Consider the following 70,193-nt stretch of genomic DNA (forward strand, 5'->3'; position numbering starts at 1 on the left):
CCTTGAGGTCAAGCGTAGGCCTCTTGTGACTTTTGGGCAACGTGGTCATCTGAGGATGCTGCCTGATGACCAAATACTGGTTTTGAAAGGTTGATTAGATTTCATTCTACATGGTTCTTGGCTTGGATGTGCAGTTCCAGAGTGGAACTTCAGTGGCTGTAGAACCCGTAAGATGTTCTCCTACCACTGCTTCTTTGCATTTATACCTGTTTGGCTACAAAGATGAGCTAAGAATCTGTTGACAAGTGACCTAAGGTCAAGCTAATGTCAGCTGTCTGATGTTTACTGCTGTGCAGGTTGAGAGTAAAGGTAACATGGTCAGATACACAGTGGAGCTTGAAAGTTTGTGAACCCTTTAGAATTTTTTATATTGTGGTGGTTGGTTAGTGTAGTGGGTAACACCTCTGCCTTCTACGCTGTAGACTGGGGTTCAATCCCACCTGGGTCAGCACCCTATACTACACCAATAAGAGTCCTTGGGCAAGACTCCTAACACCACCTCCGCCTACCTGTGTAAAAAAATAATCAAACTGTAAGTCGCTCTGGATAAGAGCGTCAGCCAAATTACGTAAATGTAAAAAATATATATATATATTTCTGCAAAATATACAGAATGATACGCTTCCATAAACATGTGTTGTGAACTGCTAATCCTACAGGTTCACATACTTTTGCCACGCACAAATATGTAATATTGGATCATTTTCCTCAATAAACAAATGACCAAGTATAATATTTTTATGTGATTTATTTAACTGCATTCTTTTTATCTACTTTTAGGACTTGTGTGAAAATCTGGCGATGTTTTAGGTCATATTTATGCAGAAATAAAGAAAATTCTAAAGGGTTCCCAAACTTTCAAGCACCACTGTACATCATCGCCTCTTGGTAACATTGCGTGAATTTTCCTCTGTCTAATACTTAAGTTGTTATGACCAGCATTGTAAATGACCAGGCAGGGCTGTTTCTTGCTACAAGTGATATAAGCAGTTGTGAAAGGACACCGAACCACCAGGAGGCCCCCACAAGGATTTTTTTGTAATCTGTGCACAAGAAGACACAGTTTAGTCCAGGCCCAAATGATGCCCTTGGGGTCCTGCAATCCACAATAGACTCCTTTTATACGCCCGTAATTGACACAGCGGAAGTCGTCATAGTTGGGAAAACGTCAGGGCCAGCTGTTATTTATTTATTAACCGAAAACAGATGCCATTTTACAAACATCAGGGATTATACACTATTTCCATAATACTTCACAGGTTCACAATATGGACAAAAGTATTGGGACACACCTCTTAATCATTGGATTCAGGTGCTTCATTCAGTCCCATTGACACAGGTGTATAAAATCAAGCAGTTAGCCATGCAGTCTGCCTTTACACGCATTTGTGAAAGAATGGGTCGCTCATCGAATCGAACATGGTGCTGTAATAGGATGCTACTGTTGCAACAAGGCAGTTCGCAAAATGTCTTCCCTCCTAGATATTCTGTGACCAACTGTGAGTGGCATTAGCGAAAAGTGGAAGTGTTTAGGAACCACAGCAACTCAGAAGTGTCAGACCACGGAAAGTTACAGAGAGGGTCGCTGAGTGCTGAGGAGCGTAAAGCATAAAAGTCGCCAATGCTGTGCTGATCAGTAGCTGCAGCGTTCAAACCTCCTTTGGCCTCAACATCAGCACAAAAACTGTGTGCTGGGAGCTTCGTGACAGGGTTTCCATGACCGAACAGCTGCATGCAGGCCTTACATCACCAAGGACAAGGCCAAGCGTCAGATGGAGTGGTGTAAACATGCCGCCACTGGACTCTGGAGCAGAGGAAATCCAGGTGATCTGTGGAGTGATGAGTCAGCTTCTCTATCTGTCAGTCTGATGGACGAGTCTGGGTTTGGTGAATGCCAGGAGAACGTTACCTGCCTGACTGCATTGTGCCAGCTGTAAAGTTTGGTGGAGGAGGGATGATGCCATGGGGTTGTTTTTCAGGGGTTGGTCTAAAACTCTTAGTTCCAGTGAAGGGAATCTTAATGCTTCAGCAGAACAAGACATTTTAGGCAGTTGTATGCTTCCAATTTTGCGGGTAGAGTTTGAGGAAGAACCTTTTCTGTTCCACCATGGCTGAGCCCCAGTGGTCCATAAAGGCCTGGCTGGGTGATTTTGATGTGGAATTTGACTGACCCTCACATCCAACCCCATCCAACCCCAACTTAGCAAGCACCTCGGATAACAGATCTAGCAAAGAGACACGACATTGTATTTCTACATTAAACGTGACGTGACACGTTTCTCTTCTCAAATCCAAAAAACGGCAAAGTTTATATTCCATGGCAGAAAACTACTTTAAAATGCTTAATATTTTGTAACAATAACAGTCCATTTGTTCACAGTGGTGGTGATAGGAACCAGATGTCCACCTCCAAAATCTCATAGAAAGTATTCCATTCATGGTGGAGGGACGCATAACATGCAGGGCATTCTAAGGCAAAATAGTCCCCAAAGAAAACGTATTATTTCAGATTTTCCACTATTTTCCATCATCAACATTCCATATAAACTCAGAAGACTTGTGTAGCTTCACTGGCGGTTCTGGATGGTAAATAAAATGTCTATATCTGTGTTGTAGTCATGGCGACGCCTGGTTCTTATCACCACCACTGTAACTACTGTCTTACTGGCTAACTTCTGTCTGGTAGAACAAATATTCACAAACTTGACGAATGATCTGCATTTCAGCTCAAACCAGCTGTGTCCTTGTAACAGGATGACAGATCAGGAAATACTTCATTTTATGATATTTAATTATGTGTTAATTACAAACAGCTTACATCAGAATCACCATCCACCAGTTTAAATAACCCAGGCAGATCTACTCCTGTCATAGACAGCCAGACACAGTGCACGGCATGACCAGCAGAGGGCGCAATATCACTGCTTTATATTCTAAATCAGGGGTCCTGGAGGGTCCGTGTCCAGCACAATCAGGTGATTTACCTGCTCAAGCACACCTGAATACACTCATCTGTTAATTGGCAGGTTTAGTGGGTGTGTTTGAGCAGCGGACCACCAAACTCTGCTGGAATCTGGCCCTCCAGGAATGGAGGTGTGCACCCCTGTAGTACATCAACCAAATTATACATACTGTAATGTTATATGAGTCATCTATAGAACTTTCAGGATATTTTTTATGGCAGTCTTATTTAATCTTTGTGATGAGGCGACAACAACCAGCCTGTGGTTTAGATCTTGTGCTACAGGATTGTGGTAATACAAGCTTTTTCATAGTAAATGAGCACCTACTATTATACTGTGATCATCATTGCTATTATTATTAGTAGTAGTAGTTGTAGTTGTAGTAGGATAAGGAGGTGGAGGAGGAGTAATTGTTGTAGTGGGAGTGGTCTTGTAGAACTAAATGATCTATCATTATTATTATTATTAGTAGTAGTAGTAGTATTATTGTTAATGATCATTTTCAGTAGGGGTAGTACACGTAAATGGGCAAGTATTGTTATAACGCAGTTATTATTACTATTATTGTTTAGTTTTATTATTGTTTATTATTATAATTTATTATATTTATTGACGTTTCGCTTCCTCCACACGTACGAGTGTAATAGTTCACTAAGAGTGATAATCGTATTATCACCCGTCTGTTTACAACCTGTATTACAAAATAAAAGCCCGTTGTCATTACGCTTGTTGCAAGTAACAATACATAATACTAACAATAATAATAATAATTATAATAATAATAATCATTTCACTCCATAAAACATTAAAGAAAATCACATTTACAAAATAAAAGTAGTTTTTTTTGTAGTTTTTTTGTGTTTACGCCCACTTCCGGCATTTTGAAGGGGGCGGGGTCTGCGTTCTCGCCCCTCCCTTCCCGTCCTCCGGTGGTTTGTCCCTCTGCGCGCTCCGTCGCGGGTCTGCCCCGTGTGTTGTCGGTGAGTATGGACGGTATGGAGCTCCTGGAGCGGAGGATGAAGCCCCGCCGCCCCGCAGCCGAGCAGCCCGAGCCGCTCACGGAGCGGGGCGCTGCGGAGCGCAGGGACGGGAAGGGGAAGCCCGAGGCCGGCCTGCAACAGCTGAGCGAGGCGGCGGCGCTGCTGCTGCTCGGGCTGTTCGTGAGCGCGCAGTGGGCGCTGGTGCAGCTGTCCGTCCATCAGCTGCTCATCGGCGGAGGCGGCGGCGAGTTCAGCCCGGGCAGAGCGCGGTGAGTCCGGGAGCCCCAACAACAACAACATCATAGCGTGACCGGGTCATCTGGCTCAGTTACAGCGTCTGAGTTTCTGGATCTCTTTAATGAAGCGTTTAATTGAAGCTCCTCTTATATTTCTCTTTTTAGTTTGATCTGCCTGCCGTGTGTGATTTTAGTAGAGCACTCATAACGTCCTCTGTTAAGCGTTACCACCTGTCTGAAAAGCACTTGGAGCTGCTATCACTGTTATTACTATCACTACTACTACTTTTATCATTATTATTGTTGTTGTTACCGTTATTAGTAATCTTTAAAATTGTGAAGAACCTTTTATATAATAACACAATAACACTACACTCTTTGAGAAGATGGTTCTTCAAGGGTTCCTAAGTAAAGACAGTGTTTGGGACAGTCATGAGCTGGAGGTTAGGGATACAGCCTTTACATTTACATTTATGGCATTTTGGCTGATGCTCTCATCCAGACTGACTTACCGTTTGATCATTTTACACAGATAGGCCAAGGCGGCGTTAGGAGTCTTGCCCAAGGACTCTTATTGGTGTAGTGTAGGGTGTTTGCCCTGGTGGGGATTGAACCCCAGTCTACAGTGTAGAAGGCAGAGGTGTTAACCACTACACTATCCCAACCACAGCCTTGCGACTAGAAGGTCGCTAGTCTGATCCCCTGAGCCGACCACGTGTGACTGAGGTGCCCCTGAGCAAGGCACCTAACCCCCAACTGCTCGGATAGGGCTGCCCACCACTCCGGGCAAGTGTGATCACTGCCCCCTAGTGTGTGTGATGGGTTAAATGCGGAGGTGAAATTTCCCCACTGTGGCACTAATAAGGGTCACTTAATCTGTTGTGTCTGAACGATTTGTGTCAAATATCTAATTGGGATTTTTCCGACTCAGTATTCACATATTAATTTGTTTATGAAACATCAACAGCGGAAATAAGAAAGGGCATAAAAGCAGAAGCAACAGAAATGAGGACCATTTAGGATTTTAATAATAATAAAAAGCAGAGGATTTATAAATAAACAAAGATCCGCAGGTCATCTTTTCTTTTTCTTTGTAACTAACACTGCTGCTCGTCTATTACAGGTGACACTGGTAGGGCTGTCCGATACATTCCGAATATCTTCATGTACCTGATGTGTACATGGTGGTAGTATTACCTAGTATATCCTATTTCACCTAGCAGTCTTGGTTTGGTGAGCTTGGGGCCCCTTAGCGTTCGTCTAACCAAATGAGCAGTTAAAAACACTGTGCATGGTCAACATGCTTTCAGTAACCAACTGTGGGGTCCGATCACGGTGACCCCCTGCTGAGATCAGCCAATAAAACATAATAAATTTACATACGTCGAGAAGTTTAGTAACGTCATTTATGGTAATGGGTGTTCCTCGTCAGTTGTGGTAGCTACTCCTAATAGCAGGGCAAAATAATGAGTCAAGAAAGAAATGTAATTAATACCAACCATTAGAGCAAGAATTAGAGATTAAATGTTTGGGACCAGAGGATTTCAACATCATTCAATCTGGAGAGGACAAAATCTGCTCCGTCAATCCAGAGAGGTTCAAGAGAAAAACGTGGTTAACTGTGAGTGGAGCTAAAACACGCTCCTGCTTTCCTTGCCTGCCCTTGCTGTGCTGTTAGTTTGAGGGAAAGACTTTTGACAAGCTTGTACAAATGAAAAATCATTGGGTATCTTTTCTTTTTGAGCAGTGTCATGGTGAGTCTTCTGCGTTATCACAAGGCATGTTATACCTAATGTCCAGAAAGCATGTTTTCCTGCTCTGGTATGTCGTTTTTCATATGTAGTTGTGGACCACAATGATCATTTACTGCTAGATAACTTTGGATTTGTAAAGTGATGCTGTATAACAAGGTTTTATGAGATCTAAAGCTACATTCACATTACAAGCCTCATTGCTCAAATCCGATTTTTTGCTCAAATCCAATCTCTCGGACAGGATGGTTCACACTCGTTAAGGTGATTCAAGTCTGTCATTTATGTGAATGAACTGACGTCCTGAAATGACCTGCATAGCACATCTTACTCAATCATGTCAGTAACGTGCATCATCAGCGCAAACTAATGAGCAGAACAAGCTTCGCTTAGAAGATAATTAACACTGATCAGCGCTCAGCTTCCTTATTAGAGCGAGACGAAGGAGAAAACGGTGAGATGAGCTGCTTTTCCACCGTCTACAGGCTTTAACCTCTGTTTGGCGCTGCCGCCAGAGTAACTGAATGGCAGCGCACACACAATGGGGGGAAAAAGCACATGAATTCCGATCTGAGCGTCACTTTAAAATCACAGGATTAAGGCAGAAAATTGGATTTGTGCCACTTCAGCCTGGTAATGTGCACATAACCTAAGGTTATATCACTCATATCTCCACTAACGTTACGTTACTTTGTGAATTGGTCATTGATGTAATGTGTTTGTGTTTGATCAGGTTTGTGTGTAGTTTGACGAGTCGCTGCTGCCCCACCAGCCTTTTTGTGCCAGAGATGCCACTGGTTTACGATACATGATGTCACGATGTAGCACCACATTTTTTGGGGGGGATTTTTACCCAATTTTCTCCTCATTTTAGTTGTTTCCAATTCCACCCGCTAGTTAGGACTCCCCCAATCACACAATGCTATCAACGCTAGGAGGCTAACACAGGCTTCTTCCGAGACCCCTGAAACCAGCCGCCGCTTCTTTTCGAACTGCCGCTCAAGCGTCACCAGACAGCAAATCGCACTCGGAGGAACGCGCCAGCCACCAGATCTGTTACGTCAGCAAACAGATGCCTGCGCTGACTAGTATCACGTTGAGTGATGGGGGGAGAAGGGGGGCCATCCCACCCACCTAGAGAGAGCGAGGCCAATGGTGCTCTCTTGGACCTCCGACTACGGATGGCTGTAGCATCACTAGGGATCATCTCCTGATAATAGGGCCAACGCTTAGACAGTTGCACCACTCGGGAGCCCTGTAGCACCACAATTTAAAAATACAATAAAAAAGATGAGCCTGTTACTTGTATTAAATGTTTCAATCACTGTACTGCACTACATCAAAATAATAGGTACTGATGAAATTCGCAATATGCTCAGAAAAGCTAATTGTGATGTAATTTATTACAATAATGATAAATGTTGTCACATTTTCCAGCTCTGTCTGTGTACAGAGGTTACATGAGAAGGTATTCATAAAAATCGTCAGATACACTTGCAAACACGAGAAATTTTACTTGGAGTTTGAGGACACAAAAAAAATCCAGAATACAAATAGTAAACAAATAATAGAAATGAAGACACACCTATAGATGGTATTACGAAATACACATTGTCTACATTATGTAAACCAAATTAAATACAGCAAGTGTGGTCAGGTTGCATATTTTGTAGATAACACATTCTCAATTACACATCCTACTTGTTTCTATACTCACTGGCCATTTTATCAACTCCACTGACCATATAGTTTCACTTTGTAGTTCTACGTTCACAGACTGTAGTCCATCTGTTTCTCTGATACTTTGTTACCCTGTTCTTCAGTGGTCAGGATACCCCACAGAGCAGCTATTATTTGGGCGGTAGCACATTCTCAGCAGTGACAGTGACGGTGGTGGTGTGTTGTTGTGTGTTGTGCTGGTGTGAGTGGATCAGATACAGAGTTTTTAAACCCTGTGTCCGCTCACTGTCCAGACTATTAGACATTCCTACCTTGCATGTCCACCTTGTAGATGTAAAGGCAGAGACGATGGCTCATCTGCTGCTGCACAGTTTGTGTTGGTCATCCTCTAGTCCTTCATCAGTGGTCATAGGGCACTACCCACAGGAAGCTGTAGGCTGGATCTTTTTGGTTCTCAGTCCAGCAGCGAAACGGATGTGTTTAAAATTGCAGCAGAACTGCTGTGTCAGTAGACACAAATCCTGCCTTTGATCACTTCTTCTATAAATAGAGATTCTTCAGATTTGAGGGTAGAGCTTAGAGTGCATGCAGGACGGCCAAAGAACATCGTAGAACTAGAAGTGTAGACCTGCCTAAACAGACCTAACGAGTCAGTTAAGGTCTATCAGTTTAAATATGTACAGAGATTTAACAACTGGAGAGGAACCAAGACTCAGAAGGGAAACTCCTTAAGATCATGAGGAAGAACCACTGAGAGGAACCAAAGCTCAACAGGAAACTCCCTAAGAGCATAAGGAAGAATCTCTGAGAGGACCCAAGACACAAAAGGGAAAGCTCCTCAAGACCTTGTGGAAGAACCATGGAGAGGAAACAAGACTCCAGATGAAACTCCCTAAGAGCATGAGGAAGAACCACTGAGAGGACCCAAGACTCAAGAAGAAACTCCCTAAACATATGAGGAAGAACCATGGAGAGGATTCAAGACTCAAAAGCAGAAAATCCCTGAGAGCAAGAAGAAGCACCACTGAGAGGAACAAAGACTCAAAAGAAAAAGCTCCTTAAGAGCTTGAGGAAGAACCACTGAGAGGAACCAAGACTTAAATACATGGAGCTAAGCAAAGGTGAAGTGTCCTGTGCATTTGGCTCAGAGAGGAATGTCTTATCAGTGGTGTAACATTGCAAATGAGTCAGACTGAAAGTTCTAGTTTCCTTATTTGCTGACCTCGTGACTCCTGTGGTGACTGTTGTTAGCGGAGCTCTGTGTAAGTAAGCATTCATTATGTAATAAACATTGACCAGTCACTTCTGTTGTCAACAGATTCAGACTGTTCACAACGTTCCCTTTCACAGAGTTCACACCAGAACCTGAGAGTGAGTGTCCACATATCGGTCACTGAAGTTATCCGTGTACATTTCAGGCTTTGATTTGGTTTCTTCGTGAATATTGCATCAGTCATGGCGTTTGGCCTGTTTTGTGTTTGTGTTTGTTTTAGCACCTTTTCTGGACAAAAATGCTTGTGACCTAGGAAAGTGCCCATTTCTTTTAGGTTTTTGGTTAGTGTTAGTCTAATTTTACAGCCCCATTTCTTAAAACGTTAAGTGATACTTTTTTGATCCCACAACTGGGGAAATTCCACCTCCGCATTTAACCCATCAGTGAAGTGAAACACCACATACACACTAGTGAATCCACACATACTAGGGGGCATTGAGCACACTTGCCCGGAGTGGTGGGCCACGGCACCCGGGGAGCAATTGGGGGTTAGGTGTCTTGCTCAAGGACACCTCAATCATGGACTGTCAGTGCTGGGGATTGAACCGGCAACCTTCCGATCACAGGCCAGTTCCCTAACCTCCAGCCCACGACTGCTCCCCGTTGTGACGATGTGCAGAATGTAAATATAAATAGGATGCAATGATATGCAAATCAAGTAATATTTTAAAGGAAAAAACTACAAAGACTACATATCAAATGTTGAAACTCAACAATGTTATTTTTTATATTTGATGCCAACAACATGTTCCAAAAATGTTGGGATGGGGGCCTGTTTACCACTGTGTTTCATCACCTCTTCTTTTATCACTACTCTGCAAGCTTTTGGGAACTGCCAGTTTCTCTTACTGTTGATTGATTGATTGACCACCTGGAACTGTCTAAGCTGCGCAATCACTCTTCAGAAAATCCAGTTTTGTTGTTAAGTAATAATTTAAAGAACCATTATGTGTTTATTAATACTATTTTAAAGCTCAAAATCTTGCAGTATTACACTGTATCCATTTTCCTCTCATCTCTACAGTCAGACCTGTGTGTTTTCTGTAACAGGAAACACCTGGAGCACATCACTGGAGTGGGTCCACGGCCGGTGGGCAGCGTGGAGAACGAGGTACTGACCGTGAACTACCTTCTGCAGCAGGTGGAGCTGGTGCGAGCCGAGAGTGCCGCTGGACCTCACGCCATCACCGTGGACGTGCAGCGGCCCACTGGCTCCTTTAGCATCGACTTCCTGGGCGGCTTCACTAGTTACTACGACCGCGTCACCAACATCGCCGTCAGGCTTGAACCCAAGACAGGAGCTCAGCACTTCATGCTGGCCAACTGCCACTTTGACAGTGTGGCCAACAGTCCAGGTACAGCGGCCTAAAATGCATTATATGCTTTAAAGAAAATGATATTTTAGTGGAAGACCCCCTTATCCCAAATTCACTGGCCAATTTATTAGAAACTCCTCCTTCTAATAAAGTGGCCAGTGAATGGCACCACAAGGTAGGTGTTTCTAATAAAGTGGCCAGTGAGTGGAAGCACAAGGTGGGTGTTTCTAATAAAGTGGCCAGTGAGTGGAAGCACAAGGTAGGTGTTTCTAATAAAGTGGCCAGTGAGTGTATTTATGTATATGAACGGCGTTTCTGTTAAACCTCAGTGTTTTCTCAGAACTCTCAACCTCTTAGAAACACACTTCTCTGAATCTGCGTCGTTAAAGCTGAGCTGGCCAAGGTTAATCAGGCTGGTTTTGTGTTGGTGCTGTTACAAACTGTATCTGTGGGATTGCTTTTGTAGAGGGTTTGACAGGAAGGCAGACGTGTTCCTGTGGTTTGTTTTCAGTGAGCGCCCCGCTCTTCCTTCAGTGAAACGAAGCTGTTTGAAATGAGGTGATTACTCGCTGTTACACAATACTCAGCATAATTAAAATTAATACTATTTAATGAATGTTTAAAAAAAATATTATACATAAAATAAATGAAAAATAATATGTAAAGACAGAAATGCTTTGTTCTGCTGTTAAAACTCAATGTTTTTCAATGGTAATTAACACCTAATATACAATATCTCACAATATCTCCTGGCAAATCTCACATATCTCCTGGCAAAGAACTCTCTGAGGATGTGAGAAATAGAATTGTTGCTCTCCACAAAGACGGCCTAGGCTGTAAGATTGTTAACACCCTGAAACTGAGCTATAGCACAGTGGCCAATGTCATACAGCAGACAGGACAGTTTCCACTACAAACAGGCCTCGCCAGGGTGGAGCAAAGAAGTTGAGTCCACGTGTTCAGCATCATATCCAGAAGTTGGCTTCAAAAAATAGACGCATGAGTGCTGCCAGTATTGCTGCAGAGGTTGAAGAAGTGGGAGGTCAGCCTGTCAGTGCTCAGACCGTACACCGCACAATGCATCAACTTGGTCTGCATGGCTGTTGTCCCAGAAGGAAGCCACTGCTGAAGCTGACACACAAGAAAGCCAAGAAACAGTGTGCTGAAGACAAGCAGTCCAAGAATATGGATCACTGGAACAATGTCCTGTGGTCTGATGAGACCAAGATAAACTCTTTAGGCTCAGATGGTGTCCGACACGACACCTTGCCTACAGTCAAGCATGGTGGTGGTAGCATCATGTACTGTGACATTCTGAAGCAGAGCATGATCGGAAACTGCGCCACATGGCAGTTTTCCAACTCAATAATGACCCCAAACACACCTCCAAGCTGACAACTGCCTGATAGACTGGCCAAGTATGTCTCTAAACCCTAAACCCAATTGAGCACCTGTGGGGCATCCTCAAGAGGAAGGTGGAGGAGGGCAAGGTGTCTAACAACCACCAGCTCCATGATGTCATCATGGAGGAGTAGAAGAGGCTTGCAGGACCAACCTGTGCAGCTCTGGTGAATTCCATGCCCAAGAGGGTTCAGGCAGTGTTAGATAATAATGGTTGTCACACAAAATATTGACACTGAGTAAATTTGGACATGTTCACTGTGAGGTGGACTCACTTGTGTTGCCAGCTATTTAGACATTAATGGCTGTGTGTTGAGTTCTTATCAGAGAGCAGTACATCTGTGCTGCTATACAAGCTGGACACTGGCTACTTTAAGTTATATCCAAGTTTCATTTCTAAAGATGTCCTATGAAAAGATAGAATAAAATATTTGCAGACATGTGAAGGGTGTACTTACATTTGTGAGATACTGTGTATATATACGGTATTTGAGGTTACTTGCTTAGGCATGCAGTTATCACCTGCTAATTAGTGATTGATGATACTAATTGCATTGCTAGTTTGCTACAGTGCTTCCCCTAGATTTCTTTCAGGCTGAGTGGTCACTAATGGATGCTCCATTATCACTAAACATTAGATTTCTCTATGTAAAAGCATTTTAATCAGTTCAGTTACACTACATGGCCAAAGGTATGTGGACACCTGACCATCATACCTATAGGAGGTTGTTGGATGGCTCATTCCAAAACCATGGGCATTAATATGAAGTTGCCCTCCTTTCCAGCTATAACAGCCTCCACTTTTCTGGGAAGCTTTCCACAAGATTTTGTATTGTGTCTGTGGGAATTTGTGTCCATTCAGTCAAAAGAGCATTTGTGAGGTCAGACACTGATGTTGGACAAGAGGGCCTGGCTCAGAGTCAATGTTCTAGTTCATACCAATGTTGTTCACTGGGGTTGAGGTCAGGGCTCTGTGCAGGTCACTGGAGTTCCTCCACACCAAACTGGTCACTTAATGTCTTTATGGAGCTACTCTGTGCTCAGGGGCTCAGTCATGCTGGAACAGGGAAGGCTCTTCCCCAAACTGCTCACACAAAGCTAGAAGCATATAATTGTGTGGAATTTTAGCTCATTATCCTTCCTTCACCAAACTTTACTGTTGGCATTATGTATTATGGTAGGTATTGTTCTCCTGGAATCCATCAAACCCAGATTCATCATCAGACTGAAAGACAGTGAAGTTGATTCATCTCTCCAGGGAACACATTTCCACAGTCCAGGGAACACAGTCCAGTGGTGATGTTTTTCCTGATATACTGTAGTTTCCTGGTATAGTTGTTGTTGTACAACTAGTTTTTTTGTTTTTGGAGGGTCAGTAAACACACCCATGAGCATATTCAATAAGATCATTTCTGTCTCAGTAGGCCAAAACAAGAAGCTGATAAACTGATAAGACTTTCCTGTTAGGCAGGTTCATCGTTACATAGAGACAAAGGCAAGGCTAGCAGTGAGTTTTGCTGCCATTCACTGCATGTCCACAGTATTTGATCTCTTGATCAAGAGATCTGTGCACATTTATTAGTTTTATAGTAGATGACATGTCAGTAATAGAATCCTATTATTTCGGTTGCTTTGTGGAAAATAACCACACTATTTTTTCCACAGACAATTTCAAACTCAGATGTAGGTCACTTTAAAAATGTAAACGAAAAATGTTTGTATTTCAGTCTCAGAGTGCACCACAATCTGATGATAAAACCACTGAAATGTTCATCCAGCAGGGAAAACATTCTGAATTTTTCACCGTTTTCACTGCTCGTGAATTTCCATGTCTGTGTGTGTGTTTCAGGAGCGAGTGATGATGCTGTGAGCTGTGCTGTGATGTTGGAGGTGTTGCACTCAATGGCTAATCTCTCCACTCCTCTAAGACATGGAGTCATTTTCCTCTTCAACGGAGCCGAGGAGAACATCCTCCAGGTGAGGTAGAGGTGGTTCAGTAGGGTGTACTCTCTTAAAAAAAAAGACGGTTCCTCAAGGGTTGTTGAGTAATGACCATACCTTTATACAGAACCATGAACTCTCGACGGGACATCTAGTTCCTCCTTATGCTCTTAGCCTATGTCTACACATCAGGTAAAAGTGGCCCAAATTAGAAAAGAATCATTGCAACAGCTTAGTGTTCAAATTGATTTTAAATGAAGCGACTGGACGTGGCTGGAGGAGATGAACCAAAGTGGCCGTGGCTGAATACCATGCCCTTTTTATGGCGAACTCGAGCACAGTCTGGGTGATGAGCACAGCTGTCAACCAAAGGAACTTCGTAATCGCTCCTGTGATGCTGGCAGGTGTTTGTTGGCGGTCATGATTGTTTACCTCTGGACGAGCCACGTGAAGCAGTTCTTTTGCACATGTTTAGGAGCTGACCTGTTCAGACTGATGTCGCATACAGATCACGTTTAAAAGATAATGTGAACAGCCAAACGAAAAAAATTGGATTTGGGCCACTTTTACCTGCTGTGTAAATGTAGCCTTAGAGTCTTGGTCTCTCTCAGTGGTTCTTCATGCTCTTTGGTACTTTTTCCTTTTGAGTCTTGGTTCCTCACATTGGTTCTTCCTCAGTTTTTCCTGACCCTGTCTCCCTCAGTGTTCATTAGGGGGCTGGAAAGGCATTTCTGGACAGGCCGTTTTGGAACATTGGGCCTCATTACTTGCATTAACAAAAAATATGCTAACCAGAACACCAACAAACTAAGCTGAGCTTAATTGAGTTATACAGACATCTGGAATATAGCAGCTTTACCTCTGAGTTGGTGCTGGGGTATTTAGCTCAGTCCGTGTGATTCATGTCTTTGTACTTCAGTGCCTGTAGCAGAGCTGAACCAGAAAGGCACTACAGAGGCAGAACTGGCCACGATAAAAAATGATGTCTTACAGCTTGGATGTTCACATTTGAAGCAAATTTGATATATTTTATCATTACAGAGCAGTACATTTCAGCTGTTAAAGTCTTAGGGTGTAGTTACCCTTTAAAGTCTGAGGGAGCTTTAAGACTAATTACAACCCCAATTCCAAAACAGTTGGGATGCTGTGTAAAATGTAAATAAGTGTAAATAAAAACAATGCAATGACTTGCATCTTATAGACCCATATTTTATTCGCAATAGAAAGTGAGACATTTTACCATTTTATGAAAAACATGAACTCATTTAGAACTTGATGGCCGCAATGCATTTCAAAAAATCTTGGGACAGGGCCTTGTCTACCGTTTTGTAGCATCCCCCCTTCTTTTAACAACAGTATGTAAATGTCTGGGAAGTGAGGAGAGTTTTGGGAGAGAAATGTTGCCTCATTCTTGCCTGCTGTAGGATTCTAGCTGCTCAGCAGTCCTGGGTCTTCTTTGCTGGATTTTTGTTTCATGATGCGCCAAATGTTCTCTATTAGTGAAAGGTCTGGACTGCAAGCAGGTCAGTTTAGCACCCAGAGTCTTCTTCTGTGAAGCCATGCTGTTGTGATGGATACTGTATGTGGTTTAGTGTTGTCTTGCTGAAATATGCAAGGCCTTCCCTAAAAAAGACGTCGTCTGGATGGCAGCATATGTTGCCAAAACCTGTATATTTTGTGCACCGTTAATAGTGCCTTCACAGATGCGCAAGTTACCTATGCCATGTTACCTATACCCATGCCATACTTATGCCCCACTATACCATCATAGATGTCTTTTGAGCTGTGTGCTAGTAACAAGCTGGGAGGTCTTTAGCCTGGATGATGCACTGTCCATTATTTCCAGAAATAATTACAAACTTTAATTCACTGGACCACAGGACACTTTTCCACTTTGCCTCAGTCCATTTTAAATGAGCTTGGGCCCAGAGAAGTTGGCAGTGTTTCTGGGCCCTATTTATATACGGTTTCTACTTTGCATTATACATCTTTAACTTGCATTTGTGGATTGCAGGGTGAACTGCGTTCACAGACTGTGATTTCTGGAAGTGTTTCTGAGCCCATGCAGTGATTTCCAGTAAAGAATCATGCCTGTTTTTAATGCTGTGCCACCTGAGGGCCCAAAGACCATGAGCATCCAATATTGACTGACTGCCTTGACCCTTGCATACAAGGATTTCTTCGATTCTCTGAATCGTTTGATAATACTACATACTGTAGATGGTGGGATATCCAAAGTCTTTTTTTACAGTCTTCAATTTTACATTTACACAATTTTTAGACACAGTATTTCACAGATTGGAAAACCTCTGCGTTTTTTAGCTTCTGTGAGTCTCTGCATCTCTAAAATGCTCTTTTTGTACCCAGTCATGTGAGTTCGTTGCAAACTGCTCCTCCAGCTATTTTGTTATTAGTACCACTTACTTTTCCAGCCTTTGTTTGCCCCGTCCCAACTTTTTTAAGATGCATTGCTGCCATAAAGTTCTAAATGAGTTTGTGTTTCATGAAATGGTAAAATGTCCTACTTTCAATATCTGATCTGTGTTCTATTTTGAATAAAATATGGGTCTATAAAATTTGCCTATCATTGCATTCTGTTTTTATTTACATTTATTTACATTTTACACAGCATTCCAACTTTTTTGGAATTAGGGATGGATTTCAAATGTTTGTGTAGTATTAAAATTGGTAAATTAAACATCCAGCAATGTTTGAATATAGAAACAGGATAGAAATATAATAAACCACAGCTTATCAGGCCTATCTGATAACTGTCTGGGCGTGGCCTATAGCCCTTTGTCCAACACTCCCACGTTGCAGCATCACTGAAGCTGAACTAAACATAACAGCGCAAGTGAAGCATAGTGAAGTTCATAACTCACCAAAACATCCACCTTTTGTATGGCCGTATTTAAAGAAGATAAGGTTCTTTTTTATTAACTGCTGGATGTGCTTCCAGGTAGTATGGATCCATTCAACGGACACACCAGCATTGGTGTGTCCGTTGTACGAATGGATAGACAACAGGCAGACAGATGAGCTCAGAAAACAAAGAAACAGAAATGAGTCAAGAAAACAAAGAAACAGGATAGGAAAACAAAGAAACAGGACAAATCCAATGAAGGAAAAAAAGGCCTAAACAGTATCTGGTGTTTGGTCACAAATATGATGAGAAAAAAAGAAGAAAAAAAAACCCACAAATAAATGAATGAATAAAAGGACCAATTTGGATTATAATATTTTCCTTTTTCCTAACTCCTCCACTTTTTTCCCTTTTTCTCTTCCCCCCTTCCACTCCCCCTTCCACTCCCCCTCTACCCTCCCTCCATTAAGTTTTCCCTTTCACCTTACTGTTACCCCTAGTGGCACCCACCTAATAACCCCAGTCCCCAAAGTAAATTTTACTTTACTAAACAGACAGCCCAATTAACCCAATAAATGAATATGAGAATATATGATAAGAGAATTGGGATAGAGAGGAGAAAATAAATAAATAAAAACAAACAAATAAATAAATACATACCAAAAAAATTTACATAATAAAAAACTACACAAAACTACACAAAACTTACATAAAAAAAAAATGCAGCAGTATTGCCTCTCAGAGTAAACCGTATCCTATGAAGTCTAAGAAAGTGCATGCCATCACAAAGCCACTTTGAAATTAAGGGGGGTTTTGGAGATTTCCATAACAAGAAAATGCAGCGCCTTGCTAATAACGATGTAAATGCCAAAATGTCCAATTGTCCACTGGTGAGCAGGGGTAAATCTGCAGAAAAGCCAAATATTGCTAAAGAGCAGTTCATTTCAATGTCCACGCCTAGAATTTTTGACATATTTTTGACATATAAAGGGAGAGACTTCCATCTTTGTAAGTCCAGTTTCAATTTATCAATCAAAGGAGAGAAATTGTTATGGAAAAGAGAGGGAAAAGTTCGAGAAATATGGATCCCTAAATACCTAAACCCAACAGGGGCATATTTAACTGGAATAAGCGGATTAATGAAGTTATAAAGCCAGTGAGTTTACTGGGTAACACTCACTTTTCTGTAAATTTACTTTATAGCCTGAGATTGATCCAAACCTGTGCAAGAGTGACATAATAGGAGGAAGAAAAATGATTGGATCAGGCATATATAACAACAAGTCATCGGCATGCAAAGATAATTTCAGTTTGATACCAGAACGAAAAATTCCACAAAAAGATAAAAGAGATTTCAATGCGATTGACAGGGGTTCGATAGCGAGGGCAAACAAGAGGGATAGTGGGCACCCCTGCCTCGTCCCGCGTGAAAGTGGAAAATATGTAGAACGGATACAATTGTTGTGAACACTAGCCATGGGGGAAGAATACAACAATTTAATCCAAGAAATGAATGTCTCTCCAAAGCTGAATCTACGCAAAACTTCAAATATGTAACCCCATAATAACTACTATGTGTACACAATAGCATTTGCTTAGCGTCAGTTGTTGTGGTGAGATCAAATTCAGTTTGTAACTCAAGGTGCCGTTTCAATAATGCGGCTGTTAGATTTGTTGAATTGAGGTCATCAACCTCAGTTATTTCTGTTATCAAATTTTGCAGTTTAAGTTTGTGACCTGTTCTGATATGCTGTGTATGATGTGATTTGTCCACATAGGTAGGCTTTAAGAGATTCCCATAAAATAGAAGAAGTAACAGAGTCATTCTTGTTAATAGCAATAAACTCGTCAATTGAGAACGAGATATAATTATTAAAAGCATCGTCAGACAGCAACAGCGAGTTAAGCCTCCAGGGAGTTGGGAAACGATGATAATTTAAGAATATTATATTTACTTTCAACAGAGCATGATCTGAAATAACTAGGGTGATAATCTGAAGAAACAACGTTACCAATGAGAGAACCGTCAATAATAAAATAGTCAATACGGGACCACACTTGGTGAGGATGAGAGTAAAAGGAAAATACCTCGGCACCCGGGTTATAAAATCTCCAAGGGTTGACAAACCCATTATTGTACATGAAATCTAATACTGCTTGGGAAGTCAAAGAACGTGACAAAGTGCGAGTACCTGATCTGTCTAAGAGTTGGCCAGTTGTGCAGTTGAGGTCTCTGCCCATAATTAAAAGATGAGTGTTTAAAGAAGGAATAGAGCTAAATAACTTTTGCATAATATTTGGATTGTCAAAGTTAGGAGCATTTATGTTTACCAACGAAACAGGGGTATTACATAAGGTGCCGCGGACAATCAGGTATCTGCCATTCCCATCTGTAATCGTTTTATCAGGGATAACTTGGATCCCTCTCCTAATCAACACTGCTACATCTCTAGTCTTGGAGTTGAATGTTGAATGAAAAACGTCCGCGACCCAGTGGCATTTTACCTTAGCGTGGTCACTGTTTCTAAGATGTGTTTCTTGTAAGAAAATTACATCTGAATTTAACCGTTTTTAGTGGGTTAGTACCCTAGAGCGTTTGACCGGATTGTTTAACCCATTCACATTCCAGCTCAGAAATCTCATACCAGTCCTATCTTGATTAGAGTTAGACACAGTGCTTATTTATAAAGTTGTAATGTGAAAGTAGAGAGATGTACCAGATGGCCGAAGGGAAAGAGGGAGGGGAAAGGGAAAAATAAATAAATAAAAAGATGAATAAATAAAAAATGAAAAAAGGAACCTACCCAAACTTAAACCCACCCAACTATAACCCCAACACTGCCCTCTAAACCCAAAGTGAGGGCTAGTGTAGTAGCTCAAGTCTGAGCTGATTATGGACAGGCCGTACCCCCGATAGCACAGCGTGAGAGCCGAAAAAAGAGCCCCCGCAGAGCAGATGAACAGTAACAGCGACTATAAAAGTGCATGTGAAACCACTTCCACTTCTAAATGATTATGCCTTTGCACACCCATACCTGCAGATGTGCCCCCACGTATGCTACTGTGTATTTATATGTAGAAACACATATAAAGTCAAACAATGTAAAGGAAATACCTTAGAATAAAGGGTGAACTTAAAACATACCCTTGACTATAATAAAAAAGGTCATTGGATATCTAACAAAAGTGAACCACCATGACTGGGATATACCTTTACAAAAAATGCATATAAACTCAGATTGATGCAGCCCGACCAAGGTGTTCATCGACATGCCATGTGGGGGCACAGTAACAAGTCCGAAAAACAGAGGAAAAGAAAGAAAAAGAAAAAAAAAGTCAGACCTGAATACAGGTGGAATTTACGAGTTCGTAACATACCCGGTCTACACTTTACTTGGCTAACAAGGAGATGATCGTCTGGAGAATTGAAAAGGTGTTGCGTGCCGTTATAGGTGATCCAGAGTCGGGCGGGAAATAAGAGGCTGTAGCGGACCCCTTTCACATCCCACAGCAGCTTGCGAGCCTCGTTGAATGCTGCACGGGCCCTCTCAACTTTGGCGGTATAATCAGGGAAAACCGCAAATCTCATACTGGGTATAGTAATCCACTGCCGTTGCCTGCCTCTCTTTAAAATCTCAGCACAGTCTGAGTAATAGTGCAGACTGGCCACGATGGGATTTTGATGTCACCTCTTTTTGGACCTAGAGAGCAATGAGCGAACGTTTCTATGTACGTCTCTATGAGTCTAACACAGAGGGACTATGGAGGAACCCTGGACAAACCATTGTGATTGGTGTGAAGACTGTTTATTTGTGACCCAAGATTGGGACCACCCAGTTTACATCGAGAGAAAAATTTTGGTAATAACATTGGCCGTTTGTTGGCCATTGGAAGCTTATTCTGGACATACTTCACCCATGTATATTGGGAACTCTCAAGAGATGAACCTACCCCAATATATATCCCAAGATTCCATAAGTATTAGGCCTGCTGCCTAACAGGTTAAATGCTGAAATATCCTGAAAAATATGGCATAGAATGTAAATCTCTCTCTCTCTCTCTCTCTCTCTCTCTCTCTCTCTCACTCTCTCACTCAGGCGAGTCATGGCTTCATCACCCAGCACCCGTGGGCGAAGCAGGTGAGGGCATTTTTGAATCTGGAGGCCGCAGGCGTTGGAGGAAAAGAGGTGGTGTTCCAGACAGGTAACATCGCTGAAGAGTGTGACGGTGAAGAGAGTATATGTGTCTGTTGACTGGAATACAGTAAACTTGATGGCTATCAGTTATAAAATAAACAGCTGGTATTTTTCTAGATCTTTTTCTGAAGGAGTCAGTATAAAACAGCTGCATACAAAGTAGTAGCGGGCGATTTACCAATTTTCCCACTAAACTGGTTAAAATTCTTTTTTCTTGTCTTTTATTTAATGAGACAATGTGTATTTGGCAATTAATTTAAGTAAAGCAAGTAAATGATCATGCTCCGCCAATGCATTGAAAATGCTTTGGTGCAAACTCAGAACATGATCTACTGATATATAAGGTATACATACTGATAAAGGCCACGGCACATCACGTTTGTGTGTTTGTTCACTAGTGTGTATGTGGTGTTTCACTGTACGGCTGGGTTAAATGCAGAGGTGAAGTTCCCCCATTGTGGGACTAATAAGGGTCACCTAATCTTAATATTAGTCACGTAGCCGAGCACTACATACTACAATGCTGAGTGGCACACTGTGACGCAAAGGTGCGGTGGACCTAAGTCTGTGTACCTCACCTTCCATATGGCCAGTTGCAGTCTGAGGCAAATTAGTTCAGCTTGTTGTCAGGGGAGCAGATAGAAGATTATAAAGAGGTAATAAAGTAGGAAAAGCGAGTGGAAGGAAAAGCCTGTCTCTTGGGGTTTGTCTTTAGACTTTAGCCTGGAATGGAGTAGCCAACTTTTTGCATGCCCTGTCTACAGCATCCCTCACTCAGCCAGCTTTTCAGTCTCAGGCCTGGTCCTTGCAAGCCCAGAGGCTCCGTAGCTTCTCAGCTAATTCTGATAGCATGAATGCTAATATTTACCAAATTCCAGATGAAAGCTCAAGTGTAAGACGTGCATGTATGCTATTTAGCCCTTTTTTGCGGGACTCAGAGAAGCTACTGAATGCTTACACGTACTCTTCTTTATCTCTTTAGAGATCGAAAGCAGTATTGGCATGTCTTTATATTGTTTCACCAAATCAAAATACTTTGAGTTGTTTTCATGAAAATTCTATTAAATTATATTAAAAAATAAGTTTACTTAAGCTTCCAGAATGGTTTTGTTGAGAAACAAAATGCATAAATGCACCTCAAATATTCATTATATTGTGATGTAACCTTTTGGCAATATCAAGCTCAGATGCCCCTGTTGAAACTAGAAATGTGAACATACACCACCACTAGCTTAGCCCTAATCTTACACTCAGAATCCCATAAGGGCACCAGTGGAAACTGGCATTAGTGCTGCAGTTGCTCTTGCTAATACTATTAGCATGTATACCTGAATATCTGTTTCCACCCAGCCATCTCAGGGTGGGTAGGATGGACCTCCCTCTCAGTGGGATGCTAGCTAAGTTGGTGTCTGTTAGCTGATGTAACAGAATTGGCAGTGTTCTTCTCCGAGCGCGTTGAGCTGTCCAATGACGTTGTGTTAGCAGCATTCTGAAAAGATGTGGTGGTGCTTCATACAGTATGTATAGCACGTGAGGAAGCACATTCTAGCCTTCCCCTTACTTGGTAGCGTTGTATGATAGAGGGAAGGCGAACTAGCAAGTCTAACTGGACACAACTAAACTTGAAAGAAAACCCGGTTAAAAGTGAGTTTGTACCCAGTGTCAATGCTGAGTGTTGTTCTGTATTCAGGTCCAGAGAACCCATGGCTGGTGCAGGCGTATGTTCACGCTGCTAAACACCCATTTGCCTCTGTGGTGGGGCAGGAAGTCTTCCAGAGTGGGATTATTCCTTCAGACACAGATTTCCGCATCTACAGAGACTTTGGCAATATTCCAGGTACTTAAACACACTGAGGCTGTTCGCACGATTACTCTGATTTACTGTACACTTGACTGGTTCCTTGTTTTTATTCCTGTTTAAGCCAGATCTCACAGCCTCTTATGGTTCTGAAGTTGAGATCACTCTTAAAGTTTCCAGTTATTCATTCAGCCTAAGGAGAAACTGTAGAACAGACTCAGTTTATATCACAATACCTACATTTAGAGCCGGTTATTCATTCAGTCTAATGTGAAACTGTAGAACGGACTCGGTTTATATCACAATACCTACATTTAGAGCCGGTTATTCATTCAACCTAATGAGAAACTGTAGAACAGACTCAGTTTATATCACAATACCTACATTTAGAGTCGGTTATTCATTCAGCCTAATGAGAAACTGTAGAACAGACTCGGTTTATATCACAATACCTACATTTAGAGTCGGTTATTCATTCAGCCTAATGAGAAACTGTAGAACAGACTCGGTTTATATCACAATACCTACATTTAGAGTCGGGTATTCATTCAGCCTAAGGAGAAACTGTAGAACAGACTCGGTTTATATCACAATACCTACATTTAGAGTCGGTTATTCATTCAGCCTAAGGAGAAACTGTAGAACAGACTCAGTTTATATCACAATACCTACATTTAGAGTCGGTTATTCATTCAGCCTAATGAGAAACTGTATAACAGACTCGGTTTATATCACAATACCTACATTTAGAGCCGGTTATTCATTCAACCTAATGAGAAACTGTAGAACAGACTCAGTTTATATCACAATACCTACATTTAGAGCCGGTTATTCATTCAGCCTAATAAGAAACTGTAGAACAGACTCGGTTTATATCACAATACCTACATTTAGAGTCGGTTATTCATTCAGCCTAATGAGAAACTGCCTTGTTCCTACACTCACTGTACATTTTATCAGCTCCACTTACTGTATAAGTGAACTTTGTAGTTCTACAATTACAGACTGTAGTCCATCTTTTGGGTGGTGTATCATTCTCAGCACTGCAGCGATACTGAGGAGGTGGTGTGTTAGTGTGTGTTGTGCTGGTATGAGTGGATCAGACACAGCAGTGCTGTGGTTGATTGGATTGGTGTATAGTCAATGTGCTGAATCAATAAACTCAAGGTACTCAGTGACTGAAATGGAGAGAGACAAATGATGGAGCTGAAAATGTTTAGATCCAGATGAAAGAACCGATAAACTACATTACCTTTCTATTTGCTCCACAGGGATTGATCTGGCCTTCATAGAAAACGGCTTCATCTACCACACCAAGTACGACACTCCGGATCGCATCCACACAGACTCCATCCAGAGAGCAGGTACACGCTGTCCCACACACACACAGACACACACGTGTCTTGCTGTGCATATGAGGATGTCCATAGGTTTCTATTGATTTTTGTATTACTGTAGCTAAATAATACCATACACACGATGCTGTCATCCACTACAATGCATCTTCTGTCCTTAATAGGATTTTGCTCTTGACTGATTGATAACGGCCATGCTGATTGATAATGGCCATGCTGTGTTCACTATTTACAGCTGCAATCACTATTTATTATTCACAACTGTGACTTATTAATCACTATTCACTACTGTAATCATATTCACTACAGGAATGACTATAGACTGTCCACTACTGTAATCACTAATCATAACTTACTGTTACAATCACTATTCACTACAGGAATGACTATACACTGTCTACTACTGTAATCACTATTTGTAATTTACAACTGTAATCACTGTTCAGTACAGGAATGAGTATACACTGTTCCCTACTGTAATCCCTATTTGTTATTCACATATGTAAACAATCACTGTCAACTACTGTAATCAGTAATCACTTCAGAAATGACGGTTCACTTTTCACTGCTCTAATCACTATTCATTATTCACTACTGTAATCACTATTCACTACAGAAATGACTGTTCACTTTCACCGCTTTAATCACTATTCGTAATTCACTACTGTAATCACTATTCACTACAAGAATGACTTTTCACTTTCCACTACTGTAATCACTATTCATTATTCACTACTGTAATCACTTTTCACTACAGAAAAGACTATTCACTTTCACTGCTTTTATCGCTCTGCATAATTCACTACTGTAATCACTATTCACTACAGAAATCACTTCACTTTTCACTGCTGTTATCTCTATTCATAATTCACTACTGTAATTACTATTCACTACAGCAATGACTTTACACTGTACTCACTATTCATAATACTGTAATAATACTGTAATCACTATTCATTATTCATTACTGTATTCACAGTTCACTACAAGAATGATGAATTTTCACTATCCATTACTGTAATCGCTATTCATTATTCACTACTGAAATCAATCACTGTTGACTACTGTAATGACTTATTGTAATTACTTATTATATACTGTAATAACGCATTGCCCACCACCAGAGACTCTGTGTGTGTGTGTGTGTGTGTGTGTGTGTGTGTAATACTTACTTGAACACCTACCTGTAATACTCACCTATTGTGTTTCCTAGTAGACTCAGCCAAAGAGAGGCAGATCAGACGGAGCTCACTCATGAGTGTGCCAGAGGGCCCATGGCTAGCTCATGAGAGGGGTGATGTCTCTAACCTAGGTCACTGAAAAGAGTGAGACAGGTTAACAAATGTGTTAAACACCTCTAGCGGTAATAAAATCTATTAAGGCAAAAGATATGGGATTATGATTTTATTTATCCTTGTTTTTAATCCACTCTTACAGGACAGCAACACCCCTGCAGAGTGGAATGGTTCAGCTCAGGTGATGCAGGGGTGGGGCTGAACCTATAAGAGGTAGGGGAGAGTTTCAGTAGGGAGGCCAGCTTGAGGATGCTCACCTCAGATTGCGAGGAAGCTAAGGAGGAGGGTGTAGAGCTAAGCTAACGAGTATAGTCCTATGTCCTTGTGGCCTAAGACTGCTTATGCTTACCTGTACTGCTATCGAGTCGTGTCAACATTTTAACCGCGGTTTATTTTTGTGTTTGCACCGGTTTTCTTTTGTATGTCTTCACTTTGTAAATAAATCACTCACTGTTTGGAAAGAACTATTCAGAGTTCTCATCTTCAGCCTGCAACTACATTCGACTTACCCATTTACTGTTGAGTACTGTACTCACAACTTCTTACTCCTTGTTCCTACTGTGTAAGAGTAAGGAGTAAGAAGTTGTAATTGCTCTTCACTACTATTGTTGCTATTCAAAGTTCACTATTATAATCACTATTCACTATTTGCTACAGTAATCTTTATTCCACTGCTGTAATCACTATTCACTACTGTAAACACTATAATTACCGTAACCTATATTTACTCGTGAAATCACTGTTTACTATTCATTAATTTACCAGTTACCACCATCACTGTTCACAATTGTATTAACTGCTCATTACTCACTGCTGTAATTACTATTAACTTATTTATTTACTGTCTACTAATGTAACCGCTATTAATTACTGTAATCACTATTCACTGTTTACTGTAACTACCATTTACTGTGTACTGCTGCAATCACTATTGATTACAGTCAGTAATCACTGTAGTGTAATCATTATTTAGTAATTACTTTTTACTGCTGGGATCGCTATTTATTCCTCCCCACCTTAACCGCACTGTTACCTTACTGCAGCCCTGCGGTGACCTTGCTGTGACCTTCATGCTTTTCATTATTCACTGCGATCACTGTTCACTACTACCTCCTGTAATGAGTGTTCACTACATATCTCTGTTTGCCTCACACTGTTCACTACTGTAATCACTGTTCACTATTCTTTACTGCAGCCACTATTCATGGTTTGTTTCGGTAATCAATATTCACTGTTATCATAAAGTCGTGTAATCACTGTTTACTATTCGCTGCTGTAAACACTTCATTATTCACTACTGTAATCAAAATCCACTATTCTTTACTGCAGTCACTATTCATGATTTGTTTTGGTAATCACTATTCACTGATATCGCTAGTGTTCACTGAACTTGTGTAATCACTGTTTATTATTTGCTGTTGTAAACACTTCATTATTCACTACTGCAATCATTGTTCACTATTTGCTACTGTGATGACTTCACTATTCCCAAAATATGTATATTAATGTTTCTCTTAAAGAGCATGATTGTTGTAAGCACATGCTCGCACCCTTGTTACGTCTGGGTCACCATCATGTGCACTGAATTTAATGATGAGTCGAAGTTCACAAACAGCCTCAAGCTGAACTCTGACCTCTTTTTCCTCACCATATAAACTTTATATTAGTCAGAGCATTACCTATCAAGAGAGTATCTACCAACTGCAGCTGCTACAAGCACAGATGGCGCACCGTATGAACAGTGCAAACCATGCTGATGTTATACCATATAGCTGAATGACTGAGTTATGGATGTTTCTGTGAAAATGAAAACACAGCAGACCCTCGATCACCTCCTGCTGTCTAGTCTGATGCAGTCTGAGGTGTTTGTGTAGACAGTGGACGTAAAGGAATGGCTCTATCATTAGCCTAGCATGGACTGCTAACCACACTTCTATTTCCTCTCATACCAAGTGTGTGGGTTGCACATTTGAGACAAATGATGTGAGAAAGTCTTCAAAGCTGAACTTGGCTTCTTCAGTTATCCTGTTCCACCTTAAATGCAGCAATTAGAATCAGGTGACTGTACAGGTGCTTGATTATACCTGCTGCTCCGTTGGTGGAATGAAAAATTTGCACAAATTGCGGCCAAAGTAGAAGCAACACTTAGCGTCACAGCATTGCTGCTGGAGATTTTAAACACCTCAGTGTCACTGCTGGACTGAGAATAGTCCTCTTCTTCTTCTTCTTTCGGCTGCTCCCTTTAGGGGTCGCCACAGTGGATCATCTGCCTCCATCTTGCCCTATCCATTGCCTTCTCTACTTTCACACCAAACATCTCCATGTCCACCTTCACTACATCCATAAACCTTCTCTGAGGTCTACCTCTTCTCCTTCTACCCGGCAGCTCCATCTCCAACATTCTTTGCCCAATATATCCACTATTCCTCCTCAACACATGTCCAAACCATCTCAACCTGGCCTCTCTGGCTTTATCTCCAAACTGCTCCACCCTCACTGTCCCTCTGATCTGCTCATTTCTAATCTTGTCCATCCTTGTCACTCCCAACGAAAATCTCAGCATCTTCATCTCCGCCACCTCCAGCTCAGCCTCCTGTCTTTTAGACAGAGCCACAGTCTCCAAACCATACATCATAGCAGGACGCACTACTGAGAATAGTCCACCAACCAAAAATAACCAGCCAACAGCGTCCTGTGGGCAGTGTTCTATGACTAATGATGAAGGTCTAGAGGATGACCAACACAAACTATGCTGACACACATGATGCTGCTGTCTCTGACTTTACATCTACAAGGTGGACCAACAAGGTAATAGAGTGGACAGTGAGTGGACAGTGTTTAAAAACTCCTGCAGCTCTGATGTGTCTTATCCACTCGTGCCAGCCCAACTAACACGCCACCACCACGTCAGTGTTACAGCAGTGCTGAGAATGATCCATCACCCAAATAGTACCTGCTCTGTGAGGGGTCCATGGGGGTCCTGACCACTGAAGAACAGGGTAACAGAGTATCAGAGAAACAGATGGACTGTAACTGTAGAACTACAAAGTGCTTCTATACAGTAAGTGGAGCTGATAAAATTGACAATTAGTGTAGAAACAAGGATCATAATGTTATGCCTGATCAGTGTACACTGTGGAACACGTGGTTCAAGTTATGGCGCACATTACATTGTACTACATAAGTAATAATTGTGCACTAAAATTAGCAGAAAAATGCCATATCATAGTTTTTTGCCTGCACTGTATGTGCCCAAACATTTGCTTACAATCGCATCAGAAAATGTAATTATATCCTGATATACACTTTTGTCCATACTGCCCACTGTGATTTATATGCTCTATATTGCCAAAAGTATTCACTCGTCTGCCTTCACATGCATATGAAATTGAGTGACATCCCTCTCTTAATGCGTAGGGTTTAATATGATGTCAGCTCACCCTTTGCAGCTATAACAGCTTCAACTGTTCTGGGAAGGCTTTCCACAAGGGTTAGGAGCGTGTTCATGGGAATGTTTACCCATTCGTCAAGAAGCGCATTTGTGAGGTCAGACACTGATGTTGGACAAGAAGGCCTGGCTCACGGTCTCCACTCTAATTCATCCCAAAGGTGTTCTGTCAGGTTGGGGTCAGGGGACTATGCAGGCCAGTCAAGTTCTTCCACACCAAACTCACTCATCCGTGTCTTTATGGACCTTGCTTTGTGCACTGGTGCGCAGTCATGTTGGAACAGGAAGGGGCCATTCCCAAACTGTTCCCACAAAGTTGGGAACATGAAACTGTCCAAAATCTCTTGGTGCTGAAGCATTAGAAGTTCCTTTCACTGAACTAAGGGCCGAGCCCAACTCCTAAAAAACAACAACACACCATAATCCCCCCTCCACCAAACTTTACACTTGGCACAATGCAGTCAGACAAGTACAGTTCTTCTGGCAACTGCCAAACCCAGACTGGTCCATCAGATTTCCAGACGGAGAAGTATGATTGGTCACTCCAGAGAACACGTCTCCACTGCTCTAGAGTCCAGTGGTGGCGCTTTACACCACTGCATTTAACGCTTTGCCTTGTGCTTGGTGATGTAAGGCTTGGTTGCAGCTGCTCGGCCATGAAAACCCATTCCATGAAGCTCTCTATTCTGTTCTTGAGCTGATCTGAAAGCCACATGAAGTTTGGAGGTATGTAGTGATTGACTCTGCAGAAAGTTGGCGACCTCTGCACACTCATATGGCCGCCTCAGCATCCGCTGACCCTGCACAGTCACTTTACGCAGTCACTTTGTGGCTGAGTTGCTGTTGTTCCCAATTGCTTCTACTTTGTTATAATACCACTGACAGTTGACTGTGGAATATTTAGTAGTGAGGAAATTTCTGGACTTGTTGCACAGGTGGCGTCCGATCACGGTACCACGCTGGAATTCACTGAGCTCCTGAGAGCGACCCATTCTTTTACTAATGTCTGTAGAAGCAGTCTGCAGGCCTAGGAGCTTGGTTTTATACACATGTGGCCATGGAAGTGATTGGAACACCTGAATTCAATTATTTGGATGAGTGAGGGAATACCTTTGGCAGTATATTGTAGCTGTATGTAGTAGAAATAAAGTTTATAGTGTTGTTGTAGATAAGTTGTATTTATATGTTTCATTGTGGTTTCTGTTGGTGCGGACTGAAAAGTTCTACATGTGTGTGTGTTTGTGTGTTGATCGAGTAATTGTGAGGGCAACAGGTTTATGTATATGTCTGTGGAGAAGGTGACTTGCTGGGGCTTAAGGCCGAGCATACGTACTTTGTGTAGAAGTCTGTTTGTGTGTTATCTCTTGTCTCGGTTGGACGGTATGTAAATATAAGCTGAGGTCCGTTAAGCAGTGGGTGTTTGACCTCAGGCCTTGATGCAGCACTGCAGCTGAAGGTCATACAGACCTGTGGCGTCTCGCCCAGAACATTTTTATCCTAAATTAAATGTGTAAAGGTAAGTTAAAGGTGTAAGAGGAACAAAGCATTTTAAAGGCATTAAACTCTTCAGACTTCTGGGGTCGTATTACAGAAACGACCTAACTCTGAAATCTCATCTGTTTAGTCTATATGATGACTTCAGTATGGCCTGAATTTCAGACAGTACCTATCCCAGAATGACAGTTCCTCACTTCACAATCTGTTCATTAACTCCAGATAAGAAAACAGCATCACACGAACATCCTAACTAAACCTCCTAAATACTGTCCTAACTTCACCATAAACCCTAACAGGGTCCTAACTTGTGTTTAAGCATCCAGTTCTATGGTTTTTAGGCAGCTGCGTCAGGCAGCTTAGTTCACTACCAGCATAATGAGCTACATGTATTTCTACTGTAAAACGCTGCTTTGACTGTGAGACAGTGATGGTGGTGAATAATGAGGAGACAGAGCTGAATGTGTGTCTGTTTATTAGGAGGAGTAATGTTAGCGCGCTCAGCTAAAGCGTTTGGGAAATGGAGACTGAAACTGGGGCGCGGAGATGCTCTGATAAACAGCAGGGGGTGCTCTCACAGCATTCATAACTTACAGTTTATCACACTATAATTTGACCTTTTTACATCAGTAACAGCAGCTTTAACTTACATTTTAACATTATTTCAATTATTGTTTATGCTTCAGCTGTGTGTGTCAGGCCGGTTGCTAGGCAACAGACACTACAACTGATTGTTGTCTTTGATCAAGTAGATTAAGATTTCCTAACTGGTGATAAAATGCTGTAAGAAAAGCTAAAATTCCTGAATTAAGATTAGATTTGCTTCTGTAATATAAATTTGGGAAAAATCCTGTCTTGACCCATCAGATCTTAAGATAAAAAGACAGGACATTTCTGACTTCTAACTTAGGTTAGTAGGTTTTTCTGTATTTCAAAGCAAATAACACTGAATGATTTTAATTACATTTATTTAAACCAATTAATTATGCTGATATTTTGAAAAGTATGTGAAATCGGTCCTGTTTATTGGAACTGGGAAACTGAGCCAGAATACTAACATTGCTAGCCATGAACTGAAGCTAGTAACCACAGAGTTACATTGTTAGTTACTGTCCACCACTGATAAATAAGTTACTGTAATTTGTTACTGTACTTAAGTATTTTTTGTGTATCTGTACTTTATTGAAGTTTTTCCATTTTGGGCGACTTTATACTTTCACTCCGCTACATTTCAAAGTCAAATATCTGACTTTTTCCTCCACTACATTTTGAGAAATTTGTCGTTCCTTTAGGTTTCTCTTTGTATAAAACCGTAACGTCAAAACCGACCCAGTGCAGCACGCGGTTCAATGTCAGCGCAGCAGCGTAAAACTTTGGGAGAGTCTGTTCAACATAAATGATGAACTAACCTAACTTTGTGTAAATAGAGCTCAATATAGAAATATGTCCACATATGCAGTCGAGACTTCTACAAACACCATTTCATTTTATAGTAAATTAGTTTGGGCTGGTTTATGTTTATGAACAGACGCCTACAGATCAACATAGTAAAGGAGCTCATCTGTGATCCTGAGTTTAAAGCCAGTTTTTATTCAACTTAAACTTGGAACTAAGTTGTAAATAAATCTGAAACTGAAACTTTGCTTGTGTGTAAAAAGTGATTTCAGAGCCACTCGGTTCTCCCTGATGGAAACTGTTTACCTTCAGTGTTTTGTGCTTCTGATCATTTTAATAGACGTCAGCGTCACTAATTAATGACGTTCTATTAAAAGACTGGTTTACCAAGAGAGACGCTGGAGGACTTTCACCTGAAATGAGTTCATGAAGCCAGTCTGGTTATAAAAATGATAACAGGACCAGATCAGAGCCAGAATTACTCTTTTAGTACTTTTACTTTATACTTAAGTACATTTGAAGGGAAATACTTTAGTACTTTTACTCAAGTGGAGGTCTAAAGGGAGGAACTTCTTCTTTTACTGGAGTAACATTTTATCTTGGTGTCTCTACTTTAACTCAACTACATGGTTTGTGCTCTTCGTCCACCACTGTCATTTACTAATTGGTACTAATTATTGTTTACTTTAAGATCAGGAGTAGAATACATTCTCCATTCTTAGGAGGTGTTTAAAATGTTCTATTTGAGAGGTTTTATATACCTGAACTGAACCAATCTGGCAGAGAACTGAAAAAATCTTTGATTTCAGAATCAAATTTTTTTTTTTTTTGGTCTTCAGGTGACAACATTCTGGCCGTCCTTAAGCACCTGGTCATGTCTGAGAAGCTGGCCGACTCCTCTGAATATCGTCATGGCAACATGGTGTTTTTCGATCTGCTGGGCGTGGTGGTCGTGGCCTATCCGGCCAGAGTGGGCACCATCCTCAACTACATAGTTACCATGGCGACCTTCCTCTACCTGGCCAAGAAGTGCAGCCTGCCCAGCAACGCAGGTACGTATTCGGGCCGGGGTGGGCGCTAGAGGCCTAGGTATACAATTGAAGCTCGAACGTGTGTGTGCCCCAAACACCGGCCTCTGTTCCACTGTAGAGCTGAAGAAAACTACACAACAGCAACTCAGCAACAGCTCATGCCACAGAACACAGTCGGTTTATCCGTTACTTGAATTTGTGCTCTCAGATATGAGTCTTTATCCTGTGAACTTGTGTTCTTTGAGCCTTTGTTTTTCTGGAGCCGAGGCTGTACCATGCTGGGTTGATAGTTTAGCCTGCTAACAAACAGGCTACAGCTTAAAGCACGACAGGGCATATTCAGTTTTAGCTGTCACTCATCAGTGTTTGTCCTCTAAATATGTTTGTCTTGAGCATCAGTTTCCAGGAACTATATATATATATATATATATATATATATATATATACACAAACACACACACACACATACACACTATATTGCCAAAAGTGTTCACTCACCCAGCCAAATCATTAAATTCAGGTGTTACAATCACTTCTGTGACCACAGAATTTCTTCACTACTAAATATTCCACAGTCAACTGTCAGTGGTATTATAACGAAGTGGAAGCGATTGGGAACGACAGCAACTCAGCCATGAACTGGTGGAGCATGTAAAATGACACAGCGGGATCAGAGGATGCTGAGGGGCATAGTGTGTAGAGGTTGGCAACTTTCTGCAGAGTCAATCACTACAGACCTCCAAACTTCATGTGGCCTTCAGATCAGCTCAAGAACAGCATAGAGAGCTTCTTGGAGTGGATTTCCATGGCCGAGCAGCTGCATCCAAGCCTTACATCACCAAGTGCATTGCAAAGTGTTGGATACAGTGGAGTTAAGTGCCACCACTGGACTCTACAGCAGTGGAGACGTGTTCTCTGGAGTGATGACTCACGCTTCTCCATCTGGCCATCTGATGGCCCCTTCCTGTTCCAACATGACTGCGCACCAGTGCACAAAGCAGGTCCATACAGACATGGATGAGCGAGTTTGGTGTGAAAAAACTAGACTGGCCTGCACAGAGTCCTGACCTCAACCCGATAGAACACCTTTGGGATGAATTAGAGCGGAGACTGCAAGCCAGGCCTTCTCGTCCAACATCAGTGTCTGACCTCACAAATGCGCTTCTGGAAGAACGGTGAAAAAATTCCCATAAACACACTCCTAACCCTTGTGGAAAGCCTTCCTAGAAGAGTTGAAGCTGTTATAGCTGTAAAGGGTGGGCCGACATCATATTAAACCCAATGGATTAATAATGGGATGTTGCTCAAGTTCATAAGTGTGTGAAGGCAGATGATTGAATACTTTTGGCAATAGAGTGTATGTGCACCGATCAGGCATAACATCATGACCAATTCCTTGTTTCTGCTCTCATTGTCCATCTTATCAGCTCCACTTACTGTATAGCTGCACTTTGTAGTTCTACAGTTACAGACTGTAGTCCATCTGTTTCTCTGATACTCTGTTTGCCTGTTCTTCAGTGGTCAGGACACCTATGGATCCTCACAGAGCAGGTACTATTTAGGTGGAGGGTGATTCTCAGCACTGCAGTAACACTGATGTGGTGGTGGTGTGTTGCGCTGGTCTGAGTGGATCAGACACAGCAGTGTCACTGCTGGACTGAGAATAGTCCACCAACCAAAAATATCCAGCCAACAGCGTCTTGTGGGCAGTGTTCTGACAGACAGACAGACAGTTACTTTATTGATCCCAAAAGAAAGTTAGCAAATCTGTGACAACCAATAGAGGATGATTAGCTCATACTGTACAGCAAAAGATGAGCTATCATCTCTGGCCTTACTTCTACAGGGTAGACTGACAATGCAGGTGCATCTATTAGAGTGGACAGTGAGTGGGCCCAGTGTTTAAAAACTCCAGCAGCACTGCTGTGTCTGATCTACTCAGACCAGCGCAACACAGACACACTGTTTAGCTTTGTTAGACCTTGTAAATCAGAGGATCCAGTGATATTCAAGAGAAGAATGTTTACAGGATAAAACGTGTCGGGTTCTGAATCTTCTGAACCTGAACCTGACACAGGGGGCGATAGAGGCGATTTTGCGAAAAGCCATTCATTCTGGCCATAGAGAAATGGAGCTCAGACCCGGAGTTCCTAATATGGGCATAAGAGCATGGCGCCGACTACAAAATGACGACACGACTACAGTGGTCTATACTTTCAGACTGTGGGCGGAGCCTTATTTTAGTCACGCCCCTACATTTTAGAGCAGGAAGTGAGATTGTATACCTGTCCCTGATGGCCACATGGTGAGCAGTTGGGTCCCATTAGTTCCAGAACACAATTTTCAGCAATTAAGTAAACTTTTTAGTGTTTCAATAAAAATGTTGTCACATTTCTTTGTTAGAATGACCCGTGTATGTTTTGCTCTGTGTCAGGTGGTCGGTATGTGCGGGAGCTGGCGTACGCGTCCTGCGTGGCTCTGCTCAGCTGGTTTGTTACTCTCCTCTCCGTTCTGATCGTGGCACTGTTGGTCACTCTGATTGGACGCTCCATGTTCTGGTACAGTCACTTCTACACCTCCGTCTGCTTATACGGCTCTGCAGCTGTGGGGAAGATGCTTCTGGTCCACACACTGGCCAAGAACCTGTACTACGGGGTGAGTGAACCTCTACAGCCCACATGCTTATTTGTGATACTGAATTTTAATAGGCAGTGACTAATTTGTTTATAAGGGTAGGGTTGGATATTGCTGGCCAAATCTGCCAGCATTAACATTCAGCAGATTTGTCTAGAGCCTATGTTAATAATAGTAATAATTAATAATCATTTTATTTATATAGTTCTTTTCATGCCAGTGGCAGCTCAAAGTGCTTTACATGCAGGTGATAAAACATAGTTATACAAGAAACCATTAGTATTTAATTAGAATCAGAAGAAAATGAAAAAGATTATAAGATAAACACCACGAGACACACAGTATTAAGGAAATGCTCATTTAAACAGATACGTTTTTAGATGCTTCTTAAAAGTGAGCACTGAGCTTGACTGATTAATAAAAGGGGGAATTGAGTTCCACAGTTTAGAAGCAGAATAACTGAACGAGTCTATGTTTTCTGTATTTTACAGAGGGTGTCTGTAGAAAGCCACTATCTGCAGATCTTAGATTACGTGCCGAATCATAAACAGACAGACACTCTGTAATGTAAGCTGGTTCCAGGTTGTTCCGAGCTTTACAGACTGAATCATATAGGCAGCCAGTGCAGCTCTTTCAAATCGGGAGTGATGTGATCTCTCTCTTTTGTTTTTGTTAGGGTGCTGCTGCATTTTGTACAAGTCGTAAGGGATGTGTAGGTTTTTTAGGAAGGTCCAGTAAGAAGATCATTACAGTGATCAACTCTGCTGTAACAAACACATGAACTAGTTTCTCTGCGTCGCTCTGAGACAGAAAAGGCCGAACGTCAACGACATTTCTTAAATGGTAAAAAGCCGCTTTAGTGACTGTGTTTACATGCGGGGTGAAACAGAGCTCAGAGTCCAAGATCACACCCAGGTTTCGTACTTCAGGTTTGGTATACGAAGCTAAAGAACCGAGTTTCTCATAATACATTTATCTCAGAGTTTCTGTACCGACGATCAGTATTTCTGTTCTTTCATGATTTAATTGTAGAAAATTTTGTGACATCCACTGAGAGATATCTGACACACAGCTGGTCAGCCTGTCTACAGAGTCGTGATCTTCAGAAGGAATAGAAATTTATAATTGGGTGGCGTCAGCATAGCTATGAAAAATTATACTATGCTTCCTAATGACATCACCTCAAGGTAGCATGTACAAAGAGAAAAGCAAAGGCCCTAAGACTGAACCTTGAGAGACTCCACAAGAAAGGGCAAATCTTTTTGATGAATGGTTTCCAAGTGAAACCATGAACTGCCTATTACTTAAATATGACTTAAACCATTCTAAAGCTGTGCTCGAGAGGCCGACCCAGCAATCAAGTTGTGTATTCAAATGTTGTGTTGAGGATTTTTTTTTAGGAAACTCTGCTGTGTATTTAAGTTCAAAACATTTGACAGTTAAGATCTGACAATTATATTGGAAAATTGAGTTCATAACCTTTTAAACTTTTTTTTTGGACCATATAAAATTGAATTAACCAGTATTTCCCATTTTTAGCTCCTTAAAATCAGTATTTGTGTAAGTGGTGCAGTTTACATATCAGGTGAGCCCTTTGTTGATTCTGTAAGCAAGCTGTTTATGATGCTGCCTGATAAAACTGGATCAAAAAGCTTTTTTGTTTTATCTGTTTGTCTGTGATGTCACTGGGCCATGAACTCATGATTTAACAATAGGTGAAAGCTTAGACAGCTGCACCACTCTGGAACCCAATTACTGACTTGTTTTATAATGCTTACATTCCAGGTTAGAGGCATGTATCTGTTCCTATCACAGTAATAGACACCAGAGGTGTTCACAAATTGCCGAGTCAGGTCAGGTCAGGTTGAGCATGGCGAAATTTCATTTTAATTTCAAGTTTTACAAAATTCTCAAACAGGTTGAGTAGCGAGTAAGTTAAGCTTGAGCCCAATTGGAGCCATGAGTCAGTTAAGCAAAAGTAAGAGTGGAGTCGCGAGTCAGTTAAGCACAAGCCCGATGGGAGTTTCGAGTCAGTTAAGCAGAAACCCAATGGGAGTTGCAAGTCAGTTAAGCAGGAACCCAATGGGAGTTGCGAGTCAGTTAAGCAGGAACCCAATGGGAGTTGTGAGTCAGTTAAGCAGGAACCCAATGGGAGTTGCGAGTCAGTTAAGCAGGAGCTGGATGGGAGTTGCGAGTCAGTTAAGCAGGAGCCTGACGGGAGTTGCGAGTCAGTTAAGCACGAGCCCAGTTTGAAGTCGTGAGTCAGTTAAGTAGGAACCCAGTGGGAATTGCAAGTCAGTTAAGCACGAGTCCGAGTGGAGCCGCGGTCAGCTAAGCATGAGCTCATGTGGATTCTTGGACCAGTTATGCACAAGCCTGAGAGGAACCTTGAGTCAGTTAACCCTGTAAAGCCTAAACCATTAAATAATTGACAGAAAATTCTAATTCGTTGATACTGGAGTGTTTATTAGACCTTCTGTCAAATAAATAAATTTTAAAAAATGAAAACACTTTGCATATAGGAGTTTTGTTTTGTAACATATTTGATACATCCTGACTTTTTTGCAGTTTATCACAGCATTTTTTTTTTGTTAAACAAAGAAAAACATACAGAACAGATTTTTTTACCCTTTATACTCTGAGTTTCCTTTAAATCTTTACTCAGGTCATTTCAAATTTAGAAAAGAACAATTGGGATCTCCAAAAAATCTGTACACAGTTTTACACACTGCAATTTCCTGTAGCATTTCGTCAGTCACAAAACTTTTGAAATACATGTATGGTGTCCAGTGAAGCCTGTCTTCTGAATCTCCCTCAACACATTCATCAAATTCTGCAGCTGGAGGTTCAAATCTTTTTTCTTCAATGATACTCTATCCTTTTCACTTTGCCCCTTGCTAACTGCTTTGTTGTTGCGTCCTGTATTGTTGTCTGGTCCTCAACACTTGTCTCTTCAACACTTTTATCTTGCAAGTCTTCCTCATCACTACTATCTGAGTTTCCTTCTGTACACGTTGCAGTAGGAGTCCATTCCTCATCATCATCATCATCTTCTCCTAACTGTTCCAGGTCACTTGAATCGCCATCTAAAATCATCTTCAGGACATCTTCAACACTGGCATCTAAAAAAAATACACATCACAACAAATTATTGTGTATTTCTCCTCTGAATTAGTCCGTTTTTAGTGAAAATCAAGAAGCAAAAGACAATTCTTAGCAAGCAAGCCATGGCATCATCCAACTAGTCATCAATCATCATTATACAGCAGGTTGCATATACAAAAAAATACAATATAGGCTATAAATATTTCAGTTTCCACTCTAAATATATCTATGTCATTTAAACCTTTAATTAGTTTAAATAATCAAAAGAGTGTATGTTGCTTTTTGCAATGCATAATGCGTGAAATGCAATAAAAATGATTTACAGATAAACAACCTTACATACCTGCTGTATATAATTTGATTCACACATTTTCAACAAGATTTTACAATAAAATAAATTATTAAATATTAAGTAATCATAAGTTGCATCAATCCAGTAAATATTCGTATTGAAGAATCAGTAACAATTTGAGTGGTTTTCTTACCTTAACTTTACAAAATTGGTAAATATCCATGCGAAACCACAGGTAGGTCACTTATTTGACAACGGCCATCTTGGATGTCTCAATTGAAGGTCCATTGGTGCATCATCAGATCATCAGTGCACAGATAATACACCAGGGGGCAGAAGACATGTAGCTGATTTTATACATCAGGCTTTTCAGGAAAAACGTTATCGTACTGATGACGTGGAGGTCTCAAAAACTCATGTGTCAAATATGATTCGCTTGGCGTTAAAGGGTTGAGCACAAGCCTGAGTTAAGTCACGAGTTAGTTAAGCATGAACCCGAGTGGAGTTGTGAGTCAGTTAAGTGCGATTGAGCCTGTGTGTGTGTGGTGTTATGCATAGTTCTATATGTTTGTTTGGTTTTAAACTCTGGGCTCTGATAGTATCTCAGTCATATGACTGCAGTGGTGTGTTTCACCTTCACGGTTCATTTGAATAATGATTGCACTGTCTGCTCTGCAGTAACCTCTGGGGGGGGGGGGTACGTGTGTGTGTGTGTGTGTGTGTGTGTGTGTGTGTGTGTGTGCGCATGTGCGAATGCCTATGTGTGCTTTGTAGTGTTTTTTTTCCCTCTAAAAGAAAATTCACAGATATTTCTATTCCTTCCATTTTAACATCTGTATTGAGTTCAGGTGTTTTAACCAGACCTTTTGCTAACAGGTGTATGAAATCAAGCACATAGCCTTGCAGCCTCCATAGACACACACTGGCAGTAGAATGGGTCGTACTGAAGAGAGTGGGGCTGCCAAGTACTGAAGCACATAGAGCACAAAAATCACCTCCTCTTTTAAATCACTCAATATAGAGTTCCAAACTGCCTTTCTGTCAGGAGCTTCATAAAATGGCTTTTCATGGTTGAGCAGCTGCACACAAGCCTAAGATCACTATGTGAAATGCCAAGTGTTGGCCGGGAGCTGTAAAGCACCACCTCTGGAGCAGTGGAAACATGTGACTCATCACTCCAGAGAACGTCACATCTGTCAGTATGATGATGAATCTGGGTTTGGTGGATGCCAGGAGAACGTTGCCTACTGGAATGCATAGTTCCAACAGTAAAGTTTGGTGGAGGAGGGATAATGAGCTGGGGCTGTTTTTCAGGCCCCTTACTTCCAGTGAAGGGTGATTATTAACGTTACAGCACAAAGACATTTTACACAATTACCTGCTTCGAGCTTTGCGTCAGCAGTCATCTCTGTCTTTTCTTCTGTAATAATTTTCATCCTTTCATTCCTAATACAATACAATAAACTACAATACACAGTGAAGTACAATAAAAATAAGTGCAGCTTATAATTCAGTGCTCATTTAAGTGCTGTGTAAAGAGACGAGTCTTCAGTCTACGTTTGAAGACAGCAAGAGACTCTGCTGTTCGGACAGCCAGTGGGAGTTCATTCCACCATCTGGGTGCCAGTACAGAGAACATTCTCGACGCTTGTCTTCCGTGCACCTTGAAGGATGGCGGGTCAAGCCGAGCTGTACTCGAAGCTCGAAGGGCTCGTGGTACAGTTAGAGATTTCACCATTGTGATATACAATAGTGATATACACTGCTCAAAAAAATAAAGGGAACACTTAAACAACACAATATAACTCCAAGTAAATCAAACGTCTGTGAAATCAAACTGTCCACTTAGGAAGCAACACTGACAATCAATTTCACAGCTGTTGTGCAAATGGAACAGACAACAGGTGGAAATTATTGGCAATTAGCAAGACACACTCAATAAAGGAGTGGTTCTGCAGGTGGGGGCCACAGACCACTTCTCAGTACCTTTCTGCTTTCTGGCTGATGTTTTGGTCACTTTTGAATGTTGGTGGTGCTTTCACACTCGTGGTAGCATGAGACGGACTCTACAACCCACACAAGTGGCTCAGGTAGTGCAGCTCATCCAGGATGGCACATCAATGCGAGCTGTGGCAAGAAGGTTTGCTGTGTCTGTCAGCATAGTGTCCAGAGGCTGGAGGCGCTACCAGGAGACGTGGAGGAGGCCGTAGGAGGGCAACAACCCAGCAGCAGGACCGCTACCTCTGCCTTTGTGCAAGGAGGAACAGGAGGAGGATCTTCTCAGATGAAAGCAGGTTCACATTGAGCACATGTGACAGACGTGACAGAGTCTGGAGACGCCGTGGAGAGCGATCTGCTGCCTGCAACATCCTTCAGCATCCGTTCAGCCGGTTTGGCAGTAGGTCAGTAATGGTGTGGGGTGGCATTTCTTTGGAGGGCCGCACAGCCCTCCATGTGCTCGCCAGAGGTAGCCTGACTGCCATTAGGTACCGAGATGAGATCCTCAGACCCCTTGTGAGACCATATGCTGGTGCGGTTGGCCCTGGGTTCCTCCTAATGCAGGACAGTGCTAGACCTCATGTGGCTGGAGTGTGTCAGCAGTTCCTGCAAGATGAAGGGATTGAAGCTGTGGACTGGCCCGCCCGTTCCCCAGACCTGAATCCGATTGAGCACATTTGGGACATCATGTCTCGCTCCCTCCACCAACGTCACGTTGCACCACAGACTGTCCAGGAGTGGGCAGATGCTTTAGTCCAGGTCTGGGAGGAGATCCCTCAGGAGACCATCTGCCACCTCATCAGGAGCATGCCCAGGCGTTGTAGGGAGGTCATACAGGCACGTGGAGGCCACACACAATACTGAGCCTCATTTTGACTTGTTTTAAGGACATTACATCAAAGTTGGATCAGCCTGTCGTGTGTTTTTCCACTTTAATTTTGTGTGTGACTCCAAATCCAGGCCTCCATTGGTTAATACATTTGATTTCCATTGATTTTTGTGTGATTTTGTTGTCAGCACATTCAACTTTGTACAGAACAAAGTATTCAATGAGAATATTTCATAATTTTCATAATTCATTCAGATCTAGGATGTGTTATTTGAGTGTTCCCTTTATTTTTTTGAGCAGTCTATATTGCTATATTGGCCAGCCTTAATCAATAGTACCGTTAAATATGACTTTCCAGGAGATTACAAATTCGATCCCTGGTGTTGCTACAGCCATCCGTAGCTGAGAGTCCAAGAGAGCACAATTGGCCTCGCTCTCTGTGTTGGTAGGAAAAGAGACTTTCCTCCTCCCCACATGAATATTTCGAAATCGTGTTTGGTTTGCAAGATGTCATCAGTTATACGCTTGAATTGATTGAATTTATTGTCCTCCGATTAAATCATGCTTGATGTGTAGAGGCCTTTAGACAGGGCCTGACTTCAGGGTGGGTGTGTGTGCATATCTTCCTTTACTACTCACTGGACAGGCTGTGCTAAACTGGGTTAGAGGCCATGCAGTGTGAATCACCTCGGTGTGATGCAAGACACATGAGTGTGTGTGTGTGTGTGTGTGTGTGTGTGTGTTTCCTCTTTCCAGTTCCAGTTTGGCGTGTGCTAATGTTGATTAATACACTTTAGCCTCTTTTCTACTGAAGAGCCAAATGGTTTTCTATATGCTGTGCTGCTAAATCAGGACCAGAAAATCCTGAAGAAAACTGCCCAAAGATTGGCTAACTGCTAACACGCTAATACACACACACACACACACACACACACACACACACAAAACGTTTGATTCGGGCTGTCGCTCCAACACCAGTCACTCAGGGTTGTGCTCTCAGAGTATTCCTTCTCTAAAGAGGTGTTGTTTGAGCATCAGTTACTAAAACCGAGCCTGTAGTGTGGTGGGTAGCACCTTTAGCATGCTAACTACACTAGCTTCAGCTCAAAGCACCACAGAACAGTCCTGTTGGCAGCTGTTGTCCTTTCTGTCACTTAAACGTCAGACATTTGAGAGCTGTGCACTCATATGGGAGTCCTTATCATGCAAAAGGGTCTTTTTTAGGCATCAGTTAGCTGGAACCTAGCCTGCATTGCTGTGGGAGGCACCATACGCTTGCATTACACCAATAGCAAAAGGCAAGTGGGCCACTGTCGGCCCCCGGATGGCAAAGATGGTTGTCCACTGGCGCTTTGCTCAGCAATTTCCTGGCTGCCCACAGAATATTAGACAAAAATTTCCACCCATGGTCCAATTTACTGATTTTCCTTCCATCATTTAGTTATACTTTGTAAATTAGCTCATTAAATAATTTTAATCTAGTTTAGCGTCAGCAATATCCTATAAAATCATTTTATGTCAGGCCTAGTCATGATTTTTTCCCTGTCAGTTGTTTGCAATGTTTGTCTAAGTTTATTTAAAAAAAAAAAAAGTCTTTGTGCATTTAAAATATTTTTGAGAAGATTAAAAACTAGTTAGAGCTTGTATACAGGACAGTAATCTGGGTGGTCCAAGGGTGGACCAGCAGTGGGAAACAGTCATTGACTAGGGTGCTGAAGTATCAAGCCAGTGGACCGATATACACTATATTTCCGAAAGTATTCGTATGAACTTAAGTGACATCCCATTCTTAATCCATAGAGTTTATGATGTCGGCCCACCCTTTGCAGCTATAACAGCTTCAACTCTTCTAGGAAGGCTTCACAAGGGTTAGGAGTGTGTTTTATAGGAATTATTGACCGTTCTTCCAGAGGCTCATTTGTGAGGTCGGACACTGATGTTGGACTGATGTTGTTTTATTAAGGTTCTCTCTCTCTCCAAAACCAGCTGCTCAACTTTGCGTCAGTAAAGCTTTTGTTAGTCAGAATCAGACCTGCTTTGTGGTGAGCAGAGATGCTAGCTAAGCTAGTAACCGGCTCTTCTCTCCTGGTTAGCAGCGCAGTTCGTGAGGGCGGGTACTAATGTCGGATGATCATTTCGGGATCAACTCTCCCCAAAGGTATTGGATGGATCTCCATCGCTCCAGAGAACACAGTTCCACTGCTCCACAGCCCAGTGCTAGGGGGCTTTATACTTCTGTAGCCCATGATTGGCATTGGGCATGGTAAGCTCATGTGCAGCTGCTCCAGACCATCCCATTCGACTGCTCAGTGCTTTTCTGTGGAGATTATACAAGCCGCAATTGAATGTTAAAGAGTGCCAGGACTGATTTGAATGAGTTTCATCCTCTAAACCTAACAAATTAAATAGTAACCAGGACTATGAGGCATTTATTAAACATCAACCCAAGAATGGGGGAAAATCAGACTCATGAAACTCTGAAGTCATATTAGAAATGAACGAGTATGGAGTATTAAAGCCCGTTCCCACCAGGTAGAGGCGTTTTTTGGCAGCAGTATATCAAAATATTGACTTAGTATGTCAACATTTACATTTACATTTACATTTATGGCATTTAGCAGACGCTCTTATCCAGAGCGACTTACAAAAGTGCTTGTCATTACTTCAGAATATCTCATGTTAATAAAGGTCGACATAATTTTAAAGAGCTTTGCTCTAAATTGCTACCTGAAGTTATCTGTGCATTGAGACCTAAAACAAATACAAGTAGAAAAATACCTACAACTCAACACAGAGTCTACACAACACTAAACCTGCTGAAAAAAAGTTTGTAATAAAATACAGTGAACAAAAAGAGGTGAAGATCTTTAATAGACAGTGCCAAATGACATCTCAGATGTCATGATTTTGACATAAAAAAGCAAGATTTCAAGAAAGTAAGTCAATATCTTCAGAAAATAAGTACTTATTTCAATATACTACGTCAGTATTTTGAGAAAAAAAAGTATTACAATATTTGGCGTCTGTGTAGATTGAACTGTTCACTCGTATTGTTGTGCCAATAATATTGCTTGAAATTCAAAAACTTTGTAGTACATTAGAAGAGAAAGCAAAGTAGGGGCATTTTCATTCATGGTCCCAATTGAATGTGGATGAAAAATAGCTGATATCAGCATCAGCCCACAGTTAGCCTTATCGGTGCGTCCCTAATAATAGTTTGACCCAGTAGAGTAAGTAATGTAATGATTAAAGATGAATGATTGTTTTTTTTTTTCTCTCTCTCTCTCTCTCTCTCTCTCTCTCTCAGAGAGTGCGGAGGTTGGAGCTGGGGGAGCTGTTTTTTGACGTCAGTCTGCTGTTGTGGTGCTGCGTGCTGGTGTACCTCACGCAGCGGGGTCTCTGTTCTGCATATGTGCCCATGCTGATGGTGGCTTTTCCTCTGGCCACCAAACTCCTGCTCTCTGGTCACTTCAGAAACAGAGGTGAGCACCGTCCACTGCTACACAGTTAGTGGTGGGAGGTATACAGGTGGAGTTGTCTTTGCTTTAGTGACCTGCGTGGGCTTCTCCATCGTGAATTAATTTTAGGGCCATTACTATTAGTGGTATTATATTATATATATTTATAATTGTTTTAAATGTTATATTTAAAATTGTAGTTCGCTATTTTTATTCATTAGTTGAGTTTGGCTAAAAAAGTAGAAAATGTGCCATAACTTTTGGTGAGGATGTTTTGACTTGTTTTCATTAGAAAGCCAACAAAACATGTAATGTGACCAGGGTTTTTAATATATATATATATATATATATATATATATATATATATATATATATATATAAGATTATATATATAAGATTTGTTCAAGATTTTGAGTGTGTTTGTGTGAATGTGTGGCTATTCAGTCTAAAGAGCATTTGTGAGGTCAGACACTTGATGTTGGACGAGGGGGGTCTGGGTCACAGTCGATGATCCAAGAGCCACTGGAGTTCCTCCACACCAAACTGGCCTTTATGGAGCTGCTTTGTGCTCAGGGGCTCAGTCATGCTGGAACAGGAAAGGCTTTTTCCCAAACTGCTGACACAGAGCTGGGAGCAGATAACTGTGTAAAATGTCTTTGTGTTGTAGCATCAACATCACTGTTCACTGGAATTAAGGGGCCTGAAAAACAGCCCCAGCTAATTATCCCTCCTCCACCAAACTTTACTGTTGGCACTATGTAATCGGGGAGGTATTGTTCTCCTGACATCCACCAAACCCAGATTCAACAAGATGGTGGAATATGTGACGCATCACTCCAGAGAACACGTTTCCACTGCTCCAGAGTCTAATGGGGGCGCTTTACACCACTCCAGCCGACACTTGGTTGGCATTGAGCATAGTGATCTTAGGCTTGTGTGCAGCTGCTCAGCCATAGAGACCCATTTCATGAAGCTCATGTAGCACAGTTCTTGTGCTGAAATTGCTGATATCATTTGTAGATCATTTGTAGATATGTGTGATGTCTGTGCTTCTGTGTGTGCAGGTGCTTCACTGTGCTATGCGGTTCTGTACCTGCTGGGTCTGGCTCTGCCGTACGCTCACCTCATGTTCCTCATCTGGGTGGTCTTTGAAATCTTCACTCCCATTATGGGCCGCAGCGGCACTGAAATCCCCCCTGACGTGGTGCTCGCCTCCCTCGTCACCGTGGCAACCATCCTACTTTCATCCTTCTTTGTAAGTGACTCCTCACACAGTTGAGGGCTGCTAGAACCCTTGTCAGGAATCATGTACCGAGAGTGTAACAGAGTGATGTAGTGTATTGTACCGTTTGAGATGAGGCTCTTGGAATGGAAATGCAATTATTGTTCTGTTCGAGACAGGTTGCTGTATCTCGGCTCCAAAGTGGGCAGCGTAGTGCGAAAGCCCAGGTTCTCAACAACACCGAACTGACCCAAACCCTTGTCAATAAAAGTTGCGACAGAGTTTGTACATCACTTCCATTTTGGGTCGAAGCTTTGACATCGCTTGCTTGAACGTTTGGAGACGAACGGACCTATTCGCATTTATAAGCACTGCAGTTGGTTTCCTCATACGTTAAATCTGTAAGGAGAGACGGTCAAACACTAGAAATTTGTGAAAATGTCAGGTTCTCTTTCGAATTCTCCCAGTCCACCTTAAATGGTGCTGCATTTACGTTTTGGTACCTCAGTCAGAATTTAAGGTGGAACAGGAAAATTCTAACAAGAAGCTGGAGAATGAGAAGCGACTTGAGCCTCGTAAAACAGTCGAACATTGAGAGACATTTTACAAGAAACTTCAACATTCGAGGAAAAGTTTTCTGGTGAAGACGGGAGGAAAGCGACTATAGCTAAAGCTTAAAGCAGAGCAAAGTAAGTTTATATTTTTTATCCTATAGTAGGACATTATCACACACTGAGACATACTGGACATTACATTTTGTGGCTGCCAAGTGGCTTGATTTTAGTTGAAAGGACAAAATGGCTCTTCTTAACATTTGTGTTGTGACTCCTGACCTAACCGGGCTTTAAAGCAGAGGGAGCAGGTCGGATTTCTCACTCATCCAGCTGTGGTTTTGTTATGTGGCGCCACTGACCGTCTGGGCGCTGCACTTACCCACTTCCAAGTTCTGCCTTTTACGTTCTGTCAACGTTGTTATCAATTAAAATTTAGAAAATCGTTTTTGATCGTTATGAATCATTTCAGTATCGTCCACATCCGCATCGCCATGCTTCTAAGAATCGATTTTTTCCCTGTACCACTGGTGCAGATTAACTCATGTATCTTTTTCATTTTGACATTTTAATTGAAGGACTTGACGTTTGTAAGGCGAGTATGAATATTATGTAGACTTTACACCTTTTTGCATTTATTTATTTCATCAGGGACAATAAACGATAATCAACCTAAAAGTAAATGTGCCGGTTTAACTGGTTGGATGACTGAAGCCTTAAGCCTTAATCAGAATAACAGTTTAAGTACAGACAGAACTGGTCTTATAACAGTCACCCAGTCTTATAACAACACACTCATAAAACAGAACTGAGATCCCACTCTCACTGCCTCTCTCTCTCTCTCTCTCTCTCTCTGTCTCTCTCTCTCTCTGTCTCTCTCTCTCTCTGCCTCTCTCTCTCTGTCTCTCTCTCTCTCTCTGTCTCTCTCTCTCTCTCTGTCTCTCTCTCTCTCTCTGTGTCTCTGTCTCTCTCTCTGTGTCTCTCTGTCTCTCTCTCTGTGTCTCTGTGTGTCTCTCTCTCTCTGTCTGTGTCTCTCTCTCTCTCTGCCTCTCTCTCTGTGTCTCTCTCTCTCTCTCTCTCTCTCTCACACACACAGATGCACTTCATCTACCTGGCGCGCAGCACTAAGCGTGTGTTGGCAGCTCTCGGGACCGTCTTCACAGTGATGTTCATCCTGGTCTCCTGTGGCCTGTTTTTTCCATATTCAGCTGACCTGGCCAGCCCGCGACCCAAACGGGTCATCATACAGGTAACTCTAAACCACCATCTGTTATTTCATCATTCAGGTAACTCTAGCACCCATACACACACACACACACACACACACGTACACACACACACACACGCAAGTGAAGCGTGAATATTAGAGCTGGGTCTTCAGGTCAGCCCATAAGCTTCAAAACTCAGTCAGAAGACAAAAAAACCCACATGTAATAATGCTAATTTCTGCTAACACACATACAGGATTCCATGTTTAGTTGTGTTTATTCCAGCGATGTGGATTAGAGTCAGTCGGAGCAGAACAAAGAGCTTCATGCTGTAAATGTGATGTTTTAAGGAAAGAGGAAAAACTTGAAAGCTTGAAACTGTGGCTGGTTCTTCAAAGGTTCTTTAGTAAAGGAAATGGTTCCATTTTAAACTGTATAGCACCAAAACAGTTCTTCTTTTGTTACAAACATGACCTATAACAGTAAAAGATTTGCAAGTCGAGTCTTTCAAGTAAATCTTTCATAAAGTACCGCAAATTAAAGACATCACGCAGGTCAGCCACTCCCTGATTCGGTGTGACGTCATACGAAACGTGAGAATAATCAAAGGCTTGTTATTTGAAGCTGTTTGTGTTCTAATGTTACGTAATGTCTTTACTGGCAAAATGCACTTAAATAGTTTTGAACAATTGGACAGTGGCATGTTGGGGAGTGCTGTCGCCTAACAGCGAGAAGGGTCTGGGTTCGATTCCCCGGCCAGGTAACCACGGTCCTTTCTGTGTGGAGTCTACATGTTCTCTCCGTGGCTGTGTGGGTTTCCTCCCACATGCAGTGAGGACAACTGGAGATGCTAAATTGTCCATAGATGTGAGTGTGTGAGCGAACGTATATGTCTGTGCGCCATACTGTCCTTTGATGGACTCCTATCTTCAACCCAATGAGCGCTGGGATAGGCTCCAGCACCCGCTGTGACCCAGGATGATAAGCCGAGTGGACGAGTGTGAGGCTGTCGTAAGATTAAGAAAACATTTAAGAACATAATATTTTCAAGAACACTGCCCTGTGATGGGCTGGCGACCTGTCCAGGGTGTATCCTGCCTTCCACCCAATGATCGCTGGAATAGACTCAAGCACCCCCCTGTGATCCTGATGGAGAAGCGGCTTAGAAAATGTGTGTGTGTGTATTTTTAAGAACATAACTTATTCTTATAATTATTTAAGAAAAAAATAGGAAAAAATATAGAATTCTTAAGAAGTTTTTGAAGAATAACAATTTTTGGATTTTTTTTCCCTTAAGAATGAAGTTTAGAAAAACACATATTGAAGAAGATTTTCTTTCTTAGGACGCTTTCGTGAATCCACCCCCTGGTTGTTTAGTTTGGGCAAATCGCCTGTTACATCACCTCAGCCCACTACTAGTCAGTAACTGGACTATAGGTTCTCCAGCATTCCTGCCCTTATTGGCAGTGGCATTAACACCGTTTATCCAGTGCTTGAAACAGCAGAGCTTGATTTAGTAAGACTGGCACGTTTGTGATTGTATCAAATGAACATTTCCATGAAAAGAATTTTAATTTCTTCTTTAATTGTAAAGGTACATTTTGCAGTTAATATTGTCATAAATAAACTGGGTGATTTATGTATTTATGAATATCAATTGACATATTCTGCCGCACTACAGTGGATGGAATGTTCATTTATAGTCAGATACGTTCAGATATATTCATATATGTTCAATTTCCTGGCTCCACCTCTAATGTTTGGATGGTTATGTTGTAATATATTCTAATTTATTTAGATATATTCATATACACTATATTTCCAAAAGTATTGTCACCCACCCATCCAAATCATTAAATTCAGTTAAGTTCCAGTCACTTCCATGGCCACAGGTGTATAAAGCCGAGCCCCTAGGCCTGCAGACTGCTTCTACAGACATTAGTGAAAGAATGGGTCGCTCTCAGGAGCTCAGTGAATTCCAGCGTGGTACCGTGATCGGACGCCACCTGTGCAGCAAGTCCAGTTGTGAAATTTCCTCACTACTAAATATTCCACAGTCAACTGTCAGTGGGATTATAACAAAGTGGAAGCGACTGGGAACGACAGCAACTTAGCCACAACATGGTCAGCCACGTAAAATGACAGAGCGGGGTCAGCGGATGCTGAGGGGCATAGTGCACAGAGGTCACCAACTTTCTGCAGAGTCGATCACTACAGACCTCCAAACTTCATGTGGCCTTCAGATCGAAGCCTTACATCACCAATCATGCAAAGTGTGGAATGCAGTGGTGTAAAGCGCCGCCACTGGACTCTAGAGCAGTGGAGACGTGTTCTTTGGAGTGACCAATCACGCTTCTTCAACTGGAAATCCGATGGACAAGTCTGGGTTTGGCGGTTGCCAGGAGAACGGTATTTGTCTGACTGCACTGTGCCAAGTGTAGTTTGGTGGAGGCGGGATTATGGTGTGGGGTTGGTTTTCAGGAGTTGGATTCGGCCCCTTAGTTCCAGTGAAAGGAACTCTTAAAGCTTCAGCGCCAATAGATTTTGGACAATTTCATGCTCCCAACTTTGTGGGAACAGTTTGGGGACGGCCCCTTCCTGTTCCAACATGACTGAGCACCAGTGCACAAAGCAGGTCCATAAAGACGTGGATGAGCCAGTTTGGTGTGAAAGAACTTGCCTGACCTCAACCTGATAGAACCATATTAAACCCAGATTAAGAGAGGGATGTCACTCAAGTTCATATACGTGTGAAGCCAGAAAAGCGAATACTTTTGGAAATATAGTGTATATTCAAGAACCTGGCTCCACCTCTGATGGTTGGATGGTTATATTCTAATATATTTTTATTTATTCAAATATATTCATGTATCTGGCTCCAGTGCTGATGGGTTGATGTATATATTCAAATATATTTTATTATATTCATATATATTCAAGTACCTGGCTCCACATCTGATGGTTGGATGTGTATATCCTAATATATTCAGATTTATTCATATATATTCAAACATATATTTGCTTACATTCAAGAGCACTTAGTGACCCTCAGTGGCCTTGAAATTCAGGAAAAATTGATTGCTGAATCATTTTGTTGGTAGCATCTTAGAATCGCCCCATCTTCTACTGAGGACTAACGTGGGTCACATTTCTGGCTTACTTTGTTCAGCACACCACACGTACGTTCCATGCTGTGGATGGGTCGGTAGAGCGGATGGACTCCGGCCTGTGGATCAACAGCTTGGACTACACGGGCATGAGCCACGTCACCCCTCACGTCCCTGAGATAAACGACACCATCCGCACACGCTGTGCCGACGACCTGCCCTTCTGCGGCTTCCCCTGGTTCCTCCCTGTCAAATTCCTCGTCAAGTGAGTTGTTTCACAATGGAGGAAAAGAACAAAGAAAAACTAAGTTTTGAACAGCTAGTTTTTATTGTATAATTAAATTCCATTCTATTACATTAGTGACAAAGACTGATTTAATACAGTACTGTGCAAAAGTTAGAGTACCCTTGCATAATCAATTCATTTTCCAGCCAAAATAGCCAGGGACCCTCAAATAAAAAGCATTACTTCATTAACAGCTACTAGCGCTGCTCTGTAGGTGACCCTGCCAGTCTGCAGTGACAGCAGAGGAGGGTAAAGTTCAGCTCCTCACTGCTGGACTTTAGTTTCATTTAGGGCATCATATACCTTCAAAGAGGGGGGGGGGGGGGGGGGGGGGGCAATTATTTATTATCAACCCCACTAATTCTTCAGTGATATGAAGCAGAAGTCAGCAATTCAGCAGCTTCTTTTTCGAATTTTCTGTTCCAGCTTAAATGGTGCAGTAATTCTGACACCAATGTAACAGCTGCACCATTCACGGTGGAACAGATAATTCGAACAAGAAGCTGGCAAATAAGAAACTGACTTCAGATTGGTGCAAGAAGGTGCGAAGGTTAATCTATTATGAATATCTACGCAGATTAAGGAGGATCTATAACTTGCCTACAAACCATCAATGTAAGTAAATTACTACATAAAGTTAAGATCCCCTGAATAGCCTATTAAATGAAATAAGCTTAATATAAAACCAGAGCGACAGGTTCTCTGTGTTTCACCAACTACATGGCCATGTCTACACAGCAGCAATGTTGACCACCCCAAAACGGCAGTGCCATTGACATGCCTGGCTGGACCCAACGTGACATCTATGCATGTATATCTGTGGTTACAATGATGATCATTTATTCCTGGAATTGTGTGGTGGTCTAACACCGCAGCTCAATGCGGAAGCAGAAACTTTTTTTTTTCCTTCATTTCTCCACCAAACTGCAGCTGGACTAATGAACCTGTGGGCCATTTGCTGTGAAGAGGAGTTACAGTGTCTTCGTAACCCTCCAAATCAGAATCAGACCTGATGATCTCTGTCCATCAGTCTAACACATCAAAACCCGTCGGACTGTCTCAGGGAGCTGATAGTTACTGGCGCACAGGACGAATAACACGGCCTGTATCTACGACATCTGTTTTGTTTGTGCACAACGCAGAAAAAGCGTGCACACTCTTAAAAAGAAAACATGAACACGTTGAAAAGAAAATGAAAGCATTAAGAAATTTTGATAGCGAATTAAAGAAAGCGTGCACACAATTAAAAGAAAACGAGAGGACAAATTGTTAGACGTAGGAACGAATTAAAAAATCGTGACCACAAATAAAAGTAAATGTACGTACGAACCACACATTGTTCACTCGAATCGCTCAGGCCTAGTATTGTCACTGCTGGTGTGAACAGAGGCTAGAACTGATCTATTGGAGGTTTGGAAAAATAGCAGTGTTGTAAATTAAATTTCATGTAATTATCACCATAATTACTCAGTTAACGTGTGTAAATTGTTCCTCATATTATCTGTGATTGTGTATCAGGAAGAACTGGTATCTGCCAGCGCCTGCTGTGTCTCCAAAATCACCGTTGGAGTTCAGGCTGCTGTCGAAGCAGCTGACAGAGTGGGGAGCAGTGAAGCTGAGCTTTGAAGCTAAAGGTGAGTTTGAGAATAAAAGCTGTTTCATGGAGCTTTTTCCTCTTGTTGACCTCAGAAAACGTTCCATGAAGAAATACGTAATGTTCGTTTTCTCCTGATCGTATCTGAGCTGCTATTTTCATTTAGATTGTTATTTTACCGTTGCAGTGATTTGCTTTTATTCCAGTATAAAGCACTTTTTTTACATTACATGAAAAGTACTGTATAAATAATAGTCTGCAGGACTTCAACCACAGTGTGAAAATAGTCCTAATAATAATCCTGTAATAACTGTGATCCAGTGCTTGAAACAGCAGAGCTTGATTTAGTATCAAATAAACATTTCCATGCAAAGAATTTTCATTGATTGTAAAAAATACACTTTACAGTTAATATTGTCATTAATAAACTGGGTGATTTATATATTTATAAATCTCAACTGACTTATTCTGCCGCACTACAGTGGATGGAATGTTCATTTATAGTCAAATACTCATATATTCATATATGTTCAAGAACATGGCTCCACAACTGGTTGGATGTTTATATTCTAATATATTCCTATATACTCAGTAGCTCCACCTCCGATGGGTAAATGTTTATATTCAAATATATTCATATATATTCAAGTACCTGGCTTTATCTCTGATGGCTGGATGGTTATATTCTAATATATTCAAATGTAATTAATATATATTCAAGAACCTGGATCCACCTTTGATGGTTGGATGGCTATATTCTAATATGCTCTAATATAATCTAATATATTCATATATATTCAAAGACCTGGCTCCACCTCTGATGGTTGGATGGTTATATTCTAATATATTCTAATATAATCAAATATATTCATATATATTCAAAGACCTGGCTCCACCTCTGATGGTTGGATGTTTATATGCTAATATATTCAAATATATTCATACGTATGGATCTACCTCTGGTGGTTGGATGGTCATATTCCAATTTATTCAAATATAATTTATATTCAAGAACCTGGATCCACTTCTGATGGTTGGATGGTTATATTCTAATATAATCAAATATATTCATATATATTCACGTGCCTGGCTTCACCTCTGGTGGCTGGATGGTTATATTCTAATATATTCTAATATAATCAAATATATATTCACATGCCTGGCTCCACCTCTGGTGGCTGGATGGTTATATTCTAATATATTCTAATATAATCAAATATATTCATATATATTCACATGCCTGGCTCCACCTCTGGTGGTTGGATGGTTATATTCTAATATAATCAAATATATTCATATATATTCACATGCGTGGCTCCACCTCTGGTGGCTGGATGGTTATATTCTAATATATTCTAATATAATCAAATATATTCACATGCCTGGCTCCACCTCTGGTGGTTGGATGGTTATATTCTAATATAATCAAATATATTCATATATATATTCACATGCCTGGCTCCACCTCTGGTGGCTGGATGGTTATATTCTAATATAATCAAATATATTCATATATATTCACATGCCTGGCTCCACCTCTGGTGGTTGGATGGTTATATTCTAATATAATCAAATATATTCATATATATTCACATGCGTGGCTCCACCTCTGGTGGCTGGATGGTTATATTCTAATATATTCTAATATAATCAAATATATTCACATGCCTGGCTCCACCTCTGGTGGTTGGATGGTTATATTCTAATATAATCAAATATATTCATATATATTCACATGCCTGGCTCCACCTCTGGTGGCTGGATGGTTATATTCTAATATAATCAAATATATTCATATATATTCACATGCCTGGCTCCACCTCTGGTGGTTGGATGGTTATATTCTAATATATTCAAATGTAATTAATACATATTCAAGAACCTGGATCCACCTCTTATGGTTGGATGGTTATATTCTAATATATTCACATGCCTGGCTCCACCTCTGGTGGTTGGATGGTTATATTCTAATTTATTCATATATATTCAAGTATCTGAATATACACTGATGTATATATTTAGACGTAGTTTAATATATTCAGGTATCTGGTACATCTCTGGTAGTTGAATGTTCATATTGTTATATATAAAAATATATTAAAGATAATTGATATATATTCCAGTACCTTGCTTTGCTTCTGAGGACTGAATGTTTGGATAAGCACAGATATATAAATATATATTTTGGCGTGCCTTTATATGGATGGTTGTTTATACTGTAATATCTTCTAACACCCAATTGTTCCCTGCTGAATGAATAAATGTTCTACATCTGCTGGGCAAATGTTTCTAATATAATCACACGTGTACGAGTCCATATATAGTCTAATATATCCGAATATCTGCACTCCAGGGCCAAGCCACATGTCCCTGTACCTCCTCCCCCAGGCTGGTGCTTCCCTCACGGGCTGGTCATTCGGGGATGGGACCCCACAGTTTGACTTGAATGGAGAATATTTTATATTCTACTCTCACGGCCTGGACGCACCGACATGGAACTTCTGGCTTGAAGTCCAGGTAGATGTGAAGACTGAACACAATATATAATAACATGGAAAAAGATCAGAAAATAAAATGATTATTTACAAACAAAAAAACTGTTGATTTTAATACAGCAACACACAGAAGATGAAAATGTTACAGCCAATATTTTGGACTGAAAATGTAGAAAAAACAAACATATACATACACACACACACACGCGCGCGCTGCATCATACACCTTTACACTTCATCTTTTTTTCTTTGTCTCTGTTGTTTTCGTTTCCTAAGCCGCCTCCTGACCCTTCGGACGAAAAGGGCATCATCTCCGTGGCCATCTCCTCCCATTACTTCTTCGGAGATGACCGACGGACTCCAGAGTTGGACTCTTTGTTGCGGAAGTTTCCAGACTGGGCTTTCACTTCCTCTTGGGTCAGCATGTACCAAATGTACCGATACTGAGGGTCCGTTGTTTTTGGGGGCCTGCAGGTTCGGTCCTCAGAAAGTATGTGCCCAGACTCACACACACACACATCCGGCTTCTCGTCACTGCGTCACTGTGTTCAGAGTGGAGGACCTACAGACCAACCTGGCTGATTAAACACTCCTGTCACAGTTCCTTTTACAGCTCATCCTGTTTCCAGATTCCTTTGTATGGCTGAAATAGGGCTGCATGATTTGGACAAAACATCAGTATTGTGATTAGACTGTATACCAACAATAACATAAATAAGGCAGCATGGATAAAGATCAGCTTGGATTATAATGACCACCATAATAGTGGTAGCACTTATTAAAAACTACGATTGGTTAGAGGGCTCATTTGCATATTTTGCGATACTGATTTGCAAACGATATATTGTGCAGTCCTAGCTTTAACCATTTCATCTCTCACCCCCTTCAGTACATGTCTACCTCCTTCATCTCCATTTACACACAGTACTTTAAAAGGAATACTCAAGCATTTTCAGCCTAATCTCTAAATTTACTGTATATTTTATAACCAGAAAACCTGTTGACAGCCAAAGAGGCCCATCAGCGCATTTCAACTTAAAGGCCATGTTTATTGTGGCCTTTCTTGTGCTATCAGTCCTCGATAGCAGCTTTATATCCCTCAGCCTTGTGAGTTTGACAGTGTCCTCTCACTACAATACCCAGCATGCTTTATACAAATATACTAAAGGACCATTGGGAATCCCTGTGGTGTCACCCAATCATGACAGCTAGCCTAGTCCCTGATCTATAGACTAATAAATACAACCAAGCTAGCAACTCTTACACTCGTCAATCAGAACAATGATTCCATCACCGTTTCCACCCTTTCAGTCAGAGAAAATAAGCCAAACTGTGGTAACGTGTCTTGTACCTTGTTAACTTCAGCATTTAGCTTGTTGCCTTCGTCATTTCTGCTATTTCACTCACCCGTACACAAGCACAGTTGTGGCAGATGTACGGCCACAAAAAGCTATTCTGCTTCAGGGAAGTGCGCTAGAGTTACTGTCCGCAGTATCTGACCGTACGCTAGACACAGCAGAAGGAACCTGAGGCATAAATGCTGGAGTATTCCTTAGAGAAGTGAAACTGACAGACAGGGAGACTCTCTGTGGTATTAAAGGGTAGGTTGATCCATGCCTCAGACACACCACTAGGTGGCGACGTCATCTTGTGTTCTTTTTGTCTTCAGATCTGACAGGTCGAGAAGATTTTTCACAATTTCGTATTACAGAAGCAAATCTGCTCTTAATTTAGGAACCTTATCTTAAGTCTCATCTTCAGTTAGGAAATCTAAACCTACTCAGAGTTGCTGATCAGCTGTTACGTCTGTTGCCTAGGAACAGACCATAAACACACAGCTGGATTGTAAACACTGTCAAAATAACATTCAAATCTAAATTACAGCTGCCGTTACTGATGTAAAAAAGGTAGAACAAAACTAAAGTGTGATAAGCTGTAAGTAGTAAATACTGTGAGAGCACCCCTGCTGTTTATCAGTGTTGCCTCTCCTCAGTTTCAGTCTCCATTTCCCAAACGCTTTAGCCGAGCACGCTAATGTTACTCCTCCTGATAAACAGATACACGTTCAGCTCTGTCTCCTCGTTATTCACCACCATCACTGCAATATTCATCATCAAAATGAACACAGGAAGGTAATCAGAGGAACAGCGGAGAATAGAGTCTGCAGAGTCTGAGATTTTTAAAAAGCAGAGTTAGAAAAAAAAAACGTCTCCCAGTGAAAGCAGCGTGTTACAGAAGAAATACATGTAGCTCATTATGCTGGTAGTGAACTAAGCTGCCCGACACAGCTGCCTAAAAATTACAGAAACGTTTGCTTAAACAGACGTTAGGACTCTGTTGGGGTTCCTCCTAAATTTAGGACAGATTGTGAATTTAGAAACCGTCATTCTGTAATAAATTCAGTCCATACTGAAGTCGTCAGAGACTAAACACGAGATTCCAGAGTTAAGAGGTTTCTAATACAGTGCCTGTTTAACACAATCCATGATATTCCTTAAATGTTATTAAAGATTGAACATTCCAATCGTAACTCGACACAAACTTTACTATGTGTTTCAGTAGTGACTATATTAGCTCATTTTGAGCTCAAAATCTCAACCAGTATATGACCAGCAAACACAGCTTTGAACAGCTTTTCACACAGAAAATCATATTTTTATTAAAACACTAGAAAGTTCTTAACTGCTGAAAACATGACTCGGTGCTCCACACTGATTTTCAGACTTTAGGATATTTACTTCCAAACAATGGGATCTAACTGCTCACCATGTGGCCACGAGGGACAGGGATGCAGCATCACTTCATGCTCTAAAAGGCAGGAGCGTGGCTAAAATAGTGCTCCGCCTACAGACAAAAACCTTTGTGACATGAAAACGTGGAACCTTAGGACCCACCTGGGAAAGTACAGCGGTGGCCTAGCGATTTCTTAGCAGCCACCTGAGACACTACAGCAGTCGTTTTGTGTGCTGACTCCTGGCCCTCTCACACGCCTTATCGATTTATTGATTACACAATGCAGCCATTATCGTTAATTGTGCTGCATGTAGAAGATTTTTACAGAGGAAGCTGACGCTGAGGGAGGAATTTGCAGTTTTACATTCTGACGACAATGCATGTTCTTAAATAACGTGAGAAGCAAACCCATTACTAACCCGAATATTCTTGAATGAACTGAAAACAGGACAGTTTCAAAACTGATGTCAGGTTAGAGTCCGTGCTCCGGACGTTAGCGATCACACTAGATGTGTATCCTGCCCAAGTCTAACTAAACTCCCGTCTCTTTAGGTGGGAACACGGTACAGAGCGATCAGACTAGTCAAATTAACTGGTCTTTGGATGTCAAACGTGCTCGGGCACAGTGCGGAACTCCCCCAGTTTTACCCCTCCTAACCCAAGTATAGACGTTTGGTGTCTGAAGTTTGCTTCTTTAGTTGTAGCTCTGAGGCTAATGTAGCTAACACGTAACAGAAGCTTATGTACACCAATAAGCATGGTGCTAAATGCATGTCTAAACACACTCACCTCGGACTGTGTGAAGTCATTCAGTATGATTCATTGTCTATAAACATGGACTAAAGAACGTCAGCATAGCTACAAACAGTAGAAGTTAAGGGGGAAACTCTTAAACTCTGTATTACGCTAAAATTACCTGTATGACCTTGACTTATTGGGCTATACAGAAAAAGAAAGAACAATAAACGAAGAAGGCAACAATAATAATAAAAAAGGAGGTTGACATGCTGTCAATTAAAGCACTGGACAGTATTTGAAATAGCAGCGAGCAGTACAGGAGTTTAAGATCTCTTATTTTGGACATTTTACACTGTTTAACAATGGAGAGGATTTGTGTTTGAAATCCTGTTTTTTATTAATGTTAATATTTGTTTTTAGTATGTTGTTTCTTTTTAAGAATTAGGATTAGTTTCAGAAATGAAAAGTTTGGCATTCCTGGATTGTCTACATGCATAAGGACTTTTTTCCTTTGTTTTTCCTTTCTCTATAAGTGATTTTGAAAACGTTAACTTGCTGTTTGTTTTACTATTCTACTCTTTTTTTTTGTACCATGGGTTGCAGCTTTAGTTTTTAAGAACTGCAACACTGCAGAATCACACATGCTATCGCTCATTCAAAAATGACAAACACATTAGTAACCATCTGGGATAGTATAGTAGTGGCTTAGGAACCACCTGGGATAGTATAGTAGTGGCCTAGCAACACCTTGGCAACCACCTGGGATACCGTATTGGTGGCGTAGCAACACCTTGGCAAACACCTGGGATAGTACAGCAGTGGCCTAGCAACACCTTAGCAGCCACCTGGGATTTCATAGCAACAGCTTTGACAAGCCAATTTGAAGTTTTTGTGAACTTTCCCCTTTAGTTTTCACTGTAATCTTTTTATAATCTTTTTTTTGGGGATTTAGAATTTTGTATTTTTTTATTTTCTTTTCCTCTCTTTCTCTGTTTTAAATAAAATGACCTGTAAAAGTCAGAGATCACCCTTCATTTAAATTTCAGTCGAAACAGCTGTTAAAAAAGCAGTTGTTAATTTATCAGGAAATATTTCAGGGATTAGACACCACCACGAGAAGACGACTCAGTGCTGTGGGTCTGAAAGGATGTGTAGCTGTTCAAGAAGAACCTCACTGAGCAAAGGAGACGGACACAATGGTCTGACCACCCCAGAGTCCAGACCTCAACACCACTGAATGTGTTTGATTACTTCACAAAATCATCAACCAGCTTCTAAGACTGAACTTTGGAGGTGTGTCTGCATATTTACTTGAGAAACTGGAAGTGAGACTCCTGAATGGAAAGAATGGAGGCTGGAATAAAGAGAGAGTGACACACGGAACACAAACACAGCTGGGAATAGATTCCGTTGTTAAGGGTATTTTTCCGTTTTCTTCTCTGGTGGTCTCTGACTTTTGCATAATGCTTTTCCCCAAATAGGAATGAGCACGGAGGTCAAACCAGGACGCTCAACTTGATTGTATGTGTAAAATGTTGCCTGTTGGAAAATCACAACCTAAAACTAATGAACTGCATTAAAGCAGACGTGTAATTTTCGACCGATACGTTGTGCAAAGCTATGCAAGCGATGGACTTGAAGATCATGTTGACTGTAGCAGAAACTTCAGAACCATGTTCTGCTTTAATGTTTGTGGACGGCTCTTGCTCACAGCACACATTTCCATCCACGTATTTTTATATTTTCTTTTGAGATGGTGAATTTTAAAAAATCTGATTGAAATAAAATTGCAAAACAATGAAAGTTTGTACGCTTGCTTGATTTTGCTGATATAAAAATTGCCAAGAATTTGAGATGTTTTGAGAATCAACAAAAGACAAACAGAATAAAGTCACACCCTTGTGAAAGGAATGCATTTAATATGTGTATTTAATACAAAAATGATAAATATTTTACAAATTTTATGCTTTAAAAATACTTTAATACCTGCTAAATGTCTTACTCTGGAACAACCGGACATAAAACAAAAAATATTCCGGGTTTACTACATAATTCCGTCATGTGTTCCTTCATAGTTCTGATGTCTTTGGTGTAGAAAATAATAGAAATAAACAGTGCTGGAGGTTGTGCGTCACTAATTGATAACAAAATGCTTTCTGACAAACCTCTATCGCCTCCTACTTAGAGCTTTGCCTTCACAAAGGTGTTGGAAAGGACTGGAAATTTCACTCTCAGTCGTACCCTCAAATAATTTTATGTTCCCACCGACGTTTAGACCAAAATTCCTACGATTGTCCCCAGACGATCCTGTTACTAGCCCCACTAGTCTTACTCCAGCACCCACACCCAAGCTAGCAGCCCTGGTGACCCGGAAAGCCATTAAGGAGTTGAATTTGCAGTTTAATCCACAAACACGCTCAAGCCTCTGCACCTTCTGTCTCAAAATGAATAGCACCCCTTTTCTGAAGCGCTGTGGTGTAAAACCTGCATAACACACAGTCCCAGGCACAGTCTGGCCGTGTCTGTAATGGTATAAAATGGCTTTTAAATGGTGCTGAATGGCTGATGTGCCTGAAGGCGAGATGTGATGTGATAACTCACTCCGAGTGTCTCTGCTGCTTTAATACAGCAGTTAAATAAATACAGTGAGAAATGAATAAACTGGCCGTGAACGCTGCGTTTAATATGTTTTAATGTTCAGTTCCTTCCTCCTAATTAGAGCTCCTTAACGAGCAGCTTGGTGCTATGTCAGAGTAACGAGCTCCGCCCACCCGCTGCACAGCCGGCAGTTCGTTCTCCAGCTCCTTACACTAAATTCCCAAACTGTCGTCACCACTGAGCAGCTTCAGTCGGCAGCTGTGACAGAAGAACAACTGAACAACCTGGAATCAGCCAGAAATGAACCCAACACCATTCGACTGAAAAGCTGCTCAGTGGTGACGACAGTTTGGGAATTTAGTGCCGTCTCATCTTCAGAGTCGGACAAAATCGGCTGTCGGTCAATTGTGAACTTAAGTGTCCGTTTTCTGTTTGTGACAAAGTAAGAAGTGAAAGCGTTCGGATGGTTTGAGCGTCTCCTACAGCTGTCAAAGTTGTTGCTTAGCAACGGCGTCTCAGCGGAGTGTTATAGTGTTGTATAACTGATCACGACAAACTGAAGATATGCAGTTTGATACATCAAGACAAAGGTTTGAAAGTCTAAATTTAGCCTGAACTGATGAAGCTTCATGACATTTTAAGATCCATTTTATCCAAGTTTGGCCAAAGCTTCTCTGGCAAGTGTTTATGCAGTTAGTTTTAGGGGTATCAGTGAACATTCAAGAACAGATCAAAGGACAGAAAGCACCCAAGTACAGCACAGTGCTGGACTTTGGAAAATGCTAATGTGTTAGGATGACCGAAAAAATACACCACACGAGGCTGAAGCCAGCTTCTTATTCAAATTTCCTGTTCCACCTTAAAAGGTGCAGTTACATTCTGGAACCTGGGCAGGTGGCAGGAGAAATTTACTGCACTGTTTAAGGTGGGACGGAAAATATAAGTAACAATCTGACAAAGAAGAGCTGCATCAGTTCCCTCTGCAATCTGGTATGTTAAAATTCCTGCCAGAAAATAAAAGCTTATAAAAAGAAATGGAAAGAACTAAAAACGCTGCTGGGTTTTTTTATGTTGCCATGATTGAAATTACTGTGTGGTCCTATATGCGCACACAGCCCAGACCAGGCGGGGAGGTAGAGTTCCTATAGCTTTTCGCTTTATTTGATCGGTTAAAGACCATGAAACCATCACAAATCACAGGGTTACGGAGACCTTTTTGAAATTAGTTCCCAGCACCATAAACAAGCTAGCTGAAAACCCAGATGGAAAGGATTAAGGTAGAGTGCCTAGTTTTGGTTCTGGTTTCTGCAACAAGATAAACTGAATTCATTATGCATAAAATTTCTAAAAGCAGATCTGGATCCAGGAAAATGACAAGATAAGCAGTTTTGACCATAATGATATTTCACACCTGCAGTGCAGTGATTGTGCAAAGCATGTTGGTTAGTTTCATCACTCCCAAGTGCTACTCACCTTTACATCAGAGAAGCGTATTGGAACCAGGCCCACGGTCCACCAACGCTAGACAAGACAAGCCCAGCAAGGCTGCAGGGTCGGCAGACGCTCTGTTCCAAACTACAAACCTTGTTTTGCTGTCAAGGAGCATCTGAGACAAACAACTGGACATCATGAAGATAATAATGTAAAATTGACAAGTTTCCAAAAATACATCACAGAAATGATCACAAGCGTTCTGGCCAGGTCAGGAACGACACCCAGGTCACTAGATTGTGCACTATTTGTGGGTTTCAGCATTTTGTAGTGAAAACAGAGCAGCATAAAACATTTTAACAGCGTGGTTATATTTTTAAGAGCTCTTAAACTCTTATAGGAGTTTAAAACAGCGCCTCATGTACGTTCATAACGCCAGTCAGCGCAAACAGCCAATGAGCTGCTCCGTTCGCCATCCAATCAGCACTCAGTAGCAGTAACACCAACCAATAAACGCTAGCATACTGCTACTGAGTGCTGATTGGTTAGCATTGCAGCTACTGATTGCTGATTGGTTAGCATTACTGCTACTGAGTGCTGATTGGTTGGTATTACTGGAAATGAGTGCTGATTGGTTGGTATTACTGTTACAGAGTTCTGATTGGCTAGTGTTACTGCTACTGAGCGCTGGTAAATTAGCTGCTCAGTTTCATGGTTTAGACTGTTAGAAAGTTTGAGTTTGAAAATACGACATTTTGAAATACTTTGTGTTCTGTATTTGGATGTTTAGCTACAGTAATTCAAAATGAGCTGCATTACTGTGTGAAGATAAATATCGCACAAAAAAGTGAGTGAATAGAACAGCGACGTTCTAACGGTCCTACAGCTGAACTGGCATAGAGGACTGGAACCAAAACCCCAATACTAGCCACCAGATATGTTTTCATCTAAATCAGTCAATCCTATATTTACTTTACTAAATGAAAGCATTTTGTTTATTCTGTCAACACACACGACTAAAAATCATAAAACGAGACCAAACGTGTCTCATTTGTACAGTCACTACGCGTCTCGGCTGAAAGTTGTTTTTAAAAATAATTTATTTTTCTTTATGTACAGGAAAATATAGAAAACAAGAACTTGGTAGAAAAAGTTATCGTACAAGAAAACTGTCACTATACACCGCACTGAGGAAGTGCTCCTGCATCGCTGGAGGTTATTTAAACTGTACACAGGAAGAAAAAGCTCGGAGTCCTTCTTCTGTCCACGTTCAGGAACGTCCCGTAGCCCCTGCGTGGAAAATGAAACGAGTACCGCTCTGTAAGGTCGCTTTTTGGGGAAAAACGAAACGAAAAAGATTCCACACCACAGTTTTTCTGACTCCATCTGTCGCATCGCTTCAGCTTCGCGAACGCGTCCCGAAACGGGGGATTTCTCAAAGATGTGGTTTGTAGCACTTTGCATATTGACATACTCAAAACTTGCACGTAGAGCAGATACTGTGGGCCTCAGGTAGTTCTTTGGTCAGCACAACAACACCTTAACGGCCGTATAGAAACAAACGCACTGCTGTCTGTCCGTCACGGCCTGAAGATGTTCAGCAGAAATAAAGCAAAAACAGAAAGACGAACACGGTACAGCAGCACAGCAGCGTCAGCAAATGACATTTTACAGAAGCCCAAAGCAACTTTTAATAAAGCATCCCATTATTTGTTTGCAGCGTTACCTGAGGAGCAGAGAGAGGCAGAAAAACAAGAACGTCTGAACAGAACTGGGATTAAAAGATAGAAAAAACGAAACAGATGTTCCTTAAGATTGCACAAAGATTGATCACCATAATACTGATTTGAACAAAACAAACAACAAAAAAACAAAAAGAGCCACTGCACGTTTCATCCAGGCTCCGCCCACAAATCTAATCGTAGCTACTGTTGAGAGGTTGGGAACATTTTACAGAACACTAATAAAAACTCATTCAGTCTAATGAGAAACTGTAGAACAGACTCGGTTTATATCACAATACCTACATTTAGAGCCGGTTATTCATTCAGCCTAATGAGAAACTGTAGAACAGACTCGGTTTATATCACAATACCTACATTTAGAGTCAGTTAGTCAGGATATGACTAAATGTAGGTATTGTGTTATAAACAGAGTCTGTTCCAGTTTCTAGGTATAGGTTACATATAGGCTGTGTTTACACAGCAGGTAAAAGTGGCCCAAATCTGAGCTTTTTCCTCATATGTGCCACAGATGTGTCTGTGTGTTAGTGTGAACAGCAAAAAACGCACTAAATCTGACACTTTCAGTTCTGATTTGAGACGCTTTCATATGTAGTACTGAAATCCGATGTGCGGTAGCGCGACTCGATCAGCCAGATCAGAATTCATGCAACTTTTATGTCAGTCCAGTGGAGACTCATCGTAGCCACTTCGTGTTTGAAGAGGATTTGAACGAAGCGGCCGAGCGTGGCCGGTGGAGACCGAGGCTGCAGCGTTTAAAGAATCTGAGGACACGAACCAGAGGAGTGGCCGAGGACAGAAAGTGGCCCTTTTTATGGTGAACTCAAACACACTGTGGGTGATGAGCCCAGCTGTTCACCACAGGAACTTCATAATCGCTCCTGTGATGCTGGCGAAGACGATGCTGAAAGCTCCAGCAGCGACAGCCGTTCACTGGACGTCATGACTGTTTACCTCTGGACAAGCCACGTGGAGCTCTGTTCTTTTGCGCATGCGGGTCGGTTTGGGAGCTGAGCTGTTCAGACTGATTCATCACATTTAAAAGATAACGTGAACAGCTAAACAAAGAAATCGGATTTGGGGAGAAAACCGGCTGTGAAAACGTGGCTTAAATGAAGATATTGTGATATAAACTGAGTCTGAATGGGATTAAACGGGAGTTTTATCAATATTTTGGAAAGTTTGTCCAACATCACAGCAGTTATGACCGAGCCCATTTGTGGGCGGAGCCTGGACGAGACAACTGGAATAATGTGCACTCTTGTTTTCCAGTACATCCGGAGTTTTTATACGACTGAGCAAAATATCTTTCATATTTAACAGGTTTTTATATCTTTTTATATCTTTTCCCTCAGACTCCTGCCTCTGTTTACACGTGTCATTCGTGCCCACCCCTTCCTGTTGGTCACCGCTTTGATTCAAAATCCAGTAATGTGCCTTGATAAGAGAATAAAATGCAGAGGGAAGTTAATACGATCCGAGTTACAACTCTTCAAATGACGTGATTAAGTTCTTAGGGACGCATAAATTTCTCCCTCGAATAAATAACTACAACTAATCAATGCATTCCGATGACAAACAGCAAAAACAGATAGTGATGATAATAAAAATAATAATAATGCTATTGACCAGGCTGTAGCAACAATTACAACACAATCCAAAATGCCATCATCAATAACGGCTCCATACACATGTACACACATTCACGAGCATTATGGGAATAAATAAAGACTCGGAAACGCTCAGCTGGAGCATCGTCGCGTGATAAATAAGCCACTAAATGTGGAGCAAATTCTTTTCTCCTAAATATGTGATCATTATCATACGGGAGTTTACAGAGACGACCGCGACTAATGCTTTGTGTTGCATACAAAAACATCCGAGTTCAGCCTTCACTCTGTGCGTGTCGAACGTCACACCATAACTATTATAATAATACGATGCTTAAGGTAAGACAGAAAAAAAAAGGGGGGGTAAGCAAAAAACAGTAAGCAAAATAGAAAAAAAACCCCGAAAAAAAACAAAAAACAAACAACAAACAAACAAACAAACAACAAACAACCAAACAACCACCTTTGAAAATGTTAGTTTTGGAGAACGTTGGTGAACCAAAACCCCAAAAACAAAACAAAACAAAACACTAATTTTAAATATTAGTTTTGGACAATGTTGGTGAAAAAAAAACAAAAAAACAAAAATAAAAGTTACTTTTGGTCAACACTGGTGAAAAAAAACAAAACAAAAACACAATCGAACAAAAAACAAAACAAAAAACCCAACAACGTTAGTTTTGGAAATAATGGTTGTGGTGGGTGGGGTGAGGGTGTGGGGTTCAACTCTGAAGTGTTTCGATATCAATGGGCAAAAAAATATAAAAAAAACAAAAAACAAACAAAAACAACAACAAAGGGCAAAAAGGCAAAAAAAATCCTAAACAAAACAAACCAAACAAATGAAAAATTCAAGTGTTAGTTTTGGAAAATAATGGGAAACAAACAAAAGCTCTGAAGTGTTAGTTTTCAACAATAATGGGTGAAAAACCCCCAAACAAAAAAACAACAAAACCCCAAACAAACACCACTCTGAAGTATACGTTTTGGACAATGGCCAAAAAAACCCCAAACAAATCAAAAACAAACAAGGAAATAAACAAACCTGGCAGGCTTTATTTGCGGGAGCCACAACACACAAATGTAACGATGGCATTCGTGTCCCACGGCAGCGCATCAGAGCATGAAGACTGTTTAGACAGAATCATCACTCGTTTCCTCACAAACCGAACATGGGCTTTGATCTCTGGCTTGAGACGCGGAGAAACAGATGGATGGACATTTGTGCACTAACAGTGTCGGTCAGTGAGGTACTGGGAGATCATGCGGCTGAATCGGAACCATGTTTGTAGGCAGAACGTCCGATTCGCGCTCATGTTTCTAGTCGTCATGGAGACCTGGGAAAAAACGATCGCAAATCACGGAAAACTAAATACAAAAACGGCGTAAAATACGACGCCTCCTAAAAAGGGCAATTTGGTATGAAGCTCAGTTCAACTGAATCCATCCCTCCTAGATTTAATCCAAGGAGGCTAACAATGCTAACGAACGTCAGTTAGCCCGTGATATATCCAGGCTCCGCCCACAAATGTCAAGATTTTCCGTTTTGTGTCGCTATGGCTATTTGAAACTAGCCAGGCTGGAATTTGCTATGCAACTGTTAGTCTGCCATTAGGCTAACGTTAGCCTGACTGCACAAAAAAACCTACAAAATAAATATTAGAGCCCTAAATTTATTAGCTGTCTCCTTAGGTTGCGTATAGATTTAGTTAAGCTTGCACAGTAGCCATTTGTGGGCAGAGCACAGAGAGATCAACACGTAGCATTAGCAACATTAGCATTCTGGATGAGCTCATTTGTTAAGTTCCAAAGAGTAGAGCAGCAGGGGCAGCGCTAACACTGCTAATACAAGAAGGATGCGAATAGCCGCTTGTTAGTGCTACGCAAGTGAGTGGTGCTAACTAGCGGCTATTAGCTTTCCGTAATTATTAGCCATGCTAGCTTTTTCCACGTGGCCTTTTTAGCCTTTAACATGCCTCCGGTCACAGAGATCGATCTGGATGTAAACAAAGGCACATCCCTCCATTCTGCGCCCACATGATGAATAAGAGGGGATAATACTGGTGGTGTTAGACGGTAGCATAACACAACACACACTTACATACACCCTGCAGTCCGGATGGGTGCAAACTCGACCGAAACGAGACGAACACAATATCCGTCTGTGCTGAGTAGCACACGGGAAAGTAAAAAGGCTACACGCACTCAAACAATGTTACAGCGGCTTAACAGAAACCACCTCAAACTAACTCTAATTTGGGGAAAAACTAAAGAAAAGAAACGAAAAGAAAACTGTTATTTCTCTCCTCTCAAAGTCCCTGTGATGAGAGAAGCCTCGGCTGATCACAGAACAGTCCTGCGCTCTCTCTCTCCCTCTGCTGGAGAGGACGCTTATCCACAGTCAGCCCTTATAAGCGCTTAAAGCGAAGGTTCGGCAACAAAGACCTGCTAAAAAAGGAAACTAAACTGCCGCCTTTTCTCCAAGCCAAGGGCCAAGTTAGCTTCTTTAGTTTTGCGCTGGAGCTGTGAGGTTAATGTTTACAGCCGCCAATCAGCATGATGCTAACTGCATGGCTAGATCTCAGACAGACTGGTTACGCTCATCTATAATGGACTAGTGTAGCTCGAGGCAGCAGCCATCCTGAAGGCGGTGCTTTGTAGATGCTAACGGGTAGAAAATTAGCTTCTTCTAGCAGTTAACCACATTAGCCTCGTAGCTCTAACTAAAGAAGCCCGTCTTGGCTGATCGACCACGTGGACATTATTGGCCGAACTGTCGCCTTAGGATCACCACAAGAAGCCCCCACCGTCTCAGTGGAGGTTGAAGGTCATGACAGCGTGCAGTCGTACGTTCCTTCCTCCACGGCCTCCTTCTCCGGCTCGTCCTCGCAGGCGTCTTCCATGCTGCGGGTGCTGGAGCCAGTGGAGGTGTCCGGGGGCAGGGGGAGGCCCAGGGGGGCGGGGCAGGGCTCGGCCCGAGGCAGCGTTGGCTCGGCCAGCTTAGACATGCTGGATGGCTGGAAGGCTTCAGGCTGGACCTGCTCCACTGAAACATCACACAGCTTCTGCAGCTGAGGACGAATGAGGTTCAGGAACGGCTTATAACCCAGACTGGAGAGCGAGAGAGAGAATTAGTCAAGAGTGACTGTGTGGATCATATGAACATTAAGGAGCTTTTTAAATGAAACAGTAGAAGCCGTATCACCCCCTACGCTTCCTGTGGTGTATTACAGTCTGTCAGAGTGACTGTGTGGATCATATGAACATTATAGAGCTTTTTAAATGAAACAGTAGAAGCCGTATCGCCCCCTACGCTTCCTGTAGTGTATTACAGTCTGTCAGAGCGACTGTGTGGATCATATGAACATTATAGAGCTTTTTAAATGAAACAGTAGAAGCCGTATCGCCCCCTACGCTTCCTGTAGTGTATTACAGTCTGTCAGAGCGATCGTGTGGATCATATGAACATTATAGAGGCTTTATAAATGAAACAGTAGAAGCCGTATCGCCCCCTACGCTTCCTGTAGTGTATTACAGTCTGTCAGAGTGACTGTGTGGATCATATGAACATTATAGAGCTTTTTAAATGAAACAGTAGAAGCTGTATCGCCCCCTACACTTCCTGTAGTGTATTACAGTCTGTCAGAGCGACTGTGTGGATCATATGAACATTATAGAGCTTTTTAAATGAAACAGTAGAAGCCGTATCGCCCCCTACGCGTCCTGTAGTGTATTACAGTCTGTCAGAGTGACTGTATGGATCATATGAACATTATAGAGCTTTTTAAATGAAACAGTAGAAGCCGTATCGCCCCCTACGCTTCCTGTAGTGTATTACAGTCTGTCAGAGTGACTGTGTGGATCATATGAACATTATAGAGCTTTTTAAATGAAACAGTAGAAGCCGTATCGCCCCCTACGCTTCCTGTAGTGTATTACAGTCTGTCAGAGTCACTGTAACTCATACAATGACAAACCCATCAAGATAAGAGGCTTAAGTACTGACCAGTCCGAGGAGGCCCACTGGTCGATGGCCAGCAGGCCCGTGCGGATGCTCTGGACGGTTTCGGCCGGAACCTCCGGACTGTCCAGGAACCCGACCACCTGCTTAATTACATTCACATCCCGCAGAATCAGACCAATCAC

The 70,193-nt window shown here is 41.6% G+C and overlaps 2 protein-coding genes across 2 annotated transcripts in view; one reads left to right on the forward strand and one right to left on the reverse strand.

Annotated features, from left to right (window-relative positions):
• Positions 1 to 1,788: 1,788 nt before the first annotated feature.
• LOC108410752 (endoplasmic reticulum metallopeptidase 1) lies at positions 1,789 to 57,425 on the forward strand. The gene is made up of 16 exons (XM_017681994.2): positions 1,789 to 1,824; positions 3,851 to 4,212; positions 9,934 to 10,238; positions 13,450 to 13,577; positions 20,502 to 20,607; positions 22,291 to 22,437; positions 23,670 to 23,762; positions 32,225 to 32,437; positions 34,851 to 35,071; positions 44,582 to 44,756; positions 45,797 to 45,987; positions 47,602 to 47,754; positions 50,883 to 51,085; positions 52,625 to 52,740; positions 55,054 to 55,217; positions 55,472 to 57,425. Exons 1-16 carry the CDS (start codon positions 1,789 to 1,791, stop codon positions 55,640 to 55,642), a joined length of 2,784 nt encoding a protein of 927 aa, XP_017537483.2. The 3' UTR covers positions 55,643 to 57,425.
• A 6,352-nt stretch (positions 57,426 to 63,777) lies between these two features.
• The window catches only part of ric1 (RIC1 homolog, RAB6A GEF complex partner 1), a 78,380-nt gene continuing 71,964 nt past the window's right edge, over positions 63,778 to 70,193 (reverse strand). Inside the window, exons 26-27 of the mRNA XM_017681997.2 lie at positions 70,054 to 70,193; positions 63,778 to 69,158 (exon numbers count right to left, since the gene is read on the reverse strand). The exon at positions 70,054 to 70,193 is cut by the window's right edge and continues 49 nt beyond it. Coding sequence (XP_017537486.1) covers positions 68,876 to 69,158; positions 70,054 to 70,193 — 423 coding nt within the window. The 3' untranslated portion in view covers positions 63,778 to 68,875. The remainder of the gene's footprint in view (positions 69,159 to 70,053) is intronic.

The sequence above is a fragment of the Pygocentrus nattereri genome, chromosome 16 (genome assembly GCF_015220715.1).
Source record: "Pygocentrus nattereri isolate fPygNat1 chromosome 16, fPygNat1.pri, whole genome shotgun sequence".
In the NCBI taxonomy this organism is placed as follows: domain Eukaryota; kingdom Metazoa; phylum Chordata; class Actinopteri; order Characiformes; family Serrasalmidae; genus Pygocentrus; species Pygocentrus nattereri.

Coding starts and splice junctions, on each gene's coding strand:
- LOC108410752 (XM_017681994.2), top strand. CDS start 1,789: ATGCCGCCACTGGACTCTGGAGCAGAGGAAATCCAG. Junction 10,239..13,449: donor CAGTGTGGCCAACAGTCCAG/GTACAGCGGCCT, acceptor TGTGTGTTTCAG/GAGCGAGTGATGATGCTGTG. Junction 55,218..55,471: donor ACTTCTGGCTTGAAGTCCAG/GTAGATGTGAAG, acceptor TCGTTTCCTAAG/CCGCCTCCTGACCCTTCGGA.